Source organism: Hyla sarda, chromosome 10, assembly GCF_029499605.1.
Source record: "Hyla sarda isolate aHylSar1 chromosome 10, aHylSar1.hap1, whole genome shotgun sequence".
In the NCBI taxonomy this organism is placed as follows: domain Eukaryota; kingdom Metazoa; phylum Chordata; class Amphibia; order Anura; family Hylidae; genus Hyla; species Hyla sarda.
This window is the reverse complement of record NC_079198.1, coordinates 83,759,442-83,831,530: the sequence shown is the minus strand read 5'-3', so window position 1 is coordinate 83,831,530 and position 72,089 is coordinate 83,759,442. Positions and strand designations below refer to the sequence as shown.

The window sequence follows — 72,089 nt, the reverse complement described above, 5'->3', positions numbered from 1 at the left end:
GTTGCTAGTGGATACGACCTGGTCACTACCGCCGCAGCAAGACCATCCCGCTTTGCGGCGGGCTCTGGTGAAAACCAGTAGTGACTTAGAACCGATCCACTAGCACGGTCCACGCCAATCCCTCTCTGGCACAGAGGATCCACTACCTGCCAGCCGGCATCGTGACAGTGAGTAACATATGCCGTCTTTCGGTAGACGGTAAGCGCTCCATTCAGTTCAATAGGAGCGCCGATGATGCCTGAAAGCTGTACTCGGGTCTTTTCAGCGCTCCGATAGGAATGAATCGGTTTCAGCACATTCTCCTCAATGAGCACCGCGTCCCGGTGATCGCGGGTAGCCCCAGTGGTTGGACCCCTACCATCAGCTAGGATAGGGTATAAGTTATTTTTTGCCTTAGATATCTTTTAATTAAAAACAGAGCATTTCTAGCTGGATAAATAAAAAATGCGTATATTATGCTTTTTACACCACATTACCTGTATTTTTTAGGTTTAAACCAATAAAGAACATTTCTAGCTCTCTAGATTTTGACAAGCATTTTTTGTAACTGTGAGAGTAAATGTTGACTGGGCTTTTTACACCACGTTACCTTAATTTTCTGGTTTTAACCTACCTAATAGTTTTCAAGCTTGCAGCCCAGGCTCAGCAAATCCCTTCATAAATGCTTCTTTCTATGGTGTGCAGAATTGGCGTAAACTTTTGAAATATTAGAATTTATTCTAAATGGATTGTCAGAAAATGTTACAAAAACGTTTGCAGCAGATTTTTCCACTCCCTGCTGTGTAGTCAACTCTTCACTGCCTTTGCCAACAATACCCTTTCAAGAGGTAGCAAAAGCAGCAGCAGGTTTACGTTGAAATAAATGTTGACAACGTTTTTAAATCGGGTACTGCGACCAGACATGAATCCTCACCAGTGGGATGTACTGCTACTATTACCTACACATGCACAATTCGCCATGAACAAAAAACGGATATTTTTTTCTACTTCAATGTTTACAAAAGCTTTTTCTTTTTTCAATATTTAGAGACACTTACAACTCACAATAAGTGAGAATTTTTGATGATTTTTTAAAAGCCTTTCAATGTCATCTAAAGCTATGTCTTCTTGACTGGAACACCAATCTTTTTACAACTTCCATAAGGAAAAAGCTATTGCATCTTCCGACACCTCCTCGTGCATTTTAACACCAGAAGCATCTGCCAACAAGCTGTTTAAAGCTTAAGCTTTTAAACAAGCTGTTAGTTACCATGGCCATAACTTTGACAATAACTTAAAACTACTTGAAAACCTTCTTAGGGGACCCTGGCAGTGTTATACAGGGCTTTAAAGCTCCTAGACAGTAGGGATCGACCGATATCGGTTTTTTAGGGCCGATACCGATAATCGGTGGAGGTTAGGGCCGATAGCCGATAACTTATACCGATATTCCGGTATAAGTTATCGGCTATTTATCCCCCAGCGACACTGCTGCAGATCATTGATTTAAAGCAGGCGCTTTTTTTTTGCGGTGCCATAGGCCGCCGCCGCCACTTGCTTCTCTCCCCCTACCTGTCAGGGTGGTCCGGGCCATCCATCCTTCCTGTAGTGTCCGGCGGCATTCCGCGTGGAGGGTGAACCGGTACTTCTTCTCCGGGGGTGCTCTTCTCCACTCCGGGCAGGCTCCGGCCTAGTAACGCAGCATAGACGCCGCTGCGCAGTGACGCCTGTGCGCAGCGACGCACCTGACGTCGCGGCGTAGCGTCGTCTATGCAGCGTACTAAGCCAGAGCCTGCCCGGAGTGGAGAAGAGGACCCCCGGAGAAGGACAGCCCGGACCGGTTCACCCACCACCCGGAATGCCGCCGGACACTACACGAAGGATGGATGGCCCGGACCACCCCCATTACGGGTAAGTTTAATTTTTTTTATTGACTCGGAGGGTGGGGGAGGGGCCCGGTATAGCGGTATGGGCAAAAATCCATACCATGGGAGATAAAAAAAACGGTATCCGGTTCATACCGGTATACCGCCCAGCACTACGGTGGGGGGTGCGACGCGGTGCGGTGGGTCGGGGGGCGGTGCGGTGCGGCGGGTCGGGGGGGAGCGGTCGCGGTGTGGTGGTGGCGGTGCGGGGGGCGGGGCATTATCGGCTTATCGGCAAGGTAATTGCCGATACCGATAATGCCCAAAATCGTGATTATCGGCCGATAATATCGGCCATACCGATAATCGGTCGATCCCTACTAGACAGTATACATGAGCTTTGAGGGTTATTGCATTGTGGGTTTGCTCATCTCGCTCAGTATTAACATGGTCAGGATCTGGCAAAATTTTTGTTCCTGTAATAGTGGTTTCCGTATACAGTGGTCCCTCAACATACAATGGTAATTCGTTGCAAATGGACCATCGTTTGGTGAAACCATCGTATGTTGAGGGATCCGTGCAATGTAAAGTATAGGACAGTGGTCTACAACCTGCGGACCTCCAGATGTTGCAAAACTACAACACCCAGCATGCCTGGACAGCCAACGGCTGTCCGGGCATGCTGGGAGTTGTAGTTTTGCAACATCTGGAGGTCCGCAGGTTGAAGACCACTGGTATTGGAAGTTGTACTCACCTGTCCCCGCCGCTTCGGACCGTCACCGCTCGTCACCGCTGCCCTGGATGTATCCTTCCATCACTGTCGCCGCGTCCCCGGGGTGTCCCCGACGCTCCGGCAAGGCCTCTGCTTCCCTCTGCACAGCGACTTGATGACGAAGATGGAGAGCGCCGGCGATGGAGGGAATCCCGAAGAGGACGCTCCGGAGCCCCGAGGACAGGTAAGTGATCGTCAGCAGACCACATGGGGCACCGTAAACGGCTATCCGGTGGCAGCTGAAGCAGTCTGTGCTGCCGGATAACTGTTTATGCGATGGCCCAGAGATACAAAAGCATTGTATGTTGATGCTGCCTTCAACATGCGATGGCCTCTGAGAGGCCATCGCATGTTGAAATTGTCGTATGTCGGGGTCATCGTAGGTCGAGGGGTCACTGTACTGGGTTTTATTCAGTGACAGTATGGTAATAATGGCTTTAACTGTATACTGATGTTATTTGGTAAGAGTATTATTTTGAGAAATACAGTATTTACTGTATTTAAAATATATATATCCTTATCTCGTTGACCTGATGAAGAGGGCTGGACCCTTGAAATGTGTTGTCCAATTTTTACATTGAGCTACTAAAATATTTGTTATTCTACAGCTTGTGCTATAGCTTTTATAACTTTGACCAGGAGTGCCATCTCCAGACACCCACTTCTCCTACAGACTCCTGATGATCTTCCGGCTGACAGACATTCCGCAAGGGTCATTTATCCTGAAATTTTATATGGTGATATCATTTTATTATTATTATTTTATTATAATTATTAATATTATTTATTTATTGATGTTCTTAAAGCTGTGAGGGAGGGGGTGCAAAACAAGGGGCGCTTAAAACTGTAAGACATGATACCTGTTAACAGTAGAAGAGGATTATGTCAAGAACGACATATAGCAGCACTTACCTGTGGACGCTTGCTGGATAGATGAGAATCAGAAAAACTTACCAAAAACAGGGACAGATAAAACTGATGACTGCAGGATTAACCACTTAAGGACCTAGGGCGTATGGATACGCCTTGACGTCCTGGTACTTAAGGACCCAGGGCGTATCCATACGCCCATGGGAATTTCGGTCCCCGCCGGGCGGGGACCGGACCGGGATGCCTGCTGATATCGTTCAGCAGGCATCCCGCGCAAATGCCCAGGGGGATCATCAGACCCCCCCATGTCAGCGATAGCGGCAGATCGTTGGTGAATTCACACTAACGATCTGCCGCGATTCGGGTCATACGGGTCACGTGTGACCAGCTGACCCGAAGATACAAGGTGATCGGGGGTGTACAATACTGTATCTATGGGGAGGTGGCGATTTCGTCAACCCCCCAGGAGCGCTGCTATTGGCTGCACGATGGTCCAGCCAATAGCAGCCGGCGGGGGAAGGGTTAACTGAATCTTCTTGCAGCTTTGCCCGTTAGCTGAGTTCAGTCAGAGGGCAAAGCTGCTCGAAGGTGCCAGGGACCCCCCCCCCTGTGAAGATTGGAGCCCCCTCAGGACCGACAATCCCCCATAGAGCAGGGACAGAACACCCCCCAGGGAAAGGTAGGAAAAAATTGTGTAAAACAGTAAAATAAAAGTAAGAAAAAAATTCCCCCCCCCCCCTGACCCCCTAATAGGTCCCCAAGGGTCTGCCAGAGATTTTTCAGCTTGACCCGGGCCCTATTAGGGGTTCAGGGCGCTGCATTTGGCCCCCCCCTCCCATTTTTTTGGGCCGCAGCTTTTTATTTTTGTTCATATAATGGTGTGTGATTTCTAATCACACACTGTTATATATAGTATACACCAAGCACACACACTACATACATTCCCGCCAGCCCCCCCCCCCCCCCCCGCCACCGTAGAAAAAGGCTATGGCTCGCCGGGCATTTTCGGTAGCGGAGGCAAACGCTTTTCTTGCCTCCTCTGTCAGTGAGGACGATGAAGATCCAACATTCCTGTGTTCTTCATCGTCCTGGCGAGGCCATGCACCCCCTCTGTCAGTGAGGACGATGAAGATCCAACATTCCTGTGTTCTTCATCGTCCAGGCGAGGCCATGCACCCCCCATGAAAGTGCCCCAGTGGCTGGCACTAGTGCGAGTGGTGATGCCGCTCGTATTAGGATTCCGACCCCCCAGGCGATTTTACCAGAGCCCCCTTCCGGTGAACCTGTCTGGAGACCCCCAGAGGGTTATCAGCCACGGATTCCGGAGTTTGTTGGCGACTCCGGAATCCGGATTGACACGGCTGGGTTCACTGAATTTGACTTTTTCAGTTATTTTTTCAGTGACAGCCTGGTCAATCACATGGTGGAGCAGACGAATCTGTACGCCAGGCAGTTCATCGCCCACCACCCTGATTCTTTTTTGGCCAGGTCCAATGAATGGTACGCCGTCAGTGCAGCCGAAATGAGGACATTTTGGGGCCTCGTGCTGCACATGGGCCTGGTCAAAAAACCAACTGTCAGGCAGTACTGGAGCGGGGACGTCCTATACCAGACCCCGCTGTACAGTATGGCCATGGTACGGAAGCGGTTCGAGGCCATTCGCAAATGCCTGCATTATGCAGATAATGCGGCATGTCCACCCCGAAGTGATCCCACCTATGACCGGCTTTACAAAGTGAGGCCGGTGATCGATCCCTTTGGGGCCAAATTTTTGGAGGCCTATGTACCGCTTAGGGAGCTCTCTGTAGAGGAGTCTCTCATCAGTTTTAAGGGGAGACTCATCTTCCGCCAGTATATTCCCTCAAAGCGGGCGCGATATGGCATGAAGCTATATAAACTTTGTGAGAGTACCTCTGGGTACACTCTCAAGTTTAGGGTATATGAGGGACGAGATTCCCGTATTGTACCCCCAGATTGTTCCCCCACTCTGGGTGTTAGCGGTAAAATCATTTAGGACCTTATGTACCCATTGCTGGATAAGGGTTACCATGTGTACGTGGACAACTTTTATACCAGCATCCCTCTCTTCACATCCCTTGCCGCCAGATCGACGTCCGCTTGTGGGACCGTGCGGAAGAATCAGAGAGGCCTCCCTCTAAATTTTGTTCAGACACCTATGCCCAATGGTGAGTCCCGTGCCCTTACCCATGAAAACCTGTTGCTGGTCAAGTATAATAGGGATGTCCTTATGCTGACCACTATTCATGGTAACGGCAGCTCACCTGTCCCTGTGCGAGGTACCACAACAACGGTCCTCAAGCCTGATTGTATTCTGGACTACAATCGGTATATGGGGGGAGTTGATCTTTCTGATCAAATCCTGAAGCCATATAATGCCATGCGGAAAACACGCGTATGGTACAAGAAAGTTGCGGTCTACTTGGTACAGGTTGCCATGTACAACTCTTTTGTACTGTACCAGAACGCTGGCAACACAGGGACATACCTTCAGCTCCAAGAAGAAGTCCTAAAGGTCCTGATCTTTGCTGACCGGGAAAGAGCAGGCCGGACTTCCCAAGGAACTGAAGTTATAGGTGCCAGGATTGTCCCAGGCCAACACTTTCCAGGTGAGGTCCCCCACACTGGAAAGAAGGGACGATCCCAGAAAAAATGCAGAGTGTGTAAGAGGAGGGGGATACGGAAGGACACCACCTATCAATGTGACACTTGCCCTGATCATCCGGGCCTCTGCATTAAAAACTGCTTCAGGGAGTATCATACTTCCATGCAGTACTAAATTTTCCCGATTCATTTTAATTTTCCATAATTTGACCCCAATGTACCAAGTCCAGAGTACATTCCAAGTTTTAACGCCATAAAACCACTAAATTGCTCAAAAAACTCTCCCAAAAAAAATGATAAGACCTCTGGGGGTATTGTTTTTCTCTGGGTCATGGGTCACTGAGTCACTATCATCGGGGACTTTTTATGTTGCCTCAAATGCGCAGCGCTCTCTCTCCCCCTGAGTGGGGTGCGCATTCGAGGCAACAGGTTAGGGACGGCCACACACATCACATTCCCAGAATGATGATTCAGAGAATAGCGTTTGGGGTGGGCATATTTTTTAGTTTTGGCTATGCTCTGGGTCATCATTCTGGGAACATAACCTGTTTTATCCTTTTATGTCCCACTGTACCCCTTGTTAGTTATTAGTGTACCCCATATAATGCCCCTAGAGGGGGGGTCCCACTGTTCTGGCTCCATAGGCAGAAGCTCAAGGCCCCTGACTGCCCTCCTGTTCCTCCGTGACCAGTGTGCACCCGGAGATCCGTTTTACGCCCAGATATGAGGTATGTCCCTTTTCCAAAGAAATGTATTTACAAATTTTTATTTTTTTTTGCTTTCTGGCAATAAATGCGACATGCCCCCCCCCCCCCCCCCCATTTCAGCAACATTAGCAAATGTGACTCCTTCTCTTCTGAGCATTGTACGCTCCTGCAGTGCATTTGACGTCCACTTATGGTTAACCTCCATACTCGGAAGAGATGGGGTTACAAATTTTGGGGGGTATTTTCTGCTATTAACCCTTGCAAAAATGTGAAATTTGGGGTGAAACACACATTTTAGTGAATTTTTTTTTTTTTTTTTTTATATTTTTATTTTAATATTAAACAATTACAAAAATACATTGTACAAATCCGATAAAACAACATCACCAATCGGGAGAAAAGCAAAAGCCATAGAAGCCAAATAGCCATACTTGTTTACATCTAAGAGTATATCTAATCAACATCCCCCCCGGAATAGTGGGTCCTGTGTAATATCTTAAATTGTGTAATTTTATGTTCCATATTACGAGAAACCTTGCATATATTTTGGGCCATAATGTCCCAGTCTTCCTCAGACACAGTACCCACTATTCCGGACCATTTTTCTTTAATTCTATCGATCCCCCTTACTCCAATAATCTTATTTAATTTCTTATACAAAATTGATATTCCTTTTTTTTTTAAGTGCTCTATTTGAGTTAGTGCTTCTATGAAATTGTGTTTCTGTGCTACGTATATCTCCTTATCTATCGTGTTATGGACTGCATGACTAACTTGCCAATAGTACAGCCAATCGTTATCACTAATATCATACCCCCTTTTTATGTGCTCAAATGAAAAGAGTTGTCCTTTATCAAATAATTGTTCCAGTCGTTTTATACCCTTACTATCCCAAAAAGTTGACTCACAATTCACCAATTCTTTAAATTTATTGTTACCCCATAGGGGTGTGAACCCAAAACTATTTCCTACATGTAATTCTCCCTTTAATCTTTCCCATACTTTCCTATATTTATACAATAACATCGTGTTATTTGACCCACTCTCCTCATAATCATCTAATTCCAACACCTCATATATGTTCACTTTCTCCTTATCTACTACAATCTTCTCCAGATATCTAGAATTTCTCCAATTCATGATTCGTACCAACTGCGCGGCCATGTAATAAACAAAAAGGTTGGGCATATCCAATCCCCCCCTATCTCCAGGGGCCATAAAATATCTGTACTTCAGACGAACCCTTTTTCTTCCCCATAACAATCTACCCAGTATCACTTCTATCTTCCGGAACCAGCATTTGCCGATCCACACTGGCGAGGCAGTAAGAAAAAAAAGGATCTGTGGGAGGACTACCATTTTTATTATCGCCATCCTTTCTGACATAGAGAAGGGCATTTTAATCCATACTTCTACTCTCTTCGCTAAACTATTCAAAAGGGGCCGTATATTGTTAATCACAAACCTATCATTTGTGGCTGCTATTTTTACTCCCAGATAAAGGAAACATTCATTTTTTTTAACACGGATAGTCTTCCCACCGTCTCCCCCATATCTTCATCCAGGGGGAGCATAGTAGATTTACTCCAATTTATCTCCAACCCAGATAGAGGGGCAAATGCCTCGAACATCTTAATGATACAATGTATTTTTTCTTGTGGGTTAGTTACAAAAAGGAGGATATCATCTGCAAATAACAAGATCTTACTCTTCTCTCCATTTACTCCAAATCCCGCATAAACATCATTATCTCTTATCCAAGCCGCTAAGGTTTCAATATAAATTAAAAATAAAGAGGGTGAGAGGGGGCAGCCCTGCCTTGTTCCTCTACTTAGTTTGAATGGGTAGGAGGGAATTCCATCCACCACTACACTCGCCTCGGGGTTAGTGTATAGTAGCTGAAAATAACTCAAAAACCTCGGGCCCACCCCAACCCTCTTCAAAACTTCCCAGAGGTATCCCCACTCCACCCTGTCAAAAGCTTTAGTAGCATCCAATGACAGAATGGAGCGGGGGCCCCGGGATCCACTCTGGATTGCTTCATACACCTGATGAATATTGTCATGAACCGTTCTTCCTGACCTAAACCCTCCCTGATCATTGCTCACCACTGCCTCCACTACTTTATCCAATCTCCTTGCCAGTGCTTTCGCTATTATCTTTATATCTGTATTAAGCAAGGAGATAGGACAATATGACCCCAAATCCAAGGGATCTTTATCTTTTTTCCTAATGAGTCTAATATTAGCCTCACACATAGATTTAGGGAGAACCCCCCCCCCCCCCCTCCAGGATTCATTAATGATACCCAGCAGTTTTGGAAGTAGCAGAGTTGAGTATATCCTATATATCTGGAAAGGAATGCCGTCAGACCCGGGGGATGTATTCCCTTGGATTGCTGCCAATGCCTCCTCCAATTCTTGGAGGGAAATTGGGTTATCCAAGGAGTCCCTGACATCCTCTGTCAAACTTGGAATATTAATTCCCCTCAAGAATTCCGCTACCTCCGCCCTATTAATATTGCTGCCTATATAGAGATTGGAGAAAAAAGAGCCAACCATTTGGGCTATTTCTTCTCTATCTGTGGTTATGCTGCCATCCTCCCTCCTCAGAGCCATAATACCACATTCGTCGCCTTGATTTTTAAGTAATCTTGACAGTGTCTTGTTTGGTTTCCCTTTCTCAAAGAAATTAAATTGCCCACTGAAGAATAGTTTATTTTGTGCCTTTTTAAGTAGATATTCTTTATATTCCTCTTGAGCTGCCTTCAGTTCTAACAGCTGTTCCCCCCACTATCCTCTTCTATCCCTGCTTCTAATGTTGCCACTTTACTATTCAGTACTGATTCTTCCTGTGAGAATTCCTTTTTCTTTTTATTGATTCGCCCTATATATAGGCCCCTCAAATATGCCTTCATAGTATCCCATACCACCTGAGGGTTTGCGGACTTATGATTAATCTCCCAGAATGCCTCTATTTCCTGTCTAAACCAGTCCTGATCTCCCACTAATTCTATCCAGTGGGGGTTGAGCCGAAAGCCCAACCTTTTCCCACCCATTACCTTACCTCCAATTTCCACCACCACTGGGCAATGGTCCGATAGGGTTTTAGCTTTATACTGCACCCTGCTGGTCCAGGTCATTGCATTCTTATCACACAGGCATAAGTCAATTCGGGAAGCGGTGTTGTATGAGGTACTAAAACATGAGTACTGTCTTACTCCTGGGTTTAGTTTCCACCACCCATCAACAAAATTCATCTCTCCACAGTATCTCGCCAATGCTGTTTCATTCCCCCCTACATTCCTACCTAATTTGTATCTGTCCATACTAGGGTCCATTACATTGTTCAAATCTCCAACTATCCATAATGCCGAATGTGTCTTACTTTCGCTATAGCTCATGAGGTCCCTCAGAACATCCACTCTAAAAGGTGGAGGAATATAAACAAAAGCCAAGATGACTGCCCTATCTTCCCATATTCCATAAAGAAATACATATCGACCATACTTATCTACCTTTGCAGTCTTAGTCTCGAATGGTGCCCTCCTGTGAACATATACTGATACTCTGTTACGCCTAGCGCTCCGGGTCCCCGCTCCTCCCCGGAGCGCTCACGGCGTCTCTCTCCCCGCAGCGCCCCGGTCGGTCCCGCTGACCGGGAGCGCTGCACTGTCATGGCCGTCGGGGATGCGATTCGCACAGCGGGACGCGCCCGCTCGCGAATCGCATCCCAGGTCACTTACCCGTCCCGGTCCCCTGCTGTCATGTGCTGGCACGCGCGGCTCCGCTCTCTAGGGCGCGCGCGCGCCAGCTCTCTGAGACTTAAAGGGCCAGTGCACCAATGATTGGTGCCTGGCCCAATTAGCTTAATTGGCTCCCAGACTATATCTGATCACTGCCCCTGCACTCCCCGGCCGGATCTTGTTGCCTTGTGCCAGTGAAAGCGTTTAGTGTGTCCAAAGCCTGTGTTACCTGAACCCTTGCTATCCATCTTGACTACGAACCTTGCCGCCTGCCCCCGACCTTCTGCTACGTCTGACCTTGCCTCTGCCTAGTCCTTCTGTCCCACGCCTTCTCAGCAGTCAGCGAGGTAGAGCTGTTGCTAGTGGATACGACCTGGTTGCTACTGCCGCAGCAAGACCATCCCGCTTTGCGGCGGGCTCTGGTGAACACCAGTAGCCTCTTAGAACCGGTCCACTAGCACGGTCCACGCCAATCCCTCGCTGACACAGAGGATCCACTACCTGGAAGCCGAATCGTGACAGTAGATCCGGCCATGGATCCCGCTGAGGTGCCGCTGCCAAGTCTCGCTGACCTTACCACGGTGGTCGCTCAGCAATCGCAGCAAATTGCCCAACAAGGACAGCAGCTGTCGCAGTTGACCGCCACGTTACAGCAACTTCTGCCTCTGCTACAGCAGCAACCATCTCCTCCGCCAGCTCCTGCACCTCCTCCGCAGCGAGTGGCCGCTCCTAGCCTCCGCTTGTCCCTGCCGGACAAATTTGATGGGGACTCTAGACTCTGCCGTGGATTTTTGTCTCAGTGTTCCCTGCATATGGAGATGTTGTCGGACTTGTTTCCTACAGAACGGTCTAAGGTGGCGTTCGTAGTAAGCCTTCTTTCAGGAAAGGCCTTGTCTTGGGCCACACCGCTCTGGGACCGCAATGATCCTGCCACAGCCACAGTCCAGTCCTTCTTCGCTGAAGTCCGGAGTGTCTTCGAGGAGCCAGCCCGAGCTTCTTCTGCCGAGACTGCCCTGTTGAACCTGGTCCAGGGTAATTCTTCAGTGGGCGAGTACGCCATCCAATTTTGTACTCTTGCTTCCGAGTTATCATGGAATAACGAGGCTCTCTGCGCGACCTTTAAAAAAGGCCTATCCAGTCGCATCAAGGATGTGCTGGCCGCACGAGAGATTCCTGCCAACCTGCAAGAACTCATCCATTTGGCTACCCGCATTGACATGCGTTTTTCTGAGCGACACCAAGAGCTCCGCCAGGAAAAAGACTTAGATCTCTGGGCACCTCTCCCACAGTATCCGTTGCAATCTACGCCTGGGCCTCCCGCCGAGGAGGCCATGCAAGTGGATCGGTCTCGCCTGACCCAGGAAGAGAGGAATCGCCGTAGGGAAGAAAATCTCTGTCTTTACTGTGCCAGTACCGAGCATTTCTTGGTGGATTGCCCTATCCGTCCTCCACGTCTGGGAAACGCACGCACGCACCCAGCTCACGTGGGTGTGGCGTCTCTTGGTTCTAAGTCTGCTTCTCCACGTCTCACGGTGCCCGTGCGGATTTCTCCTTCAGCCAACTCCTCCCTCTCAGCCGTGGCCTGCTTGGACTCTGGTGCCTCTGGGAATTTTATTTTGGAGTCGTTTGTGAATAAATTCAGCATCCCGGTGACCCGTCTCGTCAAGCCGCTCTACATTTCCGCTGTCAACGGAGTCAGATTGGATTGCACCGTGCGTTACCGCACAGAACCCCTCCTGATGTCTATTGGACCCCACCACGAAAGGATCGAGTTATTCGTCCTTCCCAACTGTACCTCTGAGGTCCTCCTCGGTCTGCCATGGCTCCGGCTTCATTCTCCCACCCTTGATTGGACCACCGGGGAGATCAAGAACTGGGACTCTGCCTGCCATAGGAAGTGCCTCTCCCCCCCTCCCAGTCCCGTCAGGCAAGCCTCAGTGCCTCCTCATGGCCCCCGTCCTGGTGTCACACTGCCCCGTGCCAGGCTTCGCCCTCTGCCCTCCCTCCCCATTCCCACTCCTGCTGTGCTGCCTGCCGTTGAGGAAACCCTCCATTCTTTCCCGGTGTCCTCATCCCAGGGGAGGCAGTTACCGGACAAAGAAAAGGGGAGACCTAAGGGGGGGGGGTACTGTTACGCCTAGCGCTCCGGGTCCCCGCTCCTCCCCGGAGCGCTCACGGCGTCTCTCTCCCCGCAGCGCCCCGGTCGGTCCCGCTGACCGGGAGCGCTGCACTGTCATGGCCGTCGGGGATGCGATTCGCACAGCGGGATGCGCCCGCTCGCGAATCGCATCCCAGGTCACTTACCCGTCCCGGTCCCCTGCTGTCATGTGCTGGCGCGCGCGGCTCCGCTCTCTAGGGCGCGCGCGCGCCAGCTCTCTGAGACTTAAAGGGCCAGTGCACCAATGATTGGTGCCTGGCCCAATTAGCTTAATTGGCTCCCAGACTATATCTGATCACTGCCCCTGCACTCCCCGGCTGGATCTTGTTGCCTTGTGCCAGTGAAAGCGTTTAGTGTGTCCAAAGCCTGTGTTACCTGAACCCTTGCTATCCATCTTGACTACGAACCTTGCCACCTGCCCCCGACCTTCTGCTACGTCTGACCTTGCCTCTGCCTAGTCCTTCTGTCCCACGCCTTCTCAGCAGTCAGCGAGGTAGAGCTGTTGCTAGTGGATACGACCTGGTTGCTACTGCCGCAGCAAGACCATCCCGCTTTGCGGCGGGCTCTGGTGAACACCAGTAGCCTCTTAGAACCGGTCCACTAGCACGGTCCACGCCAATCCCTCGCTGACACAGAGGATCCACTACCTGGAAGCCGAATCGTGACATACTCCCACGGAGTAAGAGGAGAGTCTGGAGTGGTATTCTTCTTTGGCCCACTTCCTTGGAAGTATCTGCTCATCTCTTGACCTATGGGTCTCGACTAAACATATGATCGCAGGAAGGCACCTCCGAATATAATCGAAGATTGCACACTTTTTAATTCTATCTGACATACCTCGTACGTTCCAGGCTAATAATTTAAGCATAAATATATTTACCTAAGAGAGAAAAAAAAAAGAAAGAAGATCCCCTCATTTGATCATCCTGTGCCATCCCTCCCCCCTTCCCCTTACCCTTCCCCCCCGCACCCCCCCTCTCCCCATAATGCACCGTACTTCTACTATGCACTCCTATCCTAGTGACACCCCAGAGAACCCCCCAACCCCTCCCCCCTCCCCCCCGAGACGTAACATTATTACTCAACTAATACTTCCAACCCCTGATGCCACAGTAGTGCCTTATATTAGATGCCTTCTTTATCCATCCATTCTGAGACTTCTTGTGGGGTTCCAAATATTGTTACCTTTCCCTTATGCTCAACCCGGAGTCTCGTTGGAAACATCAGAGAGAAGGGCACCCCTGCGTTCTTTAGCCGCCTTTTTATCTCCCGAAAGGATGCCCTTTTCCTCTGGGTCTCCCAGGAGAAATCCGGATATAGAAAAATATTCTGTCCATTATACTGTAGGTCCCTCATCTCTCTTGCCCTCCTAAGGATAGTATCCCTGTCCTGGGAGGTATATAACTTAAGTAGGATTGTCCTAGGGGGACCCCCCGGAGGGGGAATACGCCTTGGTACCCGATGAGCTCGTTCAATCCCAAACATTGGGGTAAGATGCCCTTCCCCTATCCCCTCCTTCAACCACCTACTAAGAAACTGTATGGCAGAGTCCCCCCCCCCCCCCTCCACCCCCTCAGGAAACCCCACCATCCTTATATTACAACGTCTGGATCTATCCTCAAGGTCAGTGAGCTTATCTTTAACAGATGTCCTCTCCTTTTTCAAGTCATTAACCTCCTCCTCCAAAACCTTAATCCTATTTTCTGTTTTAGGGGCTTCTTCCTCCAGTCTGGAAATCCTATCTCTCAATTTAGTCATATCGTGTCTTATCAGAGATACCTCAGTAGATACCACACCCAGTTGTTTATTTATCTCCTCAATTGCACAATTAGATTTTTTCACCCCTCCCAAGATCTCCTCCAACATCTGAGTTCCCATAGGGGGCACAGACTGCCCTTCCTCAGTTTCTTCCACCTCCAAGACTGAGTACCTAGAGCCTGTTTTACTAGGGGAGAGATCCTTCTGTGTTCTAGTTTTTATACCCACAGCTGGAGACTTCCATATTTTATCCAATTTACCCATTTTACCCAATTTACCCATTTATTTTTTTTTACATATGCAAAAGTCGCGAAACCCCTGTGGGGTATTAAGGCTCACTTTATTCCTTGTTACGTTCCTCAAGGGGTCTAGTTTCCAAAATGGTATGCCATGTGGTTTTTTTTTTGCCGTCCTGGCACCATAGGGGCTTCCTAAATGCGACATGCTCCCCGAGCAAAATTTGCTCTCAAAAAGCCAAATATGACTCCTTCTCTTCTGAGCATTGTAGTTCGCCCGTAGTGCACTTTAGGTCAACTTATGGGGTACCTCCATACTCAGAAGAGATGGGGTTACAAATTTTGGGGGGTATTTTCTGTTATTAACCCTTGCAAAAATTTGACATTTGGGGGGAAACACACATTTTAGTGAATTTTTTTTTTTTTTTTTACATATGCAAAAGTCGGGAAACCCCTGTGGGGTATTAAGGCTCACTTTATTCCTTGTTACGTTCCTCAAGGGGTCTAGTTTCCAAAATGGTATGTCATGTTGTTTTTTTTGCTGTTCTGGCACCACATGGGCTTCCTAAAAGCGACATGCTCCCCAAGCAAAATTTGCTCTCAAAAAGCCAAATATGACTCCTTCTCTTCTGAGCATTGTAGTTCGCCCGTAGTGCACTTCAGGTCAACTTATGGGGTACCTACATACTCAGAAAAGATGGGGTTACAAATTTTGTGGGGCATTTTCTCCTATTACTCCTTGTAAAAATTTAAAATTTGGGGGAAAACTAGCGTTTTAGTGAAAAAAATAATAAAAAAAATTTACACATCCAACTTTAACGTAAAGTCGTCAAACACCTGTGGGGTGCTAAGGCTCACTGGACCCCTTGTTACGTTCCTTGAGGGGTGTAGTTTCCAAAATAGTATGCCATGTGTTTTTTTTTGCTGTCCTGGCACCATAGGGGCTTCCTAAATGTGACATGCCCCCCCAAAAACCATTTCAGAAAAACTCACTCCCCAAAATCCCACTGTCGCTCCTTCCCTTATGACCCCTCTACTGCGCCCGCCGAACACTTGATATACACATATGAGGTATTTCCTTACTCAAGAGAAATTGGGTTACACATTTTAAGAAAATTCCTCTCTTTTTACCCCTTGTAAAAATGAAAAAAACTGGGTTTACAAGAACATGTGAGTGTAAAAAATGAAGATTTTGAATTTTCTCCTTCAACTTGCTGCTATTCCTGTGAAACACCAAAAGGGTTAACAAACCTTTTGAATGTCATTTTGAATACTTTGAGGGGTGCAGTTTTTATAGTGGTGTCATTTTTTGGGGTATTTCTAATAAGAAGGCCCCTCAAATCCACTTCAAAACCTAACTGGTCCCTGAAAAAATCCGATTTTGAAAATTTTGTGAAAAATTGGAAAATTGCTGCTGAACTTTGAAGCCCTCTGATGTCTTTCAAAAGTAAAAACATGTCAACTTTATGATGCAAACATAGACATATTGTATATGCGAATCAATATATAATTTATTTGGAATATTCAATTTCCTTATAAGCAGAGAGTAGAGATGAGAGAATTTACAGTTAATTCGATTCGTCACAAACTTCTCGGCTCGGCAGTTGATGACTTATCCTGCATAAATTAGTTCAGCCTTCAGGTGCTCCGGTGGGCTGGAAAAGGTGGATACAGTCCTAGGAAAGAATCTCCTAGGACTGTATCCACCTTTTCCAGCCCATGGGAGCACCTGAAAGCTGAACTAATTTATGCCGGATAAGTTATCAACTGCCGAGCTGAGAAGTTCGTGACGAATCGAATTTACTGTAAATTCGCTCATCTCTAGCAGAGAGCTTGAAAGTTAAAAAAATGCTAAATTTTCAATTTTTCCATCAAATTTTGGAATTTTTCACCAAGAAATGATAGAAGTATCGACAAAATTTTACCGCTAACATAAAGTAGAATATGTCACCAAAAAACAATCTCGGAATCAGAATGAAAGGTAAAAGCATCCAAGAGTTATTAATGCTTGAAGTGACAGTGGTCAGACAAAAAAAAAATTGCCGGGTCCTTAAGGTATATTTGGGCTGGGTCCTTAAGGGGTTAATATTGCACAAGCAAACCAGATGGACGCCTCTCCCCGACAAGCAAATGATAACACAGTTTCAACTTCCACAATTGGTTTGTATAATTCAGTAGGCAGCATCTGCAACCAAGACTTCTCAGACTGTACAGACATGTCATGAAAAAGTAGTAAAAAATAGCATGACTCAACAATTGTAATGTGTCAAATAATTTAATTCCTTTTCTTACAATTTATTTGACCTGTTTTCATATCATTTTGCTATTGTAAAAGTCTTGCAGTTCAACTTTGTTCTCCCGCAGTTTTTGTTGCTATTTGCACAGAATACCTGTATTTTTGCCTGGCACTGCCTCCGAGACGGGAACGTGATGTCACGGCCACACCCACTCGTGACGTCACACCACGCCCTTCCATTCATGTCTATGGAAGGGGGCATGACGGCCGTGGCTGTAACGTCATGTCCCTGTCTCGCAGGCAGCTCTCGGCACAAAATGCTGCTCAGAGATCGCGGGGGTCCCCAGTGGCGGGACCCATGCAATCATACATCTTATCCCCTATCCTTTGGATAGGGGATAAGATGTATAAAGCCGGAATACCCCTTTAAAATAGCAGTTTTGGGGTCATTTTCGTCTCAAAAAAACCCTGCATTTTTGTATCAATTTACAAAGAACCATGTATGAAACGAAGTGGTTCTATTCAAATGCATGGGATCACATCAGTTTTCTGGTGGGTCAGTATAATCCTGGAATGAGGATCTTTTGCAGCAATGTTCAGGAGGTGGGGTGTACCTCCCCTGCACAGTGCACAACACAGACAACTATAGCCAGTGCAACTGGGAAGAGCCAGAGGAGACTAGCCCACTAACACCATTTTATCTGGCTCAGTTGCACACATTGGCCCTGATTTACTAAGAGTGGGTTTTGTTTCGCAACAGGTATTTTTCCCACAGTATATTACTGTTTTCCTACGTTTTGCTTTTTTACAACTGTTCTAAGCTGTCAGGTTTTCCAGAGCTCAAATCCACCACATTTTCTGTGGAAACCTTAGTAAATATGTTGTGATTTCTAGAAAATGTTGGGGACATGCCCCTTTTGCCAGTAGCCACGCCCCCTTTCCCCCCTGGTTTTCTAAGTAAAATGGAGAGTTGGTAAGGTTTTATTAATTTATTTTGGTGCAAATTATGGCACAGAAACAATTTGTGGCGCAATGCGACAAATTCTCTGTGTCACATTTTGCTGAACTGCCCCACAAAACATGTCGAGTTTAGATCAGGAAATCAGAGTCATTTAGAAAAACCCCAGAAAAAATATATTTCTTTTTTTAAGTGAAATAATGATGTAGTCAGCTGTTAGCTGGAGGTCAACTTCAATGCTCTTTTTGTTTTCACTTGAGCTGTGGTTTTTTTTTTTTTGTCTTACTGGCAGTTTTTTTCAAAAAGCAGCATGCTCAGACTATGGAATTTTGTTCAGCCAGTTTCTGATATTTTTCTCCCATATACCTCTACAGGTTTTTTTTTCCTGCTGGTGCTAATATTACGTTTTAATATAAATTCATATATTGAATCATATAACCAAAGAATCACACGACTTGCAATGAGAAACATTTTACTGAATGGAAAAAAAAACATGTACTAATATGTACTATTTGGGGGGGGGGGTACTCCACCCCTAGACATCTTATCCCCTATCCAAAGGATAGAGGATAAGATGTCTGATCGTGGGGGTCACGCCGCTGGGGACCCCTGCAATATAGCATGCGGCACCCACCTGTTACTGCTCCGGAAGCGCTGGAGGGTCTGGCTCCCGACCATGGGAACGGAAGATTGTGATGTCACGACTCCCCCCCCCCCCCTCGTGTCATGTCACACCCCACCCCCTCAATGCAAGTCTATGGGAGGGAGCGTGACGGATGTGACGCCCCTCCCATAGACTTGCATTGAGGGAGCGGAGTCGTGACGTCACTATCTTCCGTTCCCGTGGTCGGAAGCCAGACCCTCCAGCGCTTCCGGAGCAGTAACAGGTGGGTGCCGCATGCTATATTGCGGGGGTCCCCAGCGGTGGGACCCCTGCGATCAGACATCTTATCACATATCCTTTGGATAAGGGATAAGATGTCTAGGGGTGGAGTACCCCTTTAAAATTAAGAATGAAGAATAAAAAATTCAGTTTTTTTGTAACTTTTTTAATTTAAAAATGTGTGTGAGAAGAAACCTTTAACCCCTTAATGACATTGGAAATAAATGCACTAGTGCCCTGGTCTTTAACGCACAAGGGCGTACATTTTCGTCATAAGGGGCATATGACTATGAAGCGAGCACAGGAGCTGCGAACGCTAATAGATGGCAGGTTCTGGCTGCTATCAGCAAATGCCCGCCATTTACCCTTCAATACTGATTTTTTAACCCTTCAATTTGGATCAAGGGATCTAAAGCAGTGACAATGCTTGTATTCACTTATTTGAACCACCTGCAGCATGACTGCGGGGGTCCAATGAGAGAAAAATGTGGCCTGAGCTTTGCTTACCTACTTCATGCCGCTTTGGGAATCTTGTTGAATAGTCTGCACACAGAGACGCTGAACAGTAATAGCAGTTTAAAGATTGCTATAAATAGTCCCCTATGACAACTTAAAAGGTTTAAAGTAAATGTTTTTTGTTTTTTTAAACGTGAATAATCCCCTACCCTAATAAAATCACCACTTTTTCAAATTTTTCAAACAAAAGTGTAAAAAATTTATAATAATAAACATATTTAATATTATTGCATATGTAAATTACTATTAAAATATACTGTTAATGATCCCATTGATTTTGAAAAAATCGCCCCCACTGTCTCCACAGCTTAAGGGATAGATGGTAACTTTTTCCAGAAAGGGTCTCCACTGATTTATAACTTTAGATTGGGGTTGTCAGGCTATGGGCACACAGTTTTGCAGATGTTATTTGTGATGAAAATGGCCCAAAAAATGCTGTTTTAATGTCTCCAAATCCCAAAACATAGCCTTTTTTTTAACCACTGAAACCAAAATGTCTCTTAGGCTATGCTTACATGTGCTGTATTTTGTTGCAGATTTTCTGCTGCTGATTTTCCAAACCATTGAAGCCAATAGGTAGGAGAATCAGCAGAAGAAAATCTGCAGCAAAATACATATGTGTGAACATAACCTTAGTTATATTCAGTACAGTTAAATACCTGTCATGATTATTGATGTAGAATTAAAAGAGCATGGGATTTCTTTACAGCCGTTTACGTGTCAAAAAAAATAAAAAAAATTGCCATATACACAAATGTCCCAAAAACATCTACTTAGTAATTAGCTATTGCTGGAGCCCAGTACTCCCCCCCCACCCCCCGCCAAAAAAATAAAATTTGTCTGAAATCACTTCAGAATGAATCCTCCTCTCCTCTGCAACTTTTCTTTGGCTTTTACCCCAGCACGGAAAATATGTGCGACTTTTTAAAAATGCTCTCCAAAGGTAGTTTTATAAGCTAGGTCAGGGCTGGTATAGATATGCTCACGAAATGTCGCAGGAATCTATGCTTTGGTGCACCTGCAACAATCAATACACCCAAGCTAAAAAACAAACAAAAGGTAAGTGTACCTCATGGAACGTAAAAAAATATTATTTCACTAGCAGGACATAAAGTTGCAAAATATAAACAGTATTAAGAGATTAATAATTATTTTTTGTTTTTTTGCAGACCAGAAGTTGTGATGTATCTCTGTTCACCTAAAGCAACCACTAGGGGGCGCTTAGGAGTACAGTAGGGAGGTATCCAGTTTCCATCATTAGGGACTCTAATTCATTTAGATTTATGGAGGGGATTTCGTAGGCTCCTTCACTCATGAGTCATATTTCAAGTGTCCAGTCAAGGTTCAGCCCCTTTACAGCAGCTTGGAAGACACAGCTCAGCGTGCACCATGCGCATTTTTTTTGGAAAATTGCCTATTCCATTACTAATGTCATTGTCCCATGATACGTATGTGTTCTAATGTAGACGGTAACTGGACTGGTCATGAACTGTCTTGTCTGCTATGTACCAAAGCCTGCCAAATGGGTTTCTTCCATACGAGCCAATGGGTCTTACAAAAATAAAAAAGTGATCAGTAGAATATAGTAGGATGCATAAAGGGGGCAGGTATTGTGCACATATTGCATCACATGGAAAACCCCATTAGTCATATTTACTTCAATATGTGTACAATAGAAGAAGGAATCACTCCTCTTACAAGTTTGGAACATCGTGATATAAAGTTGTGCAGAGAATATTTCCAGTCACTTTTCAGGAAGCAATATATAAAGAGCCTCAGGCTTCTCTATTCATTGAGATCTGCAATATTCTACACTAAGGTAAGAGAAGCCTCACCTACACACATGTATTCATACAAAGATATGCACATGATTCATAGATAGGAACGTATAGTGAGAAAAGACACGCACTGAGAAAGGAATGGAGCACAAAATATGCATTAGTATGCACAATGTTAAGACTTTCAAGACGTGAAGTATTGCCTAATACAAGACTGAGGTTTTTGTAAATATATAGAAGAACCATGTCATATATATATATATATATATATATATATATATATATGCCAGATCAGCACAAAATATTGCATAGCCTTAATTTGTGGAAGATTATTCCTTAGTCTTATGTAGAAACTGTGGGTAACTTGTCTGTAATTTTACACGAAATTTGCATAAAATCGGGTAATTTGCATTTGGCAATTAGAAGATAATTACAAGAATAACATGTCTTGTGGTTGACTTATTTATGCTGTAGGGTTGATAGTATGGAGCTGCAGTTGTTAGGAAAAGGTTAAGTTGCAATAACATTCTAAATCCTATAACAACTGGCATACGTTCATTCATAAGCTTGAAATGCCTCTAAACAAATCTGCAAATCTACATGTCAATGCATGGTTTAGGTAAATAATTTAACAACATAATTGTCATCATAAAGTCTAGGTGTGAAAAGGGGGCTTTAAGCCCAGAATGTTGTTGTCTATTAGACACCATTAAATGGGCACAGTCAGATACAAAAACTTTTGATATATTGTAAAGCATGTATAACCAATAGGTTTTGCGATTGCTTTCATTAGAAAATTTTCAGAATTTCATTCTAAAAAAGCCAGTCAAACAACTGCCCCCCCTGCCTGCTTGGACACATACTAGTCCTGCTGTGTCCATGCATCATCACCTATGTCATGGACACATTTCCTTGATTGACAGCTGTCAGTGCAGGGCTCACAGATGGAGGAAAAATCCTCCCACTGTCAGCTTGTGTCCCGCTACTGTCAGTGAGGACAAGCTGGGAGTTGTAGTTTTGCTAATGCTAGGGGAGATGTGAGCAGACAGCATAGTGAGGGAGGGGGTGGAGACCTGCACAGTGAGGCCACTCCCCCTCCCTTTGAGAGGTATTCAGACTAGTGAGCTAAATTAAAAGTGTACTAAAAAAAAAAAAATAAAGGTGCTAGACACATAAAAATCAGATGTACATGGTCAAGATTAGGTACTGAGTGATACATTAAAAAATATGTTTTTTTGTTGGATCTGAAGGGTACGCTTTAAAAAGACTCTTGGAAGTGTGGCAAATTCACTTTTACACAATACATGGTTTAAAGCAGACATCTTTAACCTGTGATTGTCCTACTGTTGTGAAATTAAAGCTCTCAACCTACTGGAACTTGTATCTTGGGCTGAAAGCCTTTTCAGTGGTTTATAGGGGTACTCCGGCGCTTAGACATCTTATCCCTTATCCAAAGGATAGGGGATAAGATGCCTGATCACAGGGGTCCCGCCGCTGGGGACCCCCATGATCTTGCATGCAGCACCCCAGTTAAAATCAGTCCCAGCCACAGCCACCCGCCACCAACATTTCACCACTGAACGTTTCCCCAGAAGAAGCCTTCAGTGGTGAAACGTTGGTGGCGGGTGGCTGTAACGCTGTACTCCTTGCTCCACTTGGTAAAGTATTCTGTTATTTCTGTCCAGTTCTGGTTTTGCCCTATATGTAATGCTCTACTGATTCCTTGGGGTTTTGTCTGCTCTGTGATTGTGGTACTTACCTGTGGTCCGAGCATACTTGCTGGATCCGACTCAAATATATGATATATGAGCAGTAGTCCATTCTATTTAGCCCACGGGAGCTAGTATTTACTATGCATATGGTTATTTAACCCCTTTTCTGGCAGATATGCGTAGCCCCCGACTTTCTCTCAGCATTTTTGGATCTATGATTGTTACTGTATATGTATCTTTTAAATTATTTTAAATGTCTTGTCATTTTGGATTTATGTTAATAAAGTATACTCTTTGACATATATATGTCTTGTTTGACGCCTTTCTTTATGAATTCAATCAAACCTGAGACTGTGTAACACTTACGAGTCACATCATACTAGGGAAGAAAATGGCTCATTGGACCCAACTAAGGGTAGGGTCACGCATCATGGATCTGCAGCGTATTTTATGCTGTGGAACCACTGATGACCTACTCTATAGTGTGACTCCTGCTATGCCTGCTCGTAGCAGCAATCCATCGCTACAAGCAGACACACAGGGACCTTTGAGTGGCCACACGCATGTGCAGTGTACACACAGACATTGCTGTCGCTCCCCCTGCTCCCTGAGCTAGGCTAAGAGTGGCCATGAAGTCCGAGTACACAGCGCATGTGCGTGCAACTCGTTCATCCCTGTGTGTCTGATCGTAGCAGCGGATTACTGCTACGAGCAGGCACAGCAGAAGACACTATAGGGTCAGTCATCGGTGGATCCGTTACGTGTGACCCTACCCTAAGACATTTCTACTTAGGGGGTGTACTTATTTTGATTGCCAAGGTTTAGACATTAATGGCTGTGTGTTGTTATTTTGAGGGGACACAACATTAAACACTGTTATACAGGCTGTAGTAGTTTACATTGTAGCAGAGTGTAATGTCTTCAGTGTTGTCACATGAAAAGATATCATAAAATATTTACATAAATGTAAGGAGTGGACTTCATTATGGGAGATAATGTATATATAGTGTAAGGGGTGGACTCATGGGATATACTGTATATATAATGTGAGGGGTGGACTCATAGGAGATACTGTATATATAATGGAAGGAGTGGACTCATGGGAGATACTATATATATATTGTGAGGGGTGGACTCATGGGAGATACTGTATATATAATGTGAGGGGTGGACTCATGGGAGATACTGTATATATAACGTGAGGGGTGGACTCATGGGAGATACTGTATATAATGTAAGGGGTGGACTCATGGGAGATACTGTATATATAATGTAAGGAGTGGACTCATGGGAGATACTGTATATATAATGTAAGGGGTGGACTCATGGGAGATACTGTATATATAATGTAAGGAGTGGACTCATGGGAGATACTGTATATATAATGTAAGGGGTGGACTCATGGGAGATACTGTATATATAATGTAAGGGGTGGACTCATGGGAGATACTGTATATATAATGTGAGGGGTGGACTCACGTATGGGAGATACTGTATATATAATGTGAGGGGTGGACTCATGGGAGATACTGTATATAGTGTAAGGGGTGGACTCATGGGAGATACTGTATATAGTGTAAGGGGTGGACTCACGTATGGGAGATACTGTATATATAATGTAAGGGGTGGACTCATGGGAGATACTATATATATAATGAGAGGGGTGGACTCATGGGAGATACTGTATATATAATGTGAGGGGTGGAGTCACTTATGGGAGATACTGTATATATAATGTAAGGGGTGGACTCATGGGAGATACTGTATATAGTGTAAGGGGTGGACTCACGTATGGGAGATACTGTAAATTGCAGAAGTCAGTGTCCTGTACCATAATCAATTACAATGTACTTGAATGAACTCCATAAATGAACAACTCTAGAATGTTTTTTCTTAAAACTGTACATTGCACCATTCCTTATGAAAATGTATGAATAAATTGCCATCGGCTGTTACAGTTCCCCTTTTAAAGGGTTGTGACTCTGCACAACAAATCCCACACCTAAGACTCACTAGCTGTTGGAAAACTACTATTCCAAACAGGGCATGATGGGAGTTGTAGTTTTGCAGCAGTTGGACAGTGTCCTACTATAGAGGGACATGCTCCACTGACAAAGAAAAGCCGTCAATTTATTTATACATTTCCAGGAGAGATAACAGAGGCACAATGCATCTTCTCCAATATTATATTATTATCAGTATTGGTTTAAGCAAATATATTAAAGAGTTTTTTTTATACATTTTTTGGTTTTTCCACTTCACTTCCTCTAGACTAAAATGCTTGGCCTCCTTCCCGGATTCTTAGAAAATAAATATATAAATAAATAAATCTATAGCTTGCAGTTCAACCAGTACAGCTGTGGCTTTTCAGTGATAATTGTTTGATGTCATTTCCTAGAATTGTTTTACTGAAAAAAAATTACTCAAACACAGCAACTAGACAAGTTAAAGCAGCTTTAGACATTATGCGCAGCTCGCCAGGTGGTGATTGGACCGGGATGACTGCTGATATCTATCAGCAGGCATCCCGTGGCAATGCCTAGGGGGGTCCTGAGACCCCCCATGTCGGCGATCGCAGCAAATCGCAGGTCAATTCAGACCTGCGATTTGCTGCGATCCGGGCAAATCGGGTCACTGGTGACCTGATCGCCCAGAAAACAGAGCCAGCTCAGACCAGCCTAAAGGATAGGAGCGAGGTGGCAATGTTGCCACCCCCTCCTATTCCCTGCCATTGGTCGGTCAGGCTGACCACCAATGGCAGGAGGGGGGTGGGGGGGGGTAAGAGTTCATTTCCCCCTGCTCTTCCTACCGATCGGAAGTCGGTACAGAGCGGGGGAACACGGGCGGAGAGGGGGGAGCATGGCCCGGCATACCCGGACCTTCGGAGGCGGCATCGGCAGCATCCACAGAGGAGCAGCTGCAGCAGGAAGAGCGGCAGCCGTAAAGGGCGGAGGAGAAGGCTGCAGTGAAGATCGTGATAAGTGATCTTCACTGTGGCCTTCTAAAAGCTGCAAAACTACAACTCCCAGCATGCCCAGACAGCCAACGGCTGTCTGGGCATGCTGGTAGTTGTAGTTTTGCAACATCTTGAGGGTCACAGTTTGGAGACCACTGTGTAGTGGTCTCTAAACTGTGGTCCTCCAGATATTGCAAAACTACAACTTTCAGCATCCACTGACTGTCTGGGCATGCTGGGAGTTGTAGTTTTGCAACATCTGAAGTGGCACAGTTTGGAGACCACTATATGGTGGTCTCCAAACTATAGCCCTCCAGATGTTGCAAAACTACAATTCCCAGGACGGCCAGACAGTCAGGGATGCTGGGCGTGTAGTTTTGCAATATCTGGCCCTTCAGATGTTGCAGATCTACAACTCCCAGCATGCCTGGACAGTCTGGGCATGCTTGGAGTTGTAGTTTTGCAACATCTGGAGGGCTACAGTTTGGAGGCAACTACTTAGCGGTCTCCAAACTGTTCTTCCCCAGTTGTTGCATAACTACAACTCCTAGCATGCCCAAACTGTCCAGGCATGCTGGGAGTTGTAGTTCTGCAACATCTGAAGGGCCAGATATTGCAGAACTACACGCCCAGCATCCCTGACTGTCTGGCCGTGCTGGGAATTGTAGTTTTGCAACAGCTGTAGGCACACTGGTTGGGAAACACTGAGCTAGAGTCTTGTTTCCTAACTCAGTGATTCCAACCCGTGTGCCTCCAGCTGTTGCAAAACTACAACTCCCAGAGTGCACTGACAGACCGTACATGCTGGGAGTTCTAGTCTTGCAACAGCTGGAGGCACATGGGTTGGAATCACTGAGCTAGAGTCTGTTTTCTAACTCAGTGGTTCCCCACCAGTGTGCCTAAAACTATAACTTCCAGCATGTAAAAAATGAAGATTTTGAATTTTCTCCTTCACTTTGCTGCTATTCCTGTGAAACACCTAAAGGGTTAACAAACTTTCTGAATGTCATTTTGGATACTTTGAGGGGTGCAATTTTTATAATGGGGTAATTTATGGGGTATTTCTAATATGAAGGCCCTTCAAATCCACTTCAAAACTGAACTGGCCCCTGAAAAATTCCGATTTTGAAAATTTTGTGAAAAATGGGAAAATTGCTTCTGAACTTTTAAGCCCTCTGATGTTTTTCAAAAGTAAAAACATGTCAACTTTATGATGCAAACATAAAGTAGACATATTGTATTTGTGAATCAATATATAATTTATTTGGAATGTCTGTTTTCCTTACAAGCAGAGAGCTTCAAAGTTAGAAAATTGCCAAATTTTACATTTTTTCATCAAATTTTGGAATTTTTCACCAAGAAATGAGGCAAGTATCGACAAAAATTTACCACTAACATAAAGTAGAATATGTCACGAAAAAACTATCTCAGAATCAGAATGAAGTAAAAGCATCCCAGAGTTATTAATGATTAAAGTGACAGTGGTTAGAATTGCAAAAAATGCTCCCGTTCTTAGGGTTATAATGGGCTCCATCCCCAAGGAGTTAAGTTTAAGTGTTATGCTAAAGTGATGTCGAGGACAGTGAACAGTTACTTAAAATTTTAACCCTAAGAATGAATTTTTTTCATAAACACTAATGCATAAATGACAAAATAATAATATAGCTAAATAATATGTAAATATATACTATATAACTCAATGGGGGAGATTTACTATCATTGTCTATTCTCCGCAGTACTTTAGACGAGAAAAGTCTCTGAGCATGGTGTCCATGCAATTTATCAAACATTGCACAGCGTTTAGTAAATCTTGCAAATGGACATTATTGTCTATTCTTCACAGCACTTTAGATGAGAAAAGTCTCATAAAAGTCTCAGAGCCTGAGACAAATGTATCAAAAGTCGCACATAGTACAGTTATTTATTATCACAGACTCCCTGCCACACAGAAGGTATACTATAAAGCGAAACAGAAGAAATTAGGTCTCAGCACTCATGGATAGCTTGCAAAATCTCTCAGTGTTAATTCACACTACTCAAGTGGAGCGACACACAGGACGCGTTTCGGCCACAAGCCGTTATCAACAGTAATGCTTACAAGTGAATACACAGTATAATATAGAGGGAGCCTGCCCCATCCGGTGGGCTGGTTTGTGAATCCTAATTATACACAGGTGTCCACTAATGCTAACCTGGAAACACAAACAATAGAAAAAAGACATAAAGATGTCCCAATACATCATATTGAACAAAAGAAATAGAAGCAAAAAAAAGGAACGTGCACACCTATATCTCAGGTCACACTTCTTGACTGTAAAAATTGCTTGTTATTCTCTATGTAGTATGTAAAACAGAAGGATATACTGCATTGGTGTTAGTAAAATATTTACAGAGAAAATGATAATATAAAATATCAGAAAACTGCAGCTAAAAGTAAAAGTGCTGCTGAGGAAAAGTCCTAAGGAGGACTTGAAACGCGTCCAGCTTTCCCTTATGTGCCACTCCATACAGCCAATATCCCAAAAACAGAACCCTTCAATTTTCATCACATCAAACCTATGCACAACACTCCAGCCACGAGGATACGCTACACCGGGCTAATTATCAAAGCCGTTACAAGGATCGGATCCTCTACAATTTGCTGTATCTTTTCAGACAAGCCGTGTCTCTAACAGCCGTCCATCATCTGTACTATGCCGGGACCACCAGCGCCACATCAGGTACTATGTATACAGCTATGCTGTACTTTTGAAGCGGTACAGTCCCCTGTTTATTTGCCCACCAAAACCCACTGCATAATTTGAGACCGCAAAATCTCTAGCAGCAGGTGTTTCATTCAAGAGAACTAAACCCTTTACACAATTGTATGCATACTTTGTCTAGCAACATTGTATCCTCCCTATAAGCTCACTTCAAATATCACTACATATCATTGAGACTGCTCAATCTCTAGCAGTGGGCTCTTTGCATAAAGAGCCAGAACTTATACATCGGATTACAAATATTCATATACAAGGGGATCCATTTGAACAAAACTACAAAGAGATTAATATGCACTTTATTTTCATTTGCCAACCCACAAAGGCCCTGTGAGGTTCAGCACACACCTTAATTATCATATATATTTTATTATAATAAACATATCATCATCCAATATTCATTGACCCGAGCCTCAATTTCCATTTTTAAATTTTAGGATCTCCCCACAGGTATTCAATGGGATTTAGATCTGGATTCATTGCTGGCCACTTCAGAACTCTCCAGCACTTTGTTGCCATCAATTTCTGGGTTCTTTTTGAGATATGTTTGGGGTCATTGTCCTGCTGGAAGACCCAAGATCTCTGACACAAACCCAGCTTTTTGACACTGGGCTGTACAGTGCGACCCAAAATCCATTGGTAACCCTCAGATTTCAGGATGCCTTGCAAACATTCAAGGCACGCAGTGCCAGAGGCAGCAAAACGACCCCAAAACATCATTGAACCTCCACCATATTTCACTGTAGGTACTGTGTTCTTTTCTTTGTAGGTCTCATTTCATTTTCAGTAAACAGTAGAATGATGTGTTTTACCAAAAAGCTCTATCTTGGTCTCATCTGTCCACAAGACGTTTTCCCAGAATGATTTCGGCTTACTCAAGTTCATTTTGACAAAATGTAGTCTTGCTTTTTTATGTCTCTGTGTCAGCAGTGGGGTCCTCCTGGGTCTCCTGCCATAGCGTTTAATTTCATTTAAATGCCGACAGATAGTCCGCGCTGACACTGATGCTCCATGAGTCTGCAGGACAGCTTAAATATCTTTGGAACTTGTTTGGGGCTGCTTATTCACCATCCAGACTATCCTGCATTGACACCGTCATCAATTTTTCTCTTCCATCCATGCCCAGGGAAATTAGCTACAGTGCCATGGGTTGCAAACTTCTTGATAATGTTGCGCACTGTGGACAAAGGCAAATCTAGATCTCTGGAGATGGACTTGTAACCTTGAGATTGTTGATATTTTTCCACAATTTTGGTTCTGAAGTCCTCAGACAGTTCTCTTCTCCTCTTTCTGTTGTCCATGCTTAGTGTGGCACACACAGACACACAATGCAAAGACTAAGTGAACTTCTTTCCTTTTTATCTGCTTTCATGTGTGGTTTTTATATTGCCCATGCCTGTTATTTGCCCCAGGTGAGTTTAAAGGAGCATCACATGCTTGAAACAATCTTATTTTTCCACAATTTTGAAAGGGTGCCAATAATTTTGTCCAGCCCATCTTTTGAGTTTGGTGTGACATTATTTCCACATTTCTTTTTTTCCTCCCTTTTTTGGTTTAGTTCCAATACACACAAAGGGAATAAACATGTGTATAGCAAAACATGTGCTACTGCAATCCTTTTCTGTGAGAAATACTTCATTTTCTTGAAAAATGTAAGCGGTGCCAACACTTACGGACATGACTGTATGTCCTATTGCACACTGGGGAAATCCCTACTACCAAAGATGATGAAACCTAGATATGCTGATTGAAGAGATTACTATTATGTAAACAGACTAAAGCCTTGTAAAAAATATACAGTACTAACAAAAAACAAGAACTAATAATGTTCATTTACGGGGATTGGTTGTCTCATGAAGACAACCCCTGCTCATATACCCTATTAGACCATGTTCACACATGGCAGAATTAATGTAGATTTATGCACTGCAAATCTGCAGCAATTACTGCCAAATATTGATTGAGTTTTCAAAATCTGAGCCACATGTAGCATAAAAAACAAAAACTCTATATAAATTACTACATGCTGTAGATAGATAAATCTGCATCATGCTCAAGTCCAGAGTGAATCCACAGCACAATGTGATTCAAAATCTGCACATAATACAGGAGGTGGCTGAAAAGCAGCCGAATCAGGAAGTTACGCAATTTGCCCATTTCTCATTGACTATATTTAGAGTTACGCAAATGGCACAGCTCCGTGAGCTACGCTGTTTATGTAGCGCCCCTCATAGGGCTAGAAAATGTATGTAACCCCCATTAAAGTCATTAAAAATTAAGCAAATTGTGTAACTTCCAAGCACAAGCTGTTGCCTACCACCTCATGCGGCCACAGACAGGCAGGAGCTGGCAGGAAAACTGAGGCAGCGAGGTGAGACTCAGTCACTCCATTTATGATGATGATGAAGTGAATGCTGGCCAGGCAGTGAAGAGTGCTGCTATGCACTTCACTAGGTTATAATTTGCAATCGCATCAGGTCTCAGAAGTGAGACTGGGTGCGGTATAAACTTATGGTATGTCTGGATGACATGTCAAAAGTTTATGTTAATAGCATTAACACTTAAAAGAAGAAAATTCTTTCATACACTATAGACATAATGCAAACACAATCCATGGAGAAAGAGACCAGCAGTAAGGATTGTAATCTGTAACATGATAACTTATTCTGTGGATATGCTGCTAAATTGTTGTGCATTTCCCACATTGACTTTAATGTAAAAGTAAAAAATCTGTCAAAAATGGTAATCTTACAGAATCCGAATTAGTTACGAAATTTGCAACGAATGCGAATATTGCCGCGATTCAATCACGTGAATCGCTTCCTTAAACTCCATTTAGTGTGGTACAGGCTCCAGTGCATCTAAAATGGCGGATCCACATGTGAGGACATGGGGCAAGGAATCCTGGTAGGCGGGAACAAGGGTAGGCGGGATGACCCTGAATCACATACAGCATGCAGCCTATCAGCAGCTAGTCACCCATGTGATGTCACAGCCATATATAATCGATCATATTGCAACCAGTCACTTCAGCCTTTCACTGCAGAGAGATAGATAGGGACAGACAGCGCTGTGTGTTGCACAGAAAAGCTTTTTTCCAGCAGCAATTCCCCTCCTAGTCAAGTCAGCATTCTGTTGCACAGAGAGAGGGACAGAAAGCAGTGTGTGTTTCACAGAAAAGCATTCTTACTGCAGCTATTCACCTCTCAGTCACTGTCTACAGCGTTCTATTACAGACAGGAAGATAGAGCAGTGTGTTGCGCAGAACAGCAGCGATTCCCCTCAAGCACAAATATTGCCTAGAAGCACCGATAGGGAAGGGAGTGAGAATGAGAGCAAAAGTGCAATATTGGGTGTAGTACACAGCGACTTTGTGCACAAATACTTTTTTAAGCGTACTGTAGCGCATTTTTCTCCCCTCATAAGTGCATACCACATACGTACATCGAAGGTGTAATATTTAGTTCCTTTTAAAGTCTCAAGGGCCTAGATACTGTGAAAGGCCAGGCAAAATTACTAACCGGCAGGTGTTGTACACAATTACTTTTTTAAAAGGGTACTCCGCTGGTCAATGTGTGTTTCCATTTTTGACTTACCCTATTTGTTTTGTTTCATTTCTATTCTTGTTGTTTAGGCAACTCTATTTCCGTTCTTTGTTGTCATTTTGTCCCCCACTTTGTTTTCCTATCTTTGCTTCTATTTCCTGTTTCTTGCTGTGCTGAAAACTACAAATCCCAGCATGCCACATGCCTTGCTGTTTGGAGCAGCTCCTTTTTTTTTTTTTTGTTCCGCCCTTTACCCACCCCACTATTTTCCAGGGTCGGCCCCCTTATATACAGCACACTAATATAATCAGCCCTGGTTGGGATACACACACAAAAGGGACTACAACTCCCAGCATGTGTCATTCAGGAGTCTTCAGTCTGTGGTATAACACCAGCATGCTGCCTCTGTAGTCTCCTGGGGGTTGTAGTTCACCACACCTCTATAGGGCATACACCAGCGTTTCCCAACCAGGGTGCCTCCAGGTGTTGCAAAACTACTACTACCAACATGCCCGGACAGCCAAAAGCTGTCTGGGCATGCTGGGAGTTTAGTTTTGATACACCCTGGTTGGGAAACAATGCACTTTGTTTGTAATATACTGAATAGGCTAGGCCAGTGTTTCCCAATCAGTGTGCCTCCAGCTGTTGCAAAACTACAACTCCCAGCATGCTCAAAGGCTGTCAGGGACTGCTGGGAGTTGTAATTTTACAACAGCTGGAGGCACACTGGTTTGGAAACACTGGTGTAACATAATGTGTATGCTGAATAGGCTAGGACAGTGTTTCCCAACCAGTGTGCCTCCAGCTGTTGCAAAACTACAACTCCCAGCATGCCCAAATTCTGTCCAGGCAACAGAGAAAAAAATACACGACATCTTGTCCACAGCTTAATCCTAACCTGTGGACAACAGTCAGAGATCTATCACAGAACTACAGAACTTCCTGGCCCACAAACAGGTAAGAAAAAAAAACACATGCTACACAAACATATAATACATGTCAATTGCAAAAAACATGAACATTAAAAGAAGATGCAATATAGCCAAAAATATTAACCACCAGAGTACCCCTTTAAGCGTACTGTAGCGCATTTTTTCCCCTCATAAGTGCATACCACATACGTACATCTAAATGGTGTACTATTTTGTACCTGTTAAAGTCTAAAGGGCCTAGATACTGTGAAAGGCCAGGCAAAAGTACTCACCGGCTGGTGTTGTACACACATACTTTATAAAGCGTACTATAGCACATTTTTGTCCCCTTATAAGTGCATACCACATATGTACATGTAAGTGGCATACTACTTTATACCTGTTAAAGTCTCAAGGGCCTAGATACTGTGAAAGGCCAGGCAAAAATACTCACCGGCTGGTGTTGTACACAAATACTTTTTTAAGCGTATTGTAGCATATTGTACTCCTCTCATATACGCACTAAGTATGTCAGGCAGAGAAGTGCAAGGACGTGCACAGAGGAGTGGCAGAGGCCTAAATTCATCAGGCAGAGGTCGCAGCAGACTAGGGGCAAGTGGCAGCAGGAGTTGCGGTGAGAGGCCTGAGCTCCCGGTATAAGCTAGCGGTCGTGTCTCGACCAGCAATCCATCTGCCGTCATCGATTGGTTAACACGGTCATCCACTTCATCACAAGTGACATCTGACACCCTTAGTCAACAGTCGGTGGGTTCCTCAGACAAAACCCTCAATTGGCATGGCCACGAGCAGTCCCTGTTCTCCCAATGCCTCTGTCCTATGGTGTTCCCTCCCCCACAGAAGTATCTTATGCTGTGGGTTCAGCTCCAATATTTAGTGAGGATGATCTAGAGGACAGTCAGCAGCTACTGCCCAACCAAGAAGTGGAGGAGACATCTGCCACTTCCTACGCTAGGCAGGCAAGTAGGGATGAGGATAGTGGCATGGAATGTGGTGTTGCGAGCATTCAGGCTCCTGAAGCAGACACTGTTGAGGAGTCGGGCACTTGGGAGCCGGGTGCAGAAGGGGCTTCATCATCATCAGGAGAAAAGGGTTGTAGGTTGCCCGTGAGGCAGCAGCTGAGTCAGCAAGGTGGTAGCATGGTTGGCAGTCAGCATCCTGGCAGAAGTGGAAAGTCTGGAGCCAAACGTGCCTGGGGTAGACCACCTGCTTCGCTGCAGCCTACCTTCCCAGGAGGTAGGAAACAGGGGTTCCTGGAGTCGGCGGAAGTAGCAGTCAATCAGTGCAGATTGTTGGTGGGAAAATCAGCTACTCGGTGGTGTAGCAGTTTTTCATCAAGCATCCGGAGATTAACCTGGCCACATGCAAGATGTGTTGGCAGAAGGTGAAGCGTGGCCAGGGTCCCAATGTTGGCACCACGGCCCTGCGTCAACATATGCTCCCTGGTTCAGCCAGCCAAGGCTCCACCACCTCAGCCGAAGGGAGCTGTATGTCATACCTATCTTCTGTGGCTCCAGATGCTCCTGCTCCTCCTACTTCGAGTCAGTCATTCCACCAGCAATCCATCGGTGAAGCCATATCCAAGAGACAACAGTATGCGCCCACTCATCCAATGGCACAGAAGCTGAATGTGCTTGTGTCCATGCTGCAGTCCTGGTGCTGCAGTCCCTTCCTTTTCAAGGGGTGGACTCTGCACCTTTCAGAGAACTGATGGCTTGTTCTGAGCCGAGGTCGAGAGTGCCAAGCCGTCATTTCTTTGTGAAGAAGGCAGTACCAGCCCTGCACAATTTTGTGGCACAGAAGGTGGGCCAGTCCTTGAGCCTGTTGGTGTGTACCAAAGTGCACGGCAGCACCGACGTGTGGAGCTGTAACTACGGTCAGCGACAATACATGTCCTTTACAGCCCACTGGGTGAATTTGGTTCCTGCACAGCCACAACAACAGCAACTTGGACAGGTCATGCCGCTTCCACTCTCAGGCCGTTGGTCTTGGGACAATGTGCGACTCCGCCTCCTCATCCTCCACCGTGTCCTCAGCCTCCACTGCACAGTCATATCTCAGTACTCCTCCAGCATACCATGTGTGCAGGGCACAGCGGTGTCACGCTGTTCTTCACATGGTTTGCCTTGGCGAACAGAGTTACACAGGGGAGGAACTGCTAAAAGTCATTCATCAAGAAACCAAACCATGGCATACTCCATGAAAACTGGAAAAGGGAACCATGATGACCAACAACGGAAAGAACATCTTGTCTGTGCTGCATCAAGGAAGCCTGAGAAATGCGCCCTGCATGGCACACATGTTTAATCTGGTTGTCAAGCGGTTTCTGAAATGTTCCCCCATCTGCAACACATCCTTACAATGGGTAGGAAACTTTGCATGCATTTCAGCCACTCATACACAGCACACCCTCCTTGAGCTGCAGCGTCAGAACGGCATCCCCCAACATAGTCTGATTTGCGACGTTTTCACACATTGGAATTCCACCCTCCATTTGTTGGACCGACTATAAGAACAGAAAAAAGCCATCACCGATTTCTTGATGATCCAAGCGGATAGTGGGACTCCCCTGTGTAACTTCAATGTCAACCAGTGGCAGCTCATGCGTGACACCTGCCGTTTGCTCAGGCCCCTTGGGGAAGCCACATTATTAGTCAGTCGCCAGGATTACGAGATGAATGACGTCATTCCATTGCTTCATCTACTACAACACGTGTTGGAAACGATGGCTGGTCAGGGCACTGGAGACATGGTGCCTACATCTCATGACCACATGAGCCCTGTAGGGGCTGAACTGGATGAGGAGGAGGGGCACAGTGGAGCACAGTTTAGGTTTCACGAGATGGTCAGTTTTTCTAGTCATCCGACAGGAGAGGAGGAGCAGGAGCAGCTAGAGGAGCTAGAGGCTTATGAGGATGGCGAGACACAGGACCCAGACACACCGTGGCAGTATGCACTGGAGATGGAGGCAGGGAGTCCCTCCGAGTCACTTGCACAAATGGCACGATGCATGCCCAGTTGCTTGCCTAGTGACCACAGAATTGTCACCATTCGGCAGCAAGATGACTTCTAGCTCTCCACCTTATTGGATACTCGCTACTGGCACAAAAAGGGGGCCTTTTTCACGCCCATTGAGAGGGAGGACATACTGTCCTACTACAGAGACATCCTACGTAGTCAGTTGGCCGATGCCTATCTGCGCCATTGTCCATCCTCTCACACGTCTGACTCGGGTGGCCCTCTGGGCTCACCTTCCACTGCCATGGTTGCTGGGGAGGGGTGGGGTGGCTGGAGCAGTACCAGCTCCATCAGCAGCAGCCTGAGTCTTCAGTCGCTGATAAGTAGCTTTCTTCACCCGCATATTGAAGCAACTCATCAGCAGCAGGTAGACCTGGAGCAAGACCTGAACCATAAGTATTGAGGATATGCATTAGCTAAAACTTAACTTTTCTAAGGATAAAATATACATACTGAATTCTTTTTAAAATCAAACAAAAGGAAAGGTGTGCAAAAAACACCATGTGCCACCTACACCACCAAGTATTGATGTGATGCAAAGACCTCTAAATGATGGAAGGGAACAACGTATGGTCCATTGTAACCGGTGGGGGTAAAAACTTCCCCTTTAAGGCCCTACTCTCGCATTATTAATTCCCTTGTAGGCAAGTGTTACTCGCCCTAAAAAGGGTAGCCCCACACAGTAACCTCTCCCTATTTCCCCCTACAAACATATTTCCCAGGGTTTTTAGGTGGAAATAGAGAGAGAGTGGGGCCGACCTTTTTAGGGTGAGTAACACTTGCCAAGAAGGGAATTAATAATGCGAGAGTAGTGCCTTACAGGGGAAGTGTTTACCCCCACCAGTTACAATGGACCACACGTTGTTCCCTTCCACCTTTTAGAGGTCTTTGCATCACATCAATGTTTGGTGTTGTAGGTAGCACACTTTCCTTTGGTTTGATAAAAAAAAAAAATGGGGCCATATATTTTATCCTAAGCATATTATTAAAAGTTACGTTTTACATAAAGCATATCCTCAATACTTACTTGTGCACACTAACACTTTTACAAAAGAGACCATTTTCTGCCTACCTGCCTCAGTCACTATTCTGATCCTGCCACTGGCCTGTTGCCACACATATGATGCCAAGTTCTCCTTATTTCACCCACCTTCATCACCGGGTACTGGTATTGCCACCCACCACACCACTCTGTCACCGGGTCACTTTCAGGACTCCTGGTGCTGCTACTGCCACCTCCAGGCTCATTCTGCCACCATATGTTTTCCTCATGCTGATGCCAGCTCCAAGCTGTCTCATACTGCCACCATATGTTCTCCACATGCTGACGCCACCTCCACACTGTGTCATTTAGCCAGTATATGTTGCCGCCAACTCCAGGCTGTGTCATTCTGTCACTATATGTTCTCTTCATGCTGCTGCCACCTCCATGCTGTGTCATTTAGCCACTATATAGTCTTCTTATGCTGCCTCAAACTCCAGGCTGTTTCATTCAGCCACTATATGTTCTCCTCATGCTGCCGCCACCTCCACGCTGTGTCATCTAGCCACTATATGGTCTCCTCATGCCGCCCCCACCTCCACGCTGTGTCATTCAGCCACTACATGGTCTCCTCATGCTGCCGCCACCTCCACACTGTGTCATTCAGCCACTATATGTTCTCCTCATGCTGCTGCCATCTCCAGGCTGTGTCATTCAGCCACTATATGGTCTCCTCATGCTTCCGCCACCTACAGGCTGTATCATCCAGCCATTATATGGTCTCCTCATGCCGCCCCCACCTCCACGCTGTGTCATTCAGCCACCATATGTTCTCCTCATGTTGCCGCCATCTCCACGTTGTGTCATTCAGCCACTATATGGTCTCTTCATGCTTCCGCCACCTCTAGGTTGTGTCATTCAGCCACTATATGTTCTTCTCATGCTGCCACCACCTCCACACTGTGTCATTCATCTCCTATGATAGAATCCTGTTCTGAGCCTTGAGCTAATGATTGTTAGTCTTGTGTATGCACTCATGTTTGCTTGTATTTAGGATTTTTGTTTCCTTCTAGGCTAGTATCCTTTACTGTGGAGTGTGCCCGCTAGTTAGAAGGTTATTTGGCTTTGGTATTGATGTCCCTCCATGATTTGAGTGGGGTGCCTAATGTTTTCCTTGTTCTGAGTCCAGTGTGAACAGTGCTCTGTATTCCTGACCTGTTAGTATGTTTTATCCTGCTTTGTTTGTATTTATATACAGGGGTGTGGAAATTTCATAAAAAACTACTTGTCCACAGGACTAAAACGGAGAAAAATCTACGATCCACTTGTCCTGGCCAAATTTCGCTTTTACACTCTCATTTTTTCCTCCCCGCCCTATAATAGCCATAACCAACTACTATAATGATACCCTTAAATTTTTCCATAACATATGCTCCGAATTAAAAATATTGGTGAATTGAAATTGAAATAGTAAAAGATAATTTTGCAAATTTGGTGGTTCTCTGTTCTACGCTATTTACCTTGTGGTTGAGCTAACATGTTATTTTGATACTTTAGACAAGCAATACCAGATTTGTATAGTTTCCGTCATGTTTTACTAATTAAGAAAAAAAAATTCGGAACTTGTTCGAGTTTTTTTAATTGCAATTTCTGACCCCAGTAGCTTTTTAAAAAAAAAAATCACATACAAGGCTGTATGAGGGCTCATTTTCTACGCCATCTGTTTTTTTGTATCGTACCATTTTGGTATTGATCTGACTTTTTAATTGCTTTTAACTTTTTTTCTGGGATATTATAAAAATTGCAATTCTGTGGTTTGGTATGTTTTTTTTTTTTTTTTTTTACTTTTACATCTATCAATGACAGAGCCACAGACACCAGGGAAGCAGAGGTAAGCCCTCTGGCTACCTCTATAGTGGATCACAACCCCTCCCTTTGGCTACCTCTATAGTGGATCACAACGATCCACCCCACTAGCCCATCAGTGAGCATTCACATGTCCCTTTAGACGCCACTGTCAGCTTTGACAGTGGAGATCTAAAGGATTAATAGCCAGCTGCGGCTATTAACAGATCCAGCAGATTGCCGCATGCTGACTATTAGAGGCGCCCCCAGATACTGAAAACAGACAGGGCTGCAGAGTATGGAGCAGGCTCGAGTCAGGAGCTCGCTACATACACCCTGAGCGCCGCCGTGCCTGTCAGGGGCTTTAAGGTCCGGCCTTACTTGCCCGAAGCAGGGCTAAAGGCCTGAAAAATTCCCCTGACTTTTTTCCCGACTGTACTGTTCCGTTTGCACAGTTCAGTTTGCACTTTGGCGCAAGTAAGGCACCGTCTCCAAGTTGTCGATCCGTCATTTAGGGCGGATGGGAAAGTAGGCAGGGAGAGTGGTCTTAGGGACAGCATTAGGGCTCACTTCTCCCTGCCCACGTTTCATGACATTTAGCCTTTGAGCTCATGATGCTAATTTATAATACCATGTAATATGCTTCTATTTACGTCCGTTCTCTGCTTTTTCGCCCATTTTTTTGCATGGGACCCACACCTGGATATGCTGTGGAGCAAGTCTTTTTATTTTACTCTGTTGTCTCTGACAACATGTCAGAAGTCACATGTGATATATACCATATTGTCTCTGGCTGCATGGAATGCAGGAAAAGGTCAGAGACAAAAGTAAAATAAAAAGACTTGAACTACAGCACTTCTGGGTGTGAGTCATGTATATGAAACTGGACAAAGCGCAGCCCAGAAGTAATGGATGCAAATTACACAGTATTATAACTTGGCATCATGAGCTCAAAGGTTGCCAAAAACATCCCTGGGATATTACTTTTACATATTTTCGACAAGCAACATTTCCAAAGTAAAGTTTAAGGAAAGATAACACATCTAATGCGTTTTGGGTCTGAACCAGACCCTTTCTCAAGTGCGTGCTTGCACGCACTTGAGACAGGCTCCTGTTTGGACCCGAAACGCATTTGATGTGTTATCTTACTTTTTTATGCTATTTATCTTGGAATAAATCTTTTTACTCTGGAGAAACGCCATCACTGCGATCATTCGCCATCTTCCTTATACAGTATGAATAGCCGAAGCTCCTATAGCTGAAGGGTCTGCCCACGGCTGCTGACCAATGGCCATTTAACTACATGCTGATTTAGGTGTTGTGCTTTTAGCGCAAGATATAATATATAATATATTGTCTTTCTGAGCTGACATTGCGATAATGCTCTAGGACTGCGCCCCGGATCGTTTTCTTTTTATTTCAATACAGTTATTCTCACAAGAGGAACTGACACTGATTTTGGAGCAGAATCTGTACCTATTTGTTGTAATCTGAAAAACTGAACCCTTATTTTAATGGGAATATATCGCCACTGGATTGTATATTCTGATTATAACCAGTTACTGAAACAAGTGTTTTATGATTGGTTTATATTTTCTTTATGACTTTTTTAAATTTATTTTTTGTAAATTATTATGGGGGCAGCCATCTTGCCTGAGCATCAACAACATGTAGAAATATGCTTTACAGCAGGACTCATGGACATAGGCAACAAAACACAGGAGCTGTCCCATTCACATGATTTGGAAACTTTATGGGTGTTCTCTGTGACCTTTGCAAAGGTCATTCCACAGGGAAGGGGAGGCTGAGCTCTGAGCTTAGTTATTGTTTTGCTATTGTCTTATTTATTTAACTTTCACAGTAATTTTATTTAAACATTTTCTGATGACACATCCCCTTTACCAGCAACTAGACTGCACTAAATACAACCTCACAGTTCAGCTAACATTACACAAAGAGAGCCTGCCTACACTTAGATATGACAAGCAATTATAACTCATGCAATGCTATTCTTTTCCAGATTTTGTGACAATGGATAGAAAAAGTCCGACTCACAGTAAGTTGCCATTACTTTTGCAGAACATGAATGGTGAAAGCTGATTTATCTTTTGATGCATTTTCTATTTCAGCATATTCGTTGCAAAATTATGTGCAATAATATATTGTCTTAAAGCAATTGGGAGAGCATTTGGCACTGCCAAACCAAGTAATTCCCTTCACACTCAACTGACTGGATGCTGTGCACCCTTACGGACCTCTCGCAGATTCCGAATAATCTAGCTGTGCTCAGTTCCCCAGTAAACAATAAAACCAGTCCAAACTATGCATAGAAAAAGGGGAGGCACCGGAAGGGCATGAAACGGTTGCAACTGCATCTGTTTCCGTTTGTCCAGCCTCCCCGCTATCCTGTGATGGTGTGCACGGAAAATAAAGACATTTCTCTACAGAATTAATCAACTGAATAGTGAGTGCCTCCCTTTTTTCTATGAATACCGTATTTTTCGCCGTATAAGACGCACTTTTTCGGGGGGGGGGAAAGTCGGTGCGTCTTATACGGCGAATACACCCCTATCGCGGCGGTCCCTGCGGCCATCAACGGCCGGTACCCGCGGCTAATACAGGACATCACCGATCGCGGTGATGCCCTCTATTAACCCTTCAGACGCGGCGATCAAAGCTGACTGCCGCGTCTGAAGCGAAAGTGACACTAACCCGGCTGTTCAGTCGGGCTGTTCGGGACCGCCGCGATTTCACCGCCGGGTTAGTGCTTACAGGACACCGGGAGGGACCTTACCTGCCTCCTCGGTGTCTTCTCCGTTCAGGGATCCCCTGTATGGCCGGCGCTCTCCATCCTCGTCATCACGTCGTTGTGTACGTGCGTCAGCGTGCGTAACGACGTGATGCGGTAACGGAGAGCGGCGGGGACACGTGAGTATTACCTCCTATGCAGTGGTCTTCAATCTGCGTACCTCCAGATGTTGCAAAACTACAACTCCCAGCATGCCCGGACAGCCGTTGGCTGTCCGGGCATGCTGGGAGTTGTAGTTTTGCAACATCTGGAGGTCCGCAGGTTGAAGACCACTATTGGGTTCAAAATCTTTATTTTTTTAGATTTTGCACCTCTAAATTTGGTTCGTCTTATACGCCGGTGCGTCCTATAGGGCGAAAAATACGATATATATTAATATATTGTAAAATCAGTGATGTTACAGGGAGACTATCATAACTGAACAGGGATTCCATGTTCTCACTTGCAACTGAACGGCAGATGATCATGTACACTGCTCCATTCAACTCTATGACTGACGGAGCTAGCCGAGCACTGCACTTGCATATCTCTGCTGGCCCTATAGTACGCAATGGAAAAATGTGTACATGTGACACAGCTACTTCATTTAAAGAGAGGGCATGGGACCCATGTTGTCATGATCAGTAGGGGTCCCCATGGTTAGGCCCCCAATGATTGTAGTTTCACAACAGGGGCAGAACCAAAAATGCCAGACCAGTGATCTAAGGGAAAAAGCTTCTAAGCGGAAAAGTGTAGCTTTTACTATGCTTTTACTATGATCCTTTTTACCCATTTATAGCTTCTATAGTCTCAACATTTAGACTGGGTTCACTCACAGAATTTTGGGCAGTATTTTTAAGGATTTGCATCTTTTTCTGTGTTTTGAACCCATTTCAGGCTTTGCCTACAAATACTGACCAAAATATTATGTGTGAAACAAGCCTTAGAGTATTGTAATTATTGTGATGTTGTATGTTTTTGACATATGTTTTTTTTTTCCAGAAAAAGTCAGACGAAAAGTATACGGTAATTAAATGTTATGTTTACTCCTATACATTACGTACTCTTCAACACGTTGAAACATAACATTTGTACAATTTGTTAATGCCAAAGAAAGAATAAACAGTAACACGATCGATGGCATATTCACTATTGATGACTATGAAAAATAAGACGCTAGCCCTGATTTACTATTGTAAACCCGACCTGTTTTGTCGGGGTGTGCACCAGAATTTGGCAAAATGCGCCAGAATTTCTGTCTGTGCCAGATTTTTTGCGCCAATTTACTGAGAAAATCCGAAAAAAGGGCATAGCTGCTGGTTTGAAAAATCCCAACATAATTACTAAGGTTTCCACAGAAAATGTGGTGGATTTGAGCTGAGAAAAAACAGACAGATCAGAGCATGTGTAAAAAAAGCAAAACATAGGGAAAAGTGCAAAATGTAGGAAAACCTTAATGGTTAAAGGGGTATTCCAGGAAAAACTTTTTTTTATATATATCAACTGGCTCCAGAAAGTTAAAGGGGTACTCCGGTGACATCTGCTGACATCTCTGTCCATTTTGGGAACTGTCCAGAGTAAAAGGAAATCCCCACAGCAAACATATGCTGCTCTGGACAGTCCCTAAAATGGACAGAGATGTCAGCAGAGAGCTCTGTGCTCATGATGTCAGCAGACAGCTCTGTGTTTCTAAAAGAAAATAATTTCCGCTGTAGTATTCAGCAGCTAATAAGTACAGGAAGGATTAAGATTTTTTAATAGAAGTAATTTACAAATCTGTTTAACTTTCAGGCACCAGTTAATTAAAAATTATTTCACCGGAGTACCCCTTTAAACAGATTTGTAAATTACTTCTATTAAAAAATCTTAATCCTTTCAGTACTTATGAGCTTCTGAAGTTAAGGTTGTTCTTTTCTGTCTAAGTGCTCTCTGATGACACGTGTCTCGGGAACCACCCAGTTTAGAAGAGGTTTGCTATGGGGATTTGCTTCTAAACTGGGTGGTTCCCGAGACACGTGTCATCAGAGAGCACTTTGACAGAAAAGAACAACCTCAACTTCAGAAGCTCATAAGTACTGAAAGGATTAATATTTTTTAATAGAAGTAATTTACAAATCTGTTTAACTTTCTGGAGCCAGTTGATATATATATATATATATATATATATATATATATATATATATATATATAAAAAAGTTTTTTCCTGGATAACCCCTTTAATAGCAAGTTAGCAGCAGAAAATGTTTCTTAAGGGACACAGTCACAGTGTTAGAGCATAAAATTACACAGCGAGATCCCTTTACAGTTCAGATTCCTCAGATTCAATTAACCAAAGCAGAAGAGTCATTATCTAATATGTGCAGGAGATCAGCTCCTCTCACTCCTCCCGTCTCTGGGCATCAATCATCTGCTCTCCTGCACTCCGTGGGTCCCAGCATCTCACATGAATCACCGCTTCCTCTCCGGATCGGCCTCGGGGTAAGGTAATCATCCTGTCCTCCGGTCTCAGCGCCCACTCGCTCCAGGGACCTCGCCTCCACTACTGCCGTCTCCCCACAAGTGCAGCAGCCGCACACAAGCTCAGGTGCCCGGGATCATCACCTCCAAACTAGCTGGCTATGCCGGGTGGTTAGAGCGGCATCTCACACGCACGCCGCTCACATGCTCCGCCCCAAAAAATTTAGGAAAACCTTAGTAAATTCTGTGAAAAAAAAATCTGTTGGGATAAAAACCCACAAAGAAATACTTCACTCCACTTTTAGTAAACCAGGACCAATGTGTATAAAATGTAGTCTTAAATCTGCTTCTAGGGGTACTCTGGCGCCAGAAATTTAAACAGATTTGTAAATTACTTCTATTAAAAAATCTTAATCCTTCCTGTACTTATTAGCTGCTGAATACTACAGCAGAAATTCTTTTCTTTTTGAAACACAGAGCTCTCTGCTGACATCATGAGCACAGTGCTCTCTGCTGACATATCTGTCCATTTTAGGAACTGTCCAGAACAGCATAGGTTTGCTATGGGGATTTCCTTTTACTCTGGACAGTTCCTAAAATGGACAGAGATGTCAGCAGAGAGCACTGTGCTCATGATGTCAGCAGAGAGCTCTGTGTTTCAAACGGAAAAGAATTTCCACTGTAGTATTCAGCAGCTAATAAGTACAGGAAGGATTTAGATTTTTTAATAGAAGTAATTTACAAATCTGTTCTTTCTGGCACCAGTTGATTAAAAAAAATAAAAAAAAGTTTTTCACCGGAGTACCCATTTAAAAAAAAAAAAAGTTTTTTATAGTTTTTTTTTCATGACTTTGTGCCAATCCACTACCAGTATATGTGGACATAAAACAAGGTTGACAGGTAGTGCATCAGAAGCCCATGCTCAATAGGAGACATTAATTGAATTGATGTATAACTGAGTTTAGAAAACCCATTGACATGTCTTATTAGAACATAAACAACTAGAGCATTAACACCCTTGTGGTCTAGGACATTAAAGGGGTAATGAAGACTTTCCTGGTGGTCTAGGACATTAAAGGAGAAGTATCATGGAAGAAAACTTATCCCCTATCCGAAAGATGGGTGATAAGTTTTATATCGCGGGTGGCGGGGGGGACTGGTGCGAGCGCTGGGGCCCCCACAATCTCCTGTTTGGAGCTTTGGCGGCTACCCTTCACAGCGGCATGTCATGACCGCCACCCGAAGCAGGGGCCGCCATGCCCCCTTAATATAGCTCTATGGGAGAGCCATTTGTCAATCTTCGGCTCTGCTATAGAGCTATATAGAGGGGGCGTGGCGACCCCCGCTTCTGGCAGGTGTTGTTACTCATCACTGTGAAGGAGAGCCAGGGCTCCAAACAGGAGATCACGGGGGGTCCCAGTGCTCGGAACCCCGTGGTCTAAAACTTATCCCCTATGCTTTGGATAGGAGATCCTTTTTTTTCCATGATACGTAATGGAGGTATGTCTAATGTAGTGAACAGAGCATTGCACTGTTTGGGAACCCCTATTTTGCAAGTGAAAGCCAACAAGCAGCATTCCTAGCATTGTAGAATTGAAAGGACGCCCATCGCAAACTAGAGACATCTATTAAGTTCCATCTGATGCTACTGTATATTGTAGTTACCTGGCCCCCAACAGTCAATTGTCTTGCTTCATGGGGATATCTGACATTTGAAATTAAACTTTTAGTAAAACTTTATAAAATGTTCAGAAATACTGGTTTAGGCTCCAAACCGCACCGAGCAGTTAAACAATAAAAACCTCACAGGAAGAAACCTAGATTTCAAGGGGAAACACCTTTTTGATTTAGTGAAATAGGAAACCTGTGAGAAAGTACATTAGACATGTCCTAACATGAAGAGGGTTTTCCCTCTGATAAAGCACTAAAAGGATAAAAAAAAATGTAAATAGAAGTAATTTACAAATCTGTTTAACTTTCTGACACCAGTTGATTAAAAAAAATTCCAAATCCAATAAAAATGCATGGTGAACAAAAGGTTGGACAAGGACAGAGAAAGAATACCCCTGCCATGTTTTTTACCAGTAAGCATGTTGGTGACAGTACCAGCACTGTGGGCACCAGCCATGTACCGAGGTCCAGGACAAGTAGCAGCCACGTGCCCAGGTCTAGTACAAAAAGCGGCAGCAAAATTTTCAGGCCCAGTACAAGTAGCAGCAGCAGCCATATGCCTGGTAGTAGTAGCAACACTAGCAAGCCAGAGTTGTCCATCTCCTCAATGGAATGTGTAGTTTCATTGGATACATTCTCATTCACCCACCTCAGGAGGAACAAGATTCTTACGCTTTGACGTTGAGCCAGGTGTCAGTGGACTCCTTCTCCTCCACAGTTAGGTGAAACTATTTATCTTTACCAGCATACAAAATTACTGTTGTCTCAGCTTGCAATGCGGCCGAGACCTGACTCACTAGTCAGCTGATGACAGGGAGCCTGTCTGCTTCAATGGGTGGAGGGATCAATCTGCAACTAATGCAACAGCTGTAGGCACCCTGATTGAAAACCACAGGGCATTTGTTTCAATGGGTGGGGTGGCTGATGTGTGAGAGGGAGGAAAATGGCATTGTGGGATTTGTAGTCAAAAAAAGTCAAAACAGGAAATACAAGTTCATAAAAAGCTAGCCACAGTATTATGGTAATCTCACAACATAGCCATTTAGCCCCAAGACAAGCGCAGATCCTTCCTAAGCATGTCCATTACTGTCTGCCAGGTACATACTAAAATCACCTTATGGTGGATAACCCCTTTAAGTGGTAAAATGATTGATGTCATTGCCAAGTACAATTTGTGACACAAAAAACAAGCCTCATATAGGTCTGTAGGTAGAAAATGTAATGTGTTATGGCTAGGAGGAAAAAAACAAAATGCAAAAATGAAAATTGACTGCGTCCTCAAGGGGTTTTAACGATTTTTGCTGTGTCTTTACAGATGAAGTGGATGCTTTCAAACTGAAAGATAGCCCTGCCATTCAACAGCATTTTAAAAATCACAACAATGAATGGCTGATCGCTCACCCCGAAAAATCCATTGCCTATTTTACACCAGTTAAGGATGCAAAAGGTACACAATAATAAAATGTTGGTACTGTGAGGTTTGATTTCTGAACATAGTGGGGAATATTTAGAATAAAAAAATGGTATCAAGTTTTATGCTGCACTCTTCATATAGTCAAACCACATAATAAGCAGTTTGCAACTTACTCCTAATTTAATTCTTTACTCATGTAAGCATCTCCTTTCTATTACTACACTATATGCTGAATGTGAGGTCAGAGTGTCTAGAATGCTCCATCAGCACAGCTTCATTCCTACTGCTTTCTCCTTAAAGGGGTACTCCGCCCCTAGACATGTTTTCCCCTATCCAAAAGATGTCTGATCTCTCCTGCAGCACCCCCGTTCACCAGCTGCACAGAGCGAAGAACGCCCTGTGATTGATGGCAATACATTGGCCGGAGTGTGGTGACGTCATGGCCCTGCCCCCTCCCATAGGAATGTGACGTCATGAGGGGGCAGGGCCGTAATGTCCCAATAATCCGGCCCCTGTATCGCGTGGGGGTGCTGCAGGAGAGATCGCAGGGGTACCAAGCGGTGGAATCCCTGCAATCTGACATCTTATCCCCTATCCTTTGTTTGGATAGGGGAAAAGATGTCTACAGGTGGAATACCCCTTTAAATTGCCCATGAAAGATCATTCCTGTGATCCTCTCATCCCAGTCATCCATGAGTTCTTTCCTCCCACCTTCCCTCCTTCTATGTAATTCACTCTCCATCCTCCGGTGTTTTTCCACCTATGTACAGCCAAAGTTATTTTCCACTCTAAAATGCTTTCTTCTGACTCCACCCTTTGATATGCTATGTACATACTTCTACACCGCTGCTATCTTTAACATGGTACATCCACACATATGATATTTGCTGCAGATTTTCCATTGCAGATTTAGCCAAATCTCTACTACTATTGGCTTTCTCCTTAAAGGGGTACCCCACTGGCCAGCATTCAGAACATTTAGTTCCGAATGCTGTGTGTGCGCTGCGGGGGGGGGGGTCGTCCATGCCCCCTCGTGCCATCAGGCCATGCCCCCTCAATGCAAGCCTACGGGAGAAGGCGTGGCACCCTGCAGTGCGTACACAGCATTTGGAACTAAATGTTTCGAAAGCTGGCCAGTGGAGAACCCCTTTAAAGAAATGAGAGGGAGAACAGAGAGCTTCAGGATGGGCTGTGGATATATGTCAGGAGCAGCAGGACAGCCAGCTACATAGGGAGAAACACAGACTACACAACAGCAAGATGACAGGAATTATTTTTTTGAACACTATTTTGAACACTATTAAGACATTGGACTTGTAGTCCTAAGTGGGTGCACAGGCTCCAAGGGTCCGACTCAAGATCCCATAAGACTGAAGAGAATACAAGGAAGAAGCGGCACTCCAGGGATTACAATCCAAAGAAATATATTTATTCACCCATCAGTGAGATGCAACGTTTCGATCCACAATCCGGAACTTTATCAAGCATGCTTGATAAAGATCCGGATTGTGGATCGAAACGTTGCATCTCACTGATGGGTGAATGAATATATTTCTTTGGATTGTAATCCCTGGAGTGCCGCTTCTTCCTTGTATTCTCTTCAGGCTTAGAAATTTGAAAGTTAAAAAGCAAATAAAACATCCAATGCAGGGGGCATGTCCAGAAGATTATGGAACTGGGAACATAGTTCTGAGCTCAGCTGCTACCAGGACATTATATACCTATTTCTCCTTGATCTGCCCAGATGATACAGAAGGTACAGAACAGAAGGGCTGGTCCCCTGGACACTTACATCCATGGTTACCTGCCACTAGACTCAGATATGGATAGATGCAGAAATGACGCACAGTGCTACACACCTTACTGACATCACCTGACTTCTGGAGAATCTACAATCCCACCAGCAAGGCATACTCTTTCTTTTCCCATCCTCATTCTACACATATTAAATAGACTTCTTCTTAGGCAAGTATATATTAAAAACTAAAATAAAAAGCCCAGAAGACTGTTTGGGAAAGTGAAACCAGGAATACTTAACGGGGTACTCCACTTATAAAAATTTCTGATTGCAGTAGGCCTGACTGTGGGGGCCCCCTGCGATCTCCTTTACGAGGTTCTGGCCTGACTGATTTTGCCAGTACCTTACCTATTCATTTTAGGACACAAACAAAATAACTAAAGTGGACCAACTACCCCAAGCACCCTTAATTTTTGCCAGATTTACAGCAAAGCTCCTCCCAAGACATACCTAACCAAACAGTCAAATCTAGAGCTTGTGTGACCTAATCTGAGTCTTCTTTGACAGGAAAGATGGGAGCAAATTGACCCTTTTTCTCAGATTTGGGCAAGGCCTGTCTGGATAAGAGAGTATATAGTATATACCTATCACAGACACCTCTGTCATAAGTTTCACAGTCCTCCTATTGGCACTGTATGACATGGGTATTTAGTGAAGGATCACCCTGGCACTGTGTTATCAGGCAGGGAAAGTTTGTCTATGAGTTGTTTGTTTAATCACATAGAAGGGGCAGAAGATGCTGAAAAGATGTATTGTCACTGTACTTTTTTCCACAAGGTATCTGCTGCAGAGAAAATGTAGCACTACATAGTTATATACACTGCTCAAAAAATAAATAAAGGGAACACTAAGATATCACATCCTAGATCTGAAGGAATGAACTAATCGTATGAAATACTTTTGTCTTTACATAGTTGAATGTGATGACAACAAAATCACATAAAAATTATCAATGGAAATAAAATTTATCAACCCATGGAGGTCTGGATATGGAGTCACACTCAAAATCTAAGTGGAAAACCTTTAAACAAGTCAAAATGAGGCTTAGTAGTGTGTGTGGCCTCCACATGTCCGTATGACCTCCCTACAACACCTGGGCATGCTCCTGATGAGGTGGCGGATGGTCTCCTGAGGGATGTCCTCCCAGACCTGGACTAAAGTAGCCACCAACTCCTGGACAGTCAGTGGTACAACATGGCATTGGTGGATGGAGTGACACATGATGTCCCAGATGTGCTCAATCGGATTCAGGATCTGGGGAACGGGCGGGCCAGTCCATAGCATCAATGCCTCCCTCTTGCAGGAACTGCTGACACACTCCAGCCACATGAGGTCTAGCATTGTCTTGCAATAGGAGGAACCCAGGGCCAACCGCACCAGCATATGGTCTCACAAGGGGTCTGAGGATCTCATCTCTGAACCTAATGGCAGTCAGGCTACCTCAGGTAAGCACATGGAGGGCTGTGTGGCCCCCAAAGAAATGCCACCCCACACCATTACTGACCCACCGGTCATGCTGGAGGATGTTGATGTTGCAGGCAGCAGTACATTCTCCACGGCGTCTCCAGACTCTGTCACGTCTGTCCCATGTGCTCAGTGTGAACCTGCTTTCATCTGTGAAGAGCACAGGGCGCCAGTGGCAAATTTGCCAATCTTGGTGTTCTCTGGCAAATGCCAAACGTCCTGCATGGGGTTGGGCTGTTAGCACAACCCCCACCTGTGGACGTAGGGCCCTCTTACCACCCTCATGGAGTCTTTTTCTGACTGTTTGAGTGGACACATGCACCTTTGTGGTATGCTGGAGGTCATTTTGCAGGGCTCTGGCAGTGCTCCTCCTGCTCCTCCTTGCACAAAGGCAGAGGTAGCAGTCCTGCTGCTAGGTTGTTTCCCTCCTACGGCCTCCTCCACGTATCCTGATGTACTGGCCTGTATCCTGGTAGCACCGCTATGCTCTGGACACTACGTTAACGGACACAGCAAACCTTCTTGCCACAGCTCGCATTGATGTGCCATCCTGGATACCTGAGTTACTTGTGTGGGTTGTAGCTCAGTCTCATGCTACCACTAGAGTGAAAGCACCGCCAGCATTCAAAAGTGACCAAAACATCAGCGAGGAAGCATAGGAACTGAGAAGTGGTCTGTGGTCACCACCTGCAGAACCACTTTTTTTGGAGGTGTCTTGCTAATTGCCTATAATTTCCACCTGTTGTTTGTTCCATTTGCACAACAGCATGTGAAATTCATTGTCAATCAGTGTTGCATCCTGAGTGGACAGTGTGATTTCACAGAAGTGTCATTGACTTGGAGTTACATTGTGCTATTTAAGTGTTCCCTTTATTTTTTGGGCAGTGTAGTTAATAAGTTTGAAAGAAAAAAAGTTATTTTAAGTCCACCCTATAATTTTTAATCTGACAACCATCAACATTCATTTATAAAAAAAAAAACATTGATCTAGTAAAATGAATGGCAAACTGTAAAATAGATGGATGAGCTTGGTCCAATGTTCTAGTTGATCTGTTGCATACTGTTGAGTAAAGCAATCCCTATAACTATCTATTACTAGAAATATAACATGATGCAATAGTGTCCTCCTAACCACTAGGCACTATTTATATAGCAGCGGGTCCAAATGCTAAATCTGCATTATAGGATAGGTTCACAAAGACACAAATTCTTTGCAGTATGTTTTTTGCTCTGCATTACCTTTTTTTATTTTAATCCAACACTTATTGACCTAAAAAAATCTATGCCCTAAAAAATTTTTTTTTACACTTTAACCAAACTTAGGTCTCTGTACAGTATTAGTGGCTTCACACTATAATACTACTCTCTATATGTACTATAGTTCACCCACAGAGTAATACTGCACCTTTGTTTCTCATATAGCAACAGTGCCCACACTGTAAGAATGCCATCTTAGTGTCCCCACATACTAAGAATGCCATATTAGTGCCCCCTTACAGTAGAAAAGCCCACTAAGTGCCCCGTAAAAATAGTGCAACTTTTACTCACCAGCTCAGGTTAGCGTCTATTCTTTTTAGTGGCATTGGAATGCCGAGGGAGCAAGAAAGAGACCCTAGAATCCTGATGCACACACTTAGCAAAGAATGCACTTGAATGTACGATGGCGTTTGGTATCCAAGAAGTGGTATCTATCTAAAGAAGGAGGGGTCGCTCCAAAATGTGTAATGCCTTTACATTTCCTTCTTTATAGAAAAAAATGATCAATTAATCCAGGATACCATGTGCGGCACCCCAGACATCCAGTGCACTTAGTGAACTTCGCTCTGTGCCGGATGACTGACGATGCGGGGAGGAGGCTCTTGATGTCACGGTCACGCCCCCTTCATGATGCCACAGGCACGCCCCTTCAATGCAAGTTTATGGGAGGGATGTAACGGCCGTCATGCTCCCTTCCATAGACTTGCATTGAGGGGGCAAGGCCGTGATATCACGAGCCTACGGTGCTGCACCCAACGCTCTAAATTAAAACTGGATACAGCAGGGACATCGCGGGGGTCCCCAGCGGTAGGACCCCCTCGATCAGACATTGTATCCCCTATGATTTGGATAGGGGATAAGATGTCTAGGGGCAGAGTACCCCTTTAAGACCTTCACAAGCAGTTACTAAAATGTAGCAAGGTTAGAGCCTCTCTAGGGTTCATCCCATGCACAAACCATCTTGTTCCAAACATTGCCCTATGATAAGCCCTGTGTGTTTGTTTTTTCCAGCCATTGTATCTCACAATGTATTGTCATGGCATTGATTATTAAGGGAACCATGGCAGGTTTGACAGGTTCTGTCAAACAGATAAATATTGATGGATACCACTGTCTTATAATTTCAGATTTTTAATTTTGTTAATACTGCACACTATACGTTTCTTGTCTTTAAAAGCATCAGAAACCCTTTTAAATGGAGACAAGTGGTAATGCGAACAAAGCCACACTGGAAAAATTTAAATAATAAATCAATTGTATCTACATTGTTGAGTTTGTTAACATCATGCCTCTTTTATAGGGGAGCCAGCGACATTTTACCTGCACACATATAGAATGATTAAACCCATAGAGGCATTGCCAGTGGCCATCTGCTGCAGAATAAATGGCAAGAATTACATCCTGGAAGCAGAAAGCGATTCTGTCAAACTTAGCGTAAGATTCCAACACATTTTTCCCTCTCTTTTCATATATAAATCTAGCTAAAACATGTGTAGGTAGCTACAACCAGACAATAGGGACAAAAGTATTGTTGCATAAAACCTGCAAACAATGTATGTAGCGGGGGTACACTTTCCCCAAGTCTGAGCTTGATTAAAACCAATGTATAGGTGTATAAAAAATATATGATTATATATAGAATAATGTAGATCCAGTGAGTTAGATTAAATTAAAACAATTTATTAATACAACAATAGTGATATTTCTTGTGGTGTCCTCTGTAGGGCCCTTACTTTGGACTTACCACGATAAGACTGATAGTAGATGTACAGAAAATAGAAAATAAAAATTAAATAGGCATAAAATGTATAAGTAATAGGTTCTGGTATCCCACCCAGTTAGGCAAATAATAGGTAGCGCTATAGGTGCATGCACGGGGATCGTGCTATGCTGGGTGGAATGCAATGTCTTATGATTTGAGCAGCGATATCTCGTATCTGATAGAGATATTGCGCGTGGCAGCGCGCCGGTAAGTGAGTGAATTCAGTGCGCTCTGTGTCGCTGGAGATTCCTTATATGTGTCCCACTCTACGCTGACGGCACAGGGATAGAGATTAGTGAGTGGGATCTAGATAGTCTGTTATTTGTAATCCTGTGGGTGTATGAAGCTGTGCTCTACAGCGCTGGAGACCCCTCATATGTGGACCACTTTACCCCGGCGGCATGGGGAAAGTTTGAGTGGGTTTAGTCCTTTTTACCAGCAATGTCCTGGAGCGAGTTTACCTGGCATAGGTTTTCACCGGGGAGACGTCTCTATCCCTGTGCCGTCAGGGTAGAGTGAGACACATTTAAGCAATCTCCAGCGCCACAGAGCGCACTGAATTCACTCACTTACCGGCACGCTACCACGCGCAATATCTCTGTCAGATACGAGACACACAGAGATATCGCTGCTCAGATCATAAGACACTTATCATTTCACCCAGCATAGCACGATCCCCATGCATGCACTTATAGCGCTACCTATTATTTGCCTAACTGGGATACCAGCATCTATTACTTATACATTTTATGCCTATTTTATTTTCTATTTTCTGTACATCTACTATCAGTCTTATCGTGGTAAGTCTGATGTAAGGGCCCTACAAAGGACTCCACAAGAAATATCCCTATTGTTGTATTAATAAATTGTTTTAATTTAATCTAACTCATTGGATCTACATTATCCTATATATTATAATCATATATATTTTTTATACACCTATACATTGGTTTTAATCAGGCGCAGACTTGAGGAAAGTGTACCCCCGCTTCATATATAAATCTGTTTGGCTCTCTAGGTATAGTTTTGTGTCTCTGGTCGGTATTTTTACTGGAGTCATAACTCAATCATAATATATATTCCCCAAAGTTTATAAAAATTAGGTATTATATGTCAATGTATTTTAGATGACAGTAACTCTAGCCCCTTAAAGACACAGCACCTTTTGGCCTTAAGGACGCAGCCAATTTTATTTTAGAATTTTTGTTTTTTCCTCCTCACCTTCTAAAAATCATAACTCTTTTATACTTCCATCCACAGACAAGTATGAGGGCTTGTTTTTTGTGCGACCAGCTGTCCTTTGTCATTACATCATTCATTTTACCATAAAATGTATGACTCAAGCAAAAATATATTATTTGTGTGGGAAAATAAAATAAAAAAACGCAATTTTGCTAATTTTGGAAGGTTTCATTATTACGTTGTAAACTTTATGGTAAAATGACATGCTTTCTTTATTCTGTGGGTCAATACGATTAAAATGATACCCATGATACCCCGCGCATGACACGAGCACCACTCGGTGCTCGCGATCATGTACAGGACGTAAATGTACATCTTGGTACGTTAAGTACCAAGGCACCAGGACGTACATTTAAGTCCTGTGGTGTTTAGTGGCTAGGAAGGTAGTTTTGCAAAAGAATAAAATAATACACAGGTACTATAGAATATATGCAGATTTATTGGTTATAATTAATAAACATAAATCAATAAATAATAAATGCAATGATATATATATATATATATATGAATATCATCAGATATAGATGAATGTCAATCAGATATGAATGTATACAGAATATCAATGAAGCATTATAAGCTTATATTGGTAACTACATATAGAAGAATTATAAGTAACTGAATTTAGTAACCATATCACTGTATAACAACAGTTACAGAGGTTAGTTCAGGTGTCATATACAGATATATTACTCTGAAAGATAAGTCACATAAAATGATAACAAGAATGGGCAACATTTAATTTCTAGAGATATAAAAACCGGGGTAATATGTAAAGACTCCGCCCAGTTCAAACTAACTCGCACATAACTCTGGCAGGTACTTTTAACCCCTTAACGACGAAGGACGTAAATGTACATCCTGGTGATGCAGTACTTAACGCACCAGGACGTACATTCACGTCCTAAGCATAACTGCAGGCATCGGAGCGATGCCCGGATCATGCGCAGCAGGTCCCGGCTGGCGATCCCGCGGATGTCCGCCATTAACCACCTCAGATGCCGTGATCAATACCAATCACGGCATCTGCAGCATCGCGGTCACTTAATTGGATGATCGGATCGACCGCAGCGCTGCCGCGGCGATCTGATCATCCAGCACGGCAGCCGGAGGTCCCCTCACCTGCCTCCGCTGTCTTCCGGGAGTCTTCTGCTCTGATCCGCCTTCCCGCAGAACAGAGCAGAAGATGACCGATAACCCTGATCAGTGCTATGTCCTATACATAGCACTGAACAGAATTAGCAATCGAGTGATTGCTTTAAATAGTCCCCTATGGGGACTATTAAAGTGTAAAAATATAAGTAAAAAAATAAAGTAAAAAAAAATGTGAAAAACCCCCTCCCCCAATAAAAACGCAAATTGCCCCATTTTCCCTATTTCACCCCCCCAAAAAGTGTAAAAATTTTTTTTATATACATGTTTGGTATCACCGCGTGCGGAAATATCTGAACTATTAAAATAAAATGTTAATGATACCGGACGGTGAACGGCGTGAACATAAACAAAAAATAAGTCCAAAATAGCTGCTTTTTTTTTATAACATTTTATTCCCAAAAAAATTAATAAAAAATGTATTAAAAGTTTTATATAAGCAAATATGGTATCAATAAAAAGTACAGATCACGGCGCAAAAAATTAGCCCTCATACCGCTGCTTATACGGAAAAATGAAAAAGTTATAGGTCTTCAAAATAAGGGGATCTTAAACGTACTAATTTGGTTAAAAAGTTTGTGATTTTTTTTTAAGCGCAACAGTAATAGAAAAGTATGTAATAATGGTTATCATTTTAATCGTATTGACCCAAAGAATAAAGAACACATATCACTTTTACCATAAATTGTACGTCGTGAAAACGAAACCTTCCAAAATTAGCAAAATTTGCGGTTTTCTTTTTAATTTCCCCACACAAATAGTATTTTTTTGGTTTTGCCATACATTTTATGTAAAGTAAGTGATGGCATTACAACGGACAACTGGTCGCGCAAAAAACAAGCCCTCATACTAGTCTGTGGATGAAAATATAAAAGAGTTATCATTTTTTGAAGGCGAGGAGGAAAAAATGAAAACGTAAAAATAAAATTTTCTGCGTCCTTAAGGCCCAAATGGGCTGCGTCCTTAAGGGGTTAAAGACACAGTACAAGATATATATTCTATGGGACTCTAAGATTGGCAATTTAAAATAAGTTCCCTTGTGGAAATAGTATTTATATTAAATAGATGGCAAAGGATTAAGGGATTTATGAGGGAACAGCTATAAAATGTTTGTGAGGTAGGTACCTGTGACAGTAGAAAATCTTCTTTAATCCCTGGACAAATTTTAACTATAAATACCGTATATACTCGAGTATAGGCCGAGTTTTTCAGCACGATTTTTCGTGCTGAAAACACCCCCCTCGGCTTATACTCGAGTGAACTCCCCCACCCGCAGTGGTCTTCAACCTGCGGACCTCCAGAGGTTTCAAAACTACAACTCCCAGCAAGCCCGGGCAGCCATCGGCTGTCCGGGCTTGCTGGGAGTTGTAGTTTTGAAACCTCCGGAGGTCCGCAGGTTGAAGACCACTGCGGCCTTCAACATCATCCAGCCCCCTCTCACCCCCTTTAGTTCTGAGTACTCACCTCCGCTCGGCGCTGGTCCGGTCCTGCAGGGCTGTCCGGTAAGGAGGTGGTCCGGTGAGGAGGTGGTCCGGGCTGCTATCTTCACCGGGGAGGCCTCTTCTAAGCGCTTCGGGCCCGGCCTCAGAATAGTCACGTTGCCTTGACAACGACGCAGATACGTCGTTGTTAAGGCAACGGCTCTATTCCGGGCCGGAAGCGCGGAGAAGAGGCGCCCCCGGTGAAGATAGCAGCCCGGACCACCTCCTCACCGGACCACCTCCTCACCGGACCACCTCCTTACCGGACAGCCCTGCAGGACCGGACCAGCGCCGAGCGGAGGTGAGTACTCAGAACTAAAGGGGGTGAGAGGGGGCTGGATGATGTTGAAGGCCGCAGTGGTCTTCAACCTGCGGACCTCCGGAGGTTTCAAAACTACAACTCCCAGCAAGCCCGGACAGCCGATGGCTGCCCGGGCTTGCTGGGAGTTGTAGTTTTGAAACCTCTGGAGGTCCGCATGTTGAAGGCCGCAGTGGTCTTCAACCTGCGGACCTCCGGAGGTTTCAAAACTACAACTCCCAGCAAGCCCGGACAGCCGATGGCTGCCCGGGCTTGCTGGGAGTTGTAGTTTTGAAACCTCTGGAGGTCCGCAGGTTGAAGGCCGCAGTGGTCTTCAACCTGCGGACCTCCGGAGGTTTCAAAACTACAACTCCCAGCAAGCCCGGACAGACGATGGCTGCCCGGGCTTGCTGGGAGTTGTAGTTTTGAAACCTCTGGAGGTCCGCAGGTTGAAGACCACTGAGGGCGAATGATGAGAAGAGGATGATGAAGGGGGGGGGGGGGTGTGGGGATGATGAAGGGGGGTGGGGATGATGAAGGGGGGGGTGTGGGATGATTACAAGGGGATGATAAGGGGATGTGTGGGATGATGACAAGGGGATGATGAAGGGGGGATGTGTGGGATGATGACAAGGGGATGATGAAGGGGGGATGTGTGGGATAAGGGGATGTGTGGGATGATGACAAGGGGATGATGACAAGGGGATGATGAAGGGGGGATGTGTGGGATGATGACAAGGGGATGATGAAGGGGGGATGTGTGGGATGATGACAAGGGGATGATGAAGGGGGGATGTGTGGGATGATAAGGGGATGTGTGGGATGATGACAAGGGGATGATGAAGGGGGGATGTGTGGGATGATGACAAGGGGATGATGAGGATGTTAATGACGGGTCTGGATGATGACAGGGGGGGATGAGGTATTTCCCACCCTAGGCTTATACTCGAGTCAATAACTTTTCCTGGGATTTTGGGTTGAAATTAGGGGTCTCGGCTTATACTCGGGTCGGCTTATACTCGAGTATATACGGTAAGTAAAAATTGTAAATAAATCTATGAATGCTTCTTAAATATTGTCCACTGCCAATAGCAGATAGTTTCTTAGACTGGTTGCCATTATTGTGAATATTCATGTTGATGATTATTCCTTTTTAAATGTGAATGTCCTCTGAAATAATGATTTTCTTTTGCACTATTGTGATCCACTTACTTTTATATATATATATATATATATATATATATATTATTATTTTTTATTTTTATTTAAAGCATACCTGTCAGATACCACAGAAAAAAAATGAATATATTAGTCAATGCCTAATCCTGTCCATGTACATCTAATTTTTATGCTTCTATCACCTATATTTATTATAAAAATACCTCTTTTCATTAGCTCATTAGTTATAAATCCTCTAAGGGGAAGGTGATGTGGTGGTGGGAGGTGATTGGTCTGTCTGCTCATGCAGCCTTGTCTATGAGTCATCTCTTGTCCATGACCCATGGACATGCATGATGCTGCTGTGGAACTGGTTAATGTCCAGGAATGTATGGGGTCCCCTAGTGGTGGGATTTTCAGGGGTCCTTTTCTTTATTAAATATTCATAATTTTTTAAGCAACCATATTACAAAAGGTCTTTCATTTTCATCAGTAACAAAATATAAAACGTTTTTGGATCTGACAGTGCCCATTAAATATTATACATTATCAAAGGTGGCACTATGCGTCTTTAGCAATTAATTACAATAGTGATTAACTAAGAATTTTTATTTATATAATAGGAACAGCAATTGCCAAGAAAAATTGAAAACAAGACTAGTAAATTCATTTTCTACCAGAAAATATTTTCACCTGGACACAATTATCTCCGTTTTGAGTCATCATCAGAGCCAGGATTCTACCTTGCATGGGACAGAGAAGAAAAGAAGTTAACACTAAAGTTGCCTGAAGATCCCATTGACGAGTACATCAAATTTTTGCTTGATTAAAAATGTGACAACACTTAATGGGGGACATATTTAAAAAGTTTTTCTTAGACTAGGCAGTCTAATATTGCGCCAGATTTTTAACAGTGACCCAGGATGTTTGAAAATCTCTTGCATCCTGTATTGTGTGCTCAGTCTACACCACCTCTGAGGTGGTATATTTATGGAATGTGCTGCACCACTTTTTCTACCAATCTGGTGCAGTTTACACACAAAAAAAAAAAAAAAAAAGAAAAATTCCATTCTGAATATTCCCCCAATATGTTTCCTATAAACTGTACCTTTGTGTTGATTTGGTTTTAGCTGGTTTTATATATTTATTGATTATTATATTTTCCTTGGGCTCCTTTCATACTATGTGAAAGCTCTGTAAGAATCGGACATTAATGGTTCTTTTCTTTTTCTACTTTTCCTGCCATTAACTTCCGTTATTGTAACGGAGCAGAACGGGTGTAATATCGGGCAAAGAGGATTCCATTCACTTGAATGGGATTCTCTAACGTCCGTTATTACACCCGTTATTGCGGCCGAAGATAGCGGGAGAATAAGACAGAGCAGACATAAATTATTCTCCCGCTATGTTCTTAACGCCCGTCACACTAACGGACACAACCCTAGTGTGAAAGGAGCCTTATCTTTCGTCTTCCAAAACAATAAGTCTAACTGACACGGTGTAACTACAGCACGATACAATAGAAGTAAATAAAAAAGTAAATGTGTTAAATTATTCAAATAAGTTATTCCTATACATAAATTATATAATATTATTCAGGGTTAAAGTTATATGTTATAAAGGTTGTCTAGTTTTTGCCAAAAACATTTCCAGATTACAGATCCCCTTGCCAACAGCTGATGTCCGCAGGGCCGGTGCTAGACTATTTTGTGTCCTAGGCAAGACCAGCTACTTGCACCCTTCCCCCATGCTTCTTGCTCTCCACCGATGGTTAGCGCATTGCAAAAATTATTTCCACTATAATAATCAAATATACTAATTGCTAACAAAGGGGAACAGGATAAAGAAGTTTTTATCATGTAATACTACAACTCCTAGTATGATCTAAACAAGGGTAAGGATATGATGGGAGTCGTTGTTTTACTAATCATAACTGCAGAACACACAAGTGACTGGTGAAAACAAAACCAAAAATATTATTTGTGGGATAAAATTGATTAGAAAACTGCATTTGATTTTTACGCAGTGCACTTTATGGAAATACTATTAAAACAATGTTTCTATTATTCTACTAGTTTTAAGTATGTTTAAAAGTATGTTTATAATTGTCCTCTGCTGACCCCCTATAACTTTCTTATTTTTCCATATAGGGGGCTGTATGAGAGCTCATTATTTGCGTCATGATATGTTGTTTTCAACAGTACCATTCTGCCTATGTTTTTGGTGGGATTTAAAAAAAAAATTTTATTATTGTTTACACCGTTATGGGATCATCAACATTTAATTCTAATAGTTTGGACATTTCCACATTCAGCGATACCAAATATTTTTGTTTATTGCATTTTTTAATTTGTAAAATGTGAAAAGAGGGTCATTTATTTTTTTGAGGGAGGGGCTTATTCACATTTATTAAAACTTTTTAGATTTTTTTAAACAATTTTTAAAGTCCCATATTGAACTATTAATAGCAATCTTGTGATTGCTAATACTGATCAGTGCTGTGCATGGGCAAAGCACTAATCCTTGTAATCTACTTCTCTGGTCTTCCAGAAGCCAGATAAAAGAAGATCACAAGAACTGGCCGGGAGGTGGTAAGCAGAGCCCTGTGGGCCATCTTTACTCATTGGCAGGGCCGGCGTTAGGGGGGGCAACCCGGGCAGTTGCCCAAGGCACCCATCCAAAGGGGGCCCCTGAAGAGCTTTAGGGCATTACTAACACTACTGAATTTTGCTGACCCTATAACTTTCAAATTTTTGGGTAATTTTTTGGTGCCGTGATCTGTAGTACAGTAAGGAGCATGAAGGTGGGCATTATTACACAGTAAGGAGCACAGACGGGGAATTTGTACAGTGTGGGGCATTAAGAGGAAAACTATTACTGTGTGAATAATAAAATGAGTGCTATTACTGACAGGAAGCACTGAGAAGATCACTGTTATAGTATATGTGGGTGCTATTACTGACAGGAAGCACTGAGAAGATCACTGTTATAGTATATGTGGGTGCTATTACTGACAGGAAGCACTGAGAAGATCACTGTTATAGTATATGTGAGCATTATTACTGACAGGCAACACTGAGAAGATCACTGTTATAGTATACGTGGGCACTATTACTGACAGGCAGCACTAATATCACTGTTATAGTATATGTGGGCATTATTACTGACAAGCAGCACTGAGATCACTGTTATAGTATATGTGGGCGCTATTACTGACAGGCAGCACTGAGAAGATCACTGTTATAGTATATGTGGGTGCTATTACTGACAGACAGCACTGAGAAGATCAGTTTTCTAGTATATTTGAGCATTATTACTGACAGGCAACACTGAGAAGATCACTGTTATAGTATATGTGGGCACTATTACTGACAGGCAGCACTAATATCACTGTTATAGTATATGTGGGCGGTATTACTGACAGGCAGCACTGAGAAGATCACTGTTATAGTATATGTGGGCACTATTACTGACAGACAGCACTGAGAAGATCACTGTTATAGTATATGTGGGTGTTATTACTGACGGACAGCACCAAGAAGATCAGTGTTATAGTATATGTGGGCGCTATTACTAACAGGCAGAACTGAGAAGATCACTGTTATAGTATATGTGGGCGCTATTACTGACAGCAACAAAAAACGTGGTCTCAAATGGCTGGAGGTGTTCAACCCCAAATGCAGTTGTGCATATATCCTGGGGGAGCAGATCCTGCCCTTGTAGTCCGTTGCTAGGGGCGATCCCCAGCATAAAAATGCATACAATGGAGGATGCCTGCAGCGGACTACAAGTGCCACAATAGAATCCTACACCAGATAAACGGTGTGGATGTGTAACAATTAGAATAATACAATGCAGAAATTTAGGTGCACTACTGTGGTAGATGTATACAATGACATTGGCTATCCCTCAACACTGATGTTAAAATTGAGACATTCGCCAGTGTATCCTTATATGAAGGACATACCAGAGCCCGCACACCAACGCCAAGGTTTCTCAAATGGCGCGGGACCTAACGCTAACCTACCTGTGCGTAATAAGCAAAAACCAGGGGCCAGTGGGCAATTACAGCAGCACTAGGCCGACATGCAGCCTGCTCCCAGTTCCCTCCAGTGTGACTGAGCACACATACAATGGGAGGAGGGAGAGACAGGCTACAAGCCCCACCTAAGTTGGCTGATATAGGTGCATGGCCTCACAGGTGCAACCTTAATGCTGCCTGGGAGATAAGGCAATAAATAAAAACGCAATATGTGTACCAAGGATTGTCCCTTGCATTTCAAATTATATTGTATAACTATTATGTTTCAATGTAATTGTTTGCCCTACATGCTACATCCAAGTGTACACAAAGATGTGGGGGGAGGGAGATGTACACAGAGATTTTTATGGCAGTTTTCCATTCAGTTTTTAGACCTAATGGCAGAAGTGGATCCAGGAATCCAGAAGGAATGGAAAGTATAAGTCTATCCTGTCACTTAAAAAAAAAAAACTTTAACCCTTTAAGAACACAGCCGTTTCTTCCTTGCCTTTTGAGAGCCTTTTTTATTTTTCCATCCATAGACCCATATGAGGGTTTGATTTTTGCATGACCAATTGGCATGACCAATTTGTGATGACACCTTTCATTTTACCATATAACCTACGGCAAAGCAAATAAAATATTATTTGTGAGAAGAAATTGAAAAGAAAATGCTGTGAGGGTTTTGTTTTAACGCAGTGCACTTTGTGGTAAAAATGGCTTGTTCTTAATATTTTGGGGGTCAATACTATTATAATAATACCTAATTTATCATAGTACTTAAAAAAAAAGTATGGGTTCACACTTTATAATATTCCTTGCACATATAATTTTACAATTGGATTTGTCATGAGGCCGTGATATAAAATGCAGGATATTCACGCGTAAAATAACAAAAATGCAGAAAATGTTAAGTTGTGTAAACCCAAACTTACTTTTTTATTTGCTATGTAGTGGTATGTAAAATGTGTTTAAAGGGATACTCCTGGGCTAAGACATCTTATGCCCTATCCAAAGGATAGAGGATAAGATGCCTGATCGCGGGGGTCCCGCCACTGGGGACCCCCGTGATCTTGCATGCAGCACCCTGTTCCAATCAGTCCCCGGAGCATGTTCGCTCCGGGTCTGATTACTGGTGATCACAGGGCCGGAGCATTGTGACGTCACGGCCCTGCCCCCGTGTGACGTCACGCTCCACCCCCTCAATGCAAGCCTATGGGAGGGGGCATGACAGCTGTCAGTCAACCAGGGTAGGTCGATTCAAGTGGGCAGTGAGGCAGTGATGAAGAGCGATAAGCTGGACTTACCTGGCCTATTGTCATGATGGTAAATGCACACTGGACACTTGATCCTCATTTGAATACTAATAAAAAGGCTGCCTGATCCCCCGCAGATGCCATTCCGACTCTGCCTGACCCCTACTGCTCACTACCTCCTGATAACGTGTCAAAGTGCAGGTAGCACCTGGCCACCTGTTCAGCCAGTCACTGACTGAGGTAGGTCTCCGCTCAGACCAATGATTGCCTGATTGGGCATTTGTCAAGTATGTTACAATGGATGAAGAAATTGGCAATTTAGTTGTGCTATACACAGCAGGTACAGACAAAGAACACCAAAGAGAGAAATCCTCGGGCATCACAATGCATAATATAGTAGAGTGCTCAGTGACCACTACACGCAGGTGCATTTTTATCCACATGTGGTAGCTGCAGCTACCTGTAGATAGGTCATCAATAGTTTTTGGCTGAAAAATCCCTTTAAATATGGATGAAATTTAGAAAAGTTGCTCAATGAACTAGTTAAAGAAGCACTGCATGTTTTTTGCCTAAATCATAGACACTCACCAGCACTAATCCTATAGCACCATTTGTTTTATTCCAGCACAGCTGCGTCTTTGTGTTTCATTACTCTAACTTGGTCATGTGATCCCCAGTCTGACTCTCCAAATCTTCCAGTGCCTAATGGTTAAAACAATATGTCAGAATGACTTTATGTGGATTACAAGATTATCACACACCAATGCTTTTTGTTTGGTTGCAGTTTATTATTCCCTGTAATTGATATAATACATTTATTGAAGGGATTGTTAGGTATGTGAGGATTTTAATAACTGTTTGTATAGTTTTGTATCTCCTATAACAGAAGGTGGGGCAGCACAATTCAATTATTGAAATGCTCCCAGGTGCCAGTTCCAGGTAGATACTTATTTTCCGCCACCAAGTTCAAATACACAAAGACATAGGCACTCTAGTCAAAGTGTATGCCTTACATGCTCAAATTATATTTTCCATGCCACAATATGTTAGCCATGCTCTTATTCATTTAATCATATAGCATATACAGTAGCAACATTTCAAGCAAGGTCCTTCCTCAGGCAGGGCAAAAAAACAGAATCCCTGCGCATTGTGCTTTCATGTTGTACAAGAACAGACAGTAGGATGAGTCCAAATAAACTGAGCACAGTGGTTCAGCCACATTCCTGACACGTTTAGTGGAAGAGTTATTTAACTTGGCACGCAGCAGTGTATACAAGGTGGTGGTTTCACAGCTAAAAACACCCCTTGTTCCCCTTGCAAGATATAGATACAGTTGAATGCTATAGTGGAGCAAAATACTTTGGCTGAGTTCCCAAAAACTTTTGAATGGTCATGCAGGTCACAGGCTACACTTGACACTTCCTTTTGGACTTTTATGCCCTATCAATTACTCCAACACTCATGCTTAAATCCTCATTCCACTCTAGAAGGGATAAAGACTTGGGTTTTACCTTCTCCCCCAACACAACTAGATAGACTTTACAAACTTGCTAAAGAATTATAGGAAGTAGGCTACAAATTGGAATTATCTCCACACTTCACAATCTCTTCCCACAATCTTATTTAGTGTGTTGGAAATGGTGGTGTCGGCCAGGGGAGGGCACTCTATTACATGTTCAAAACTCATCTGTTTGGCCCTTCCATGGCGTCTATGTCAAAATATGGAATCAGGAATCCTAAGCCCTGAGGGCTACACATTCTTGTTTTTTAACTGTGACCTAAGAATGACTCATTGTTTGTAACAATCATATCCAAACCTGTTCCCGGCAAGTTCCATTGTTTGTTTCTATTACTTTGTTATTGTGAAAAATGCTAAAATGCTGTAACATTCTTTGAAAAATTCAGCTGTCGGTATGGACGTCTAGCCAAAGCTCACAGCTTTACATGTTTTTTTCTTATTTTCTAATAACTACTCCCATTACCCAACCATACCCATCAGTGCTGTTAGTTTTGTTGCCAATATATTTATTTGGACCTAGACTTATCAGTTGTGTGGTCTTAATGCCAAGATCCGCAGGTTCATTCCCAGTTGAGAGCAGTAGTGACCACTCCCTTGACAAACCATGGACAATATTGTAGTCTATAAATCTTTTAAAGAAGTGAGTGGTATGTTGATACCTGGATTACGGGTTGCGACCCACATGTTCTATGTGTGGACATATCTCATTTGGTACTTTCATAATGCAATGTGTTTTTAGCTCAAGCCTTATTATGTGAACACTCGTGCTATGTGACCTTGTTGTAGTTTCTTTTTCTATGTACCCTGTGTGGTACTCCTGTTCTCTGTAGTTAATATTACTTGTGAAAAATATTTGAAAAGAGAAAAAAAAAGTGAGTGGTAGTGTCTGTCTAGATAGCTGCACATAAAACAAGTGGCAATGATGGCTGAGGAATAGAGCGGAGTTAGAAGAAAGAAAATAGGAAACAAAGCTGAAAATTCTATATCTAGGAGTCAATGGTGAAAGACAGATTTTTTTAGTCCTCTTTTAACCCCTTGGGGACGGAGCCCATTATGACCCTAAGGACGGGAGCATTTTTTGCAAATCTGACCACTGTCACTTTAAACATTAATAACTCTGGGATGCTTTTACTTATAAATTTGATTCCGAGATTGTTTTTTCATGACATATTCTACTTTATGTTAGTGGTAAATTTTCGGCGATACTTGCATCCTTTCTAGGTGAAAAATGCAAAAATTTCATGAAAAATTTGAAAATTTTGCATTTTTCTAACTTTGAAGCTCTCTACTTATAAGGAATATGGATATTCCAAATAAATTATGTATTGATTCACATATACAATTTGTCTACTTTATGTTTGCATCATAAAATTGACGAGTTTTTACTTTTGGAAGACATCAGGGGGCTTCAAAGTTCAGCAGCAATTTTCCAATTTTTCGCAAAATTTTCAAAATCTGAATTTTTCAGGGACCAGTTCAGGTTTGAAGTGGATTTGAAGGGTCTTCTGGTTAGAAATACCCGATAAATGACCCCATTATAAAAACTGCACCCCTCAAAGTATTCAAAATGACAATCAGTAAGTGTGTTAACCCTTTAGGTGTTTCACAGGAATAGCAGCAAAGTGAAGGAGAAAATTCAAAATCTTCATTTTTTACACTGGCATGTTCTTTATTAATACAATTTAGTAATAAAAAATATATTAAAATTGGAAAAAGAGGGAATAAATAGGCACTGGTGGACATACAAAGGTATAGGACAATGGTAGGACACAAATACATCAAAATATAGAAGTATAAGGAATAAATGCCACAATAGCTGGTAGGATACAAGGGTGATGCCTGCCAAAAATAAGCAATGAAGGGTGCCAAACCATACCTACACCTGAACCCCAACGATCGTTTCGCTGTTATGCCGCTTCTTCAGGGGGCGTGTTTTTTTTTTTTTTTTTTTTTTTTTGAATATACAAAATCAATCTTTATTAATACAATTTAGTAATAAAAAATATATTAAAATTGGAAAAAGAGGCATAACAGCGAAACGATCGTTGGGGTTCAGGTGTAGGTATGGTTTGGCACCCTTCATTGCTTATTTTTGGCAGGCATCACCCTTGTATCCTACCAGCTATTGTGGCATTTATTCCTTATACTTCTATATTTTGATGTATTTGTGTCCTACCATTGTCCTATACCTTTGTATGTCCACCAGTGCCTATTTATTCCCTCTTTTTCCAATTTTAATATATTTTTTATTACTAAATTGTATTAATAAAGATTGATTTTGTATATTCTATTATCTTGCTGTTTATTCTGTGGTATGGTTCTCTTTTCGGTGTTATAATTACAATCACATACCTTTACCTACTATATATGTAGGGTTATATGTACCTTTGGTGACACTGGCATGTTCTTGTAGACCCAGTTTTTGAATTTTTACAAAGGGTAAAAGGAAAAAAATCCTCTCAAAATTTGTAACCCAATTTCTCTCGAGTAAGGAAATACCTCATATGTGTATGTCAAGTGTTCGGCGGGTGCACTAGACGGCTCAGAAGCGAAGGAGCAACAATGGGATTTAGGAGAGTGAGTTTTTCTGAAATGGTTTTTGGGGGGCATGTCCCATTTAGGAAGCCCCTATGGTGCCAGGACAGCAAAAAACCCCACATCGCACACTATTATGGAAACGACACCCCTCAAGGAACGTAACAAGGGGTACGGTGAGCCTTAGCACCCCACAGGTGTTTGACAACTTTTTGTTAAAGTAGGATGTGTAAATGAAAAAAAAATATTTTTCCACAAAAATGCTGGCTTTTCCCCAAATTTTACTTTTTTACAAAGGGTAATAGGAGAAAATGCCCCCCAAAATTTGTAACCCCATTTCTTCTGAGTATGGAAATACCCCATATGTGGACGTCAAGTGCACTGCGAGCGAACTACAATGCTCAGAAGAGAAGGAGCGCCATTGAGCTTTTAGAGAGATAATTTGTTTGGAATGGAAGTCGGGGGCCATGTGCATTTACAAAGCCCCCCGTGGTGCCAGAACAGTGGACCCCCCCACATGTGACCCCATTTTGGAAACTACACCCCTCACGGAATGTAATAAGGGGTGCAGTGAGCATTTACACCCCACTGGCGTTTGACAGATCTTTGGAACAGTGGGCTGTGCAAACAAAAAAATTAAATTTTTCATTTTCACAGACCACTGTTCCAAAAATCTGTCAGACACCTGTGGGGCGTAAATGCTCACTGTAGCCCTTATTACATTCCGTGAGGGGTGTAGTTTCCAAAATGGGGTCACATGTGGGTATTTATTATTTTGCATTTATGTCAGAACCGCTGTAAAATCAGCCACCCCTGTGCAAATCACCAATTTCGGCCTCAAATGTACATAGTGCGCTCTCACTCCTGAGCCTTGTTATGCGCCCGCATAGCATTTTACGCCCACATATGGGGTATCTCCGTACTCAGCAGAAATTGCGTTACAATTTTTTATTTTTTTTTTCCTTTTACCTCTTGTGAAAATAAAAAGTAAAGGGCAACACCAGCATGTTAGTGTAAAACATTTTTTTTTTTACACTAACAGGCTGGTGTAGACCCCAACTTTTCCTTTTCATAAGGGGTAAAAGGAGAAAAAGCCCCCGCAAAACTACAATTCCCAGCATGTCTGATCACAGAAGGGCATGCTGGGAGATGTAGTTATGCAACAGATGGAGGTACGCAACTACAACTCCCAGCATGCCGAGACAGCTGTTTGCTGTGTGGGCATGCTGGAATTTGTAGTTTTGCAACATCTGGAGTGCTACAATTTAGAGACCACTGAACAGTGATCTCCAAACTGTGGACCTCCAGATGTTGCAAAACTACAACTCCCAGCATGCCCAGACAGCAAACAGCTGTGTGGGCATGCTGGGAGTTGTAGTTTTGCAAGATCTAGAGGGCAGTATAGAGATCACTGTGCAGTGATCTCTAAACTGCAGACCTCCAGCTGTTGCAAAACTACAAATTCCAGCATGCCCACACAGCAAACAGCTGTCTGGGCATGCTTTGAGTTGTAGTTTTGCAACATCTGGAGGGCTACAGTCTAGAGACCACTATAGTGGTCTCAGACTGTAGCCCTCTAGATGTTGCTATGCAACTACTCACCGGCTTCCGTCGCATCCGGGAGCCATCCTCTTCTGCCGCACGCCGCCGCAGATCTCCGTTGCCGCCGCCGATCCCCGACGCTCCGCTGCCTCCGGAGGGGTAAGTGGACTCCGGTGCCGCTCCTCTTCGTTTTCCCCGTTCTGCCCCGCCTATTGTGGGAGGGCAGGACGGGGAAAACGAAAGTAAACCCCTCCGCCCCAGATCTGCTATTGGTGGTCGCATCTAGACCACCAATAGCAGAGATAGGAGGGGTGGCAACTCTGCCACCTCACTCCTATCACTTTAGGGGGATCGTGGGTGTCATGGACACCCGCGATCCCCCTTCTATTCCGGGTCACAGGGTCACCATAGACCCGTAATGACCCGGAATCGGCGCAAATCGCAAGTGTGAATTCACTTGCGATTTGCGCCGATCGCCGACATGGGGGGGTCTAGTGACCCCCCTAGGCATTTGCACGGGGTGCCTGCTGATAGATATCAGCAGTCACCCCGGCCCGGTCCCCGCCCGGCGCGCGGCGGGGGCCGAAATTCCCACGGGCGTATGGATACGCCCTTCGTCCTTAAGTACCAGGACGCAAGGGCGTATGCATACGCCCTTCGTCCCCAACAGGTTAAAGGGTCGCTTGAAACATTTGTGGTAGCCCAGTACAGGAGTTCTTACCCCGTACCCTTGCTGCCCTGTCAGGCAGCTTCCCTTCAGTGTCCCCTGGGCCCCCTCGACACCTCTCTCCTAATTTATATATTTTCTGCCATATGTTCTACTGTGAAGTGTGTATAGGAGTGTTATTGCTTTAACCCCTTAACGACGAGTGCCATAAATGTACGACGCTGCTAAGTGTCACTTTGCGCACAGCGCCGTACATCTACGGTGTTGCGCTCCTTGATCACCGCGTCTCCGGACGTGGAGATCGGAACGGGATGACTGCTAATATCCTGGCATATCTCCCAAGGGGGACCCCCCCCCTTGTCGGCGATCGCCGTGATTCGTCGGGCAATTCTGACCAGCGAATCACGGCTTTACCAGGCTGATCGGGTCTCTGGTGACCCGATAGTCCGGAAAATAGAGATGATCGGAGCTGTCAGAGACAGATCCGATCATCCTAAAGGATAGGAGCGAGGTGGCAGGGGTGCCACCTCCTCCTATCCCCGGCGATTGGCCGATCCCCGGTGATTGGTGCTCAAAGTCGAGATCCCCACTCTGCAAAGATGGGGCAAAGATGGCGAGGGAAGGCGGCAGACAGCGGGGGACCGGCAGCAGACAGCGGGGGACCAGCGGCAGACAGCGGCAGACTGGCGGCAGCAGAATGCAGCAGTTAAAATCTGGTAAGTGATCTTCACTGCTGCATTGTAGTTTCACAACTACAACTCCCAGCATGCCCCGATAGCCAAAGACTGTCTGGGCATGCTGGGAGTTGTAGTTTTGTAACATCTGGAGGCACACTGGTTGGGAAACACTGTCTATTTCCTAACTCAGTGTTTCCTAACCTGTGTGCCTCTAGCTGTTGCAAAACTACAACTCCCAGCATGCATTGACAGACCATGCTGGAGGTTTGCCCCCCCCCCCCATGTGAATGTACATGGTAAATTCACATGGGCGGGTTTACAGCGAGTTTCCCGCTTTAAGTTTGAGCTGCAGCAAATTTTCCGCCGCAGCTCAAACACCCAGCGGTAAACTCGCTGTGAACCCCCGCCCGTGTGAATGTACCCTAAAAACACTACACTACACTACACCTACACAAAATAAACGGTAAAATACTACATATACACCCACCCCCCAATAAAAATTAAAAACGTCTCATACGGCAGTGTTTCCAAAACGGAGCCTCCAGCTGTGGCAAAATAACTCCCAGTATTGCCGGACAGCTATTGACTGTTCAGGCATGCTGGGAGTTTTGCAACAGTTGGAGGCACCCTGTTTGGGGAACACTGCCATGTCCGTCTCTTTGCAAATCCCTAATTTAGGCCTCAAATGCACATGGCGCTCTCTCCCTTCGGAGCCCTGTCGTATTTCAAGGCAACAGTTTATGGCCACATATGTTGTGTTTCAGTTCTCAGGAGAAATTGCCTAACAAATTTTGGGGGCTTTTTCTCCTTTTACCCCATATGAAAAGGTAAAGTTGGAGTCCACACCAGCATGTTAGTGTAAAAAAAATAAATAAATTACACTAGCATGTCCGGCAATACTGGGAGTTATTTTGCCCCATACTTTTCATTTTTACAAGAGGTAAAAGGAAAAAAAAGACCCCAAAATGTGTCACGTAATTTCTCCTGAGTACAGAAATACCCCATATGTTGGTGTAAAGTGCTCTGCGGGTGCACAACATGGCTCAGGAGAGTGCACTATGTACATTTGAGGTCTAAATTGGTGATTTGCACAGGGGTGGCTGA

The 72,089-nt window shown here is 43.8% G+C and overlaps 1 protein-coding gene across 1 annotated transcript; it reads left to right on the top strand.

The window, feature by feature from the left end:
* Positions 1-21,040: 21,040 nt before the first annotated feature.
* Positions 21,041-59,638, top strand: LOC130294153 (interleukin-18-like). The gene is made up of 6 exons (XM_056543655.1): positions 21,041-21,124; positions 40,850-40,885; positions 42,620-42,643; positions 47,061-47,192; positions 52,979-53,112; positions 59,392-59,638. Exons 2-6 carry the CDS (start codon positions 40,861-40,863, stop codon positions 59,596-59,598), a joined length of 522 nt encoding a protein of 173 aa, XP_056399630.1. The 5' UTR covers positions 21,041-21,124; positions 40,850-40,860; the 3' UTR covers positions 59,599-59,638.
* The last annotated feature ends 12,451 nt before the right edge of the window (positions 59,639-72,089 follow it).

What these genes read in the sequence shown, in the direction of transcription:
- LOC130294153 (XM_056543655.1), top strand. Translation starts at nt 40,861, where the DNA reads ATGGATAGAAAAAGTCCGACTCACA. An exon ending in AGTCAGACGAAAAGTATACG is followed by an intron (nt 42,644 to 47,060) that starts GTAATTAAATGT and finishes GTGTCTTTACAG; the next exon opens with ATGAAGTGGATGCTTTCAAA. An exon ending in ACCAGTTAAGGATGCAAAAG is followed by an intron (nt 47,193 to 52,978) that starts GTACACAATAAT and finishes CCTCTTTTATAG; the next exon opens with GGGAGCCAGCGACATTTTAC.